The following is a 72,089-nucleotide window of genomic DNA, read 5'->3' as shown; positions in this document are numbered from 1 at the left end:
GGGAAGTGTGTCAAGGTAACAGGTTGACGATTTAAGATACTGTACTATTTCTTTCAAAATGTTACTATCAATTGCTTCAAAAACAGACATAGTGACTTCTTTTTGAAGTTGCGGTCGGATCTGTTTGACCTCTGCATAACTTGAGGGTGTGCCAATCGTCTTTCTGATATTATTTATCTTCTCAGAAAAGAAGGAAGCAAACTCATTGCATTTGCTGTCGGAGAGCATTTCACTGGGAATCTGACTAGGGGGGTTTGTTAGTCTCTCAACGGTAGCAAAAAGAGTGCGAGTGTTGTTTAAGTTGCTGTTTATAAGGTTTGAGAAGAACATTTATCTAGCTTTACCTAGTTCAACATTGAAAGCATGAAGGCTGTCTTTACAGATGCTATAGTGAATTTCAAGTTTCGTCTTCCGCCACATCCGCTCAGCTTTTCTGTGTCGTCTCTTCATACTCTGTACTGCTGTTGATTTTCTCCACTGTGATTTCTGTCTGCCAGTCGTCTTTTTGACTTTCACAGGTGCAGTGTCATCAATGACATTCCTAACTTTTGAGTTAAAGGACTCCAGGAGAAGATCAGAAGTCTGCAGAAATGCTTGGCATTGAAGATATAGCCTTCATAAATAGCACACTAGTGTTATTGTTAATGCATCTCTTTCTGACAGAGACAGATCTAGATTCAGTGGTAGCAGAGATCAATATATCAAAGAACATACAGAAGTGATCAGATAGTGCTACATCCGTAATAACAATGGATGAAATCTTTAGACCCTTACTGATGAGTAAATCTAGAGTGTGTCCACGATTGTGTGTAGGCCCATGCACATGCTGAATCAGGTCAAAAGTGTTCAAAACCATTATAATTTCTTTTGTAGTTTTGATTTCTGCATTTTCTATGTGAACATTAAAATCGCCTGCAATAGCAAAACAGTCAAACTCTGAACAAATCATTGATAACAGTTCTGTGAACTCTTCAACAAAGGCTGAAGAGTATTTTGGGGGCCTGTAAATAATGATAAATAGAATGCGTGGAGAACCTTTCAGCACAATCCCTAGATATTCATAAGACAAGGACTGACAAAATGACACTTGCTTGCATTTATAGACATCTTTAAATAGAGCAGCTACACCTCCACCTCTCCTAACAGCTCTGCAGACACTCATGAAAGTTAGGAGGGGCTGTTTCATTGAGGACTGTTGAACTGCAGCTGTCTTCTAGCCATGTTTCATTTAGAAACATAAAATCCAGGTTGTTTGTGGTTATAAAGTCATTGATCAGAAATGATTTATTTTCTACTGAGCAAATATTTAAAAATGCTTGCTTGATGTCATTACTTTTTGTCTCTAGAGCAATCTTAGTTTGATGCCCAATAGGCCGCAGATTAGATGGGTTCACCATACCACTTGAGAAGGCCTTAGACTTTCTATAACTTGATAAAACCAAAATAGGGAAAGCTACAGGCACACTGGGTTCCTGCTTGTTCTGTAAACATTCCTGAATGTTGCTGCTATCGTAGCGGGGACCCGACACATATCACTGAGAGCTGTTATCAGTTGTTTTTGGTTCACTCACAGCAGACGGAGGAGGGTTTGGGCCCTGGCGTTGTGGCAGCAGCCGGAGAGCTCTCACTGGAGGAGGAGGACGAGCTGGGCCCACAGGCTCTGGTGGTTGTGGTGCCCGCCATTTTTTAGTTGATAACTGGGGGCTTGCAGCAAAAGAGTGGGAGAGTCTGGTTCCAGCATTTTTTATACCATTTTCTGTGAGAAGTTTAGAAGTGAAGATGCTGGAGAGTGTCTACCGCAGCAATACGAGATACTCGTGACAGACTGATGTCTCGAGTGCCTTTGGGTCTCGCTCCCTGTTTGTGCCATTTGATTAGTGTGTCGATCAGTTTTGGCTTGTTCCTCTACACTTACAAACTGTCGATATTGACTAGATTCACAGGACTCACCGGCTGTATGCTGAGGGGCTCCATGATGATGATGATCTTTGTGCTCCACCTATTTTGGAAGACCAGTAAGTAACTTTGTTTCGAGAACCACAATGCTTTGTAGAAGTCTGTGGCAGTTCGTGCAGCAAGTAGATTCCAGAAGAGGCATTTTCTTTCTTGTCAGTTGTGTTTTCCTGTCTCAGAAATGTAAGCTGCTGGCAGTGGGAGGCAAAGAGTCTCCTTTTTTGTAGTATTATTCCAGTTCCAATTTTTTTTAGTTTAGTGTTTGTATCAAAAATGTGTTGTCTGAGCATTGTGCTGATCTGCTGAAGTTAAAATCTTAGAAAAATCTGAGAAAAGTACATAAACAGGGAGCAAAGTGCGGAGCAGTAAGCAAGAGCGTCCGAACAGTAGCAAAGCCAGAAGCACTAAGTGTTTAATAATTAAACATGCTTTGTTTCTTATTCATACAACAAAAGTCCTTTTTACATTTTATTAACATTAACCCTCATCATGTGGTGTTCAAAATCCTATTACACCTATGGTGTTCCCGGTCAAAAATGACAGGCCAATAAAAAATAGCTTATAAATCACTCATTTAACCACATTTTCACCCAATCTTGGATTCAATCTTTTTGTCAACTTGTTTTCTGTCAATTAGGACTGGTTTTATATTTCTATTTGCATCTAATTAATTGTGGGCCTCATTTATCTGAGAGTATGCATCTCATTTTTTAAGTAAAAAAATCATTATTTTTGAATAATTTTGGAAATATTAAAAAAATATGAAAAAAATATTGGTTCTGTTGATCACACTAGTCTACTTTAATGGTTCACCAGGAAGTTTGTTTTGAAAAACTTTTATTTTGTAAAAAATGGCACATAGTCACACTTGTGGTGTTCCCGGTCAAAAATGACAGGCCTATAAAAAATAGCTTATAAATCACCATATGTAACGATCAGCCTTATCGGTAGATGTTACCGTGATTTAAAAGGGGTCAGATTAGGCTGTGTGAGATAAAATAAGTGTTTTAAAAAGATGAGACAACGACAAAAGTAAAGTGCATAAATAAATGTATTTACAATATTCACAAGGAACTAAAACAACACAGTAAAACCAGAATAACTTAGGCTGTTAAAAGCAGACTGTCCATTCAAATCATACCCTAAAACAGTCCTTAAGAATCCTAGTTGGTTGAAAGCTCCAAGTAAAAAGTGTCCAGTGTATATACAATCCAAAGAAGTGTTGTCCAATAAAAGTGATGCTGGAAGGGTAAGTCCTTAAAAGAAACTCCACAATCCAGTGTTTGGTCAATGACCCTGATTGTTTGACATGCTGCCTCCTTTATACTGTTTTGTTCCTGATTCCTGTCATGTGACTGATCACATGACAGGCAGACCCAGACTCATTTAAAGACATACACACATTAAAATGGTTAAGAGGAATAAAATGGCTAAGACAACATGAAAACCTATTAAAACTCAAATATACATAAAATCATAATATATCGAGCAGGTTAAAACATGTGTCCTGTGTGACAGTGTCACATAGTCCCCCCCCTTAGCCATATCACCCTGCAGCCCAAGATCGGTTGTTCACTGAAGCTAAGCAGGGCTGAGCCTGGTCAGTACCTGGATGGGAGACCTCCTGGGAAAACTAGGTTGCTGTTGGAAGAGGTGTTAGTGAGGCCAGCAGGGGGTGCTCACCCTGTGGTCTATGTGGGCCCTAATGCCCCAGTATAGTGATGGGGACACTATACTGTAAAAAGCACCGTCCTTCGGATGAGACGTTAAACTGAGGTCCTGACTCTCCGTGGTCACAAAAAAATCCCATGGCACTTCTCGTAAAAGAGTAGGGGTGTAACCCCGGTGTCCTGGCCAAATTCTCTCCTCTGGCCCTAGTCAATCATGGCCTCCTAATAATCCCCTTCCATTCAATTGGCTATATCACTCTCTCCTCTCCACCTGTAGCTGGTGTGTGGTGAGCGCACCGGCGCCGTTGTACTGTGGCTGCCGACGCATCATCCAAGTGGGTGCTGCACACTGGTGGTGGTTGAGGAGAGATCCCCCATATGATTGTAAAGCGCTTTGGGTGTACGGAAATGCACAATAAAAGCGCTATACAAATGCTTCATTCATTCATTCATTCATTCACTAATTTAACCACATTTTCACCCAATCTTGGATTCAATCTTTGTATCAACTTGTTTTCTTTCATTTAGGACTGGTTTTATATTTAATTTTCAAACAGTTCAATTGTAGGAGTCATTTATCCGAGCTTATGCACCTCAATTTTTGAGTGAAAAAAGCATTATTTGTTAATAATTTTGGCAATATTGAGAAAAATATTTTTAAAAAACTGCACTGTTGATCACACTAGTCTACTTTAATGTTTAACTGAAATGATTTTATTTTGTATAAAATGCCACAGTGTCACACTTGTGGTGTTCCTGCTCAAAAATGACCGGCCATTAAAAAGTTAATGTAGAAGATCACAAAACACAGCACTTATATTTTGCAATGCTGTTATTTTGAGAAAAGGGGTGCACAGTAACACTTGTGCTGTTCCTTGACAAATCTAACCATTGTGACATACAAGAAAGAACACATTAACGCTGTCATATAGAGAACACAAATCAAACACTTCTTTCAGTTTTCCAAATTATGAACTAACCAAAACGACAAACACCAGGTCTCTGTGTAAACTCATGCAAATGACTAACAAAAGCATTTTTAAAAAATTTTATCACTGTGTAAAAGAATGTTTCTTTCAGAAAATAGTTTGTGTGTGTGTGTGTGTGTGTGTGTGTGTGTGTGTGTGTGTGTGTGTGTGTGTGTGTGTGTGTGTGTGTGGCATACATGTATGCATGCACATGTCCAATGGCTCTATGTCTGCAAGCACACATATACATATGTGAACATGATAAACATGCTCCTGACAACTAAATTTTTCTCTAATTTTCAGTCTCCCCATTCACTTTCAATGACCAGGAGCTCGGATAAATGACTCCTACAATTAAACCATTTGAAAATGAAATACAAAACCAGTACTAATTGAAAGAAAACAAGTTGATAAAAAGATTGAATCCAATTTTTGGTGATAATATAGCATAACAAGTGATTTATAAGCTATTTTGTGTAGGCTGGTCATTTTTGACCGGGAACACCACAAGTGTGACTCTGTGTCATTTTGTACAAAATAAAAGCATTTCAAAAGAAATTTCCTGGTTAAACATTAAAGTAGACTAGTGTGATCAACAGTGCAATTTATTTTCATATTTTTCTCAATATTGCCAAAATTATTAACAAATAATGCTTTTTTCACTCAAAAACTGAGGTGCATAAGCTCGGATAAATGACTCCTACAATTAAACTGTTTGAAAATTGAATACAAAACCAGTCCTAATTGAAAGAAAACAAGTTGATAAAAAGATTGAATCCAATTTTTGGGGATAATATAGCATAACGAGGGATTTATAAGCTATTTTGTGTAGGCCTGTCATTTTTGACCGGGAACACCATAGGTGTAACAAGGTGAAAAAAACAACACAAAAAAGTAAAAAAAAATAAAAAATGTGGACAAGTTGTTATAGTCTCTGTGAACAAAGTCACTAAGTTTCAGTTCAATGCGATAACATTAACTAGTATTTTCAGGAAAAAGAAAATCTTCTCCAGTCAAAAATGACATGAACACCACATGAGGGTTAAGCACAGAGACGGCAGAAGGAATATTATTTGTTGCCGCTTTAAGAGCCACACGGATGCAATATACTGTTACACATGTATTTTCATTCTCAACTGTTTATGATAATTTAAGACATAACTGACAAGGGTTTACATGAATAATCACCGAGCACCTCATTTTGAAATATTTTTGTATGTATTTGACCATTTAGGCACTCACCTTGAGTCAAAAGATAACTGTACATATCCATGTTCTGCTCCATCTCTGAGCACTTACACAGAACAGCAAGAGTTCTCATTCTCGCTTTTAAAAACACAACATCAAAGAAACATTAATAAATCGAGCATGTCCTGTTTTATGAAAGTCACGTTACATGATTTTGCTGATTTGCATGTGAAATTAGGATTTTTTTGGAGGAGCGAAAGCGCACCACTGGAGAGGGGGTGGAGCTGAATGCCGCTGTCTGCTCGACCTTGAGCGCCTGTTTGTAGCAATGTTAGCAGCTGGCTGATACGATCCATGTTCAGTCACATTTGAGGGATTCCTCACCCAGGCATTTTCTGTTTTATTTAACATTAATAAATCGAGCATGTCCCGTTTTATGAAAGTCACGTTACATGATTTTGCTGATTTGCATGTGAAATTAGGATTTTTTGGAGGAGCGAAAGCGCACCACTGGAGAGAGGGTGGAATAGGGCGCAATAATCATTTCATCTCGATTACTGTATTTTCATGAACGTTTGAAGCCAAAGTCAAAACTGAATTTCGATTAATTGCACAGCCCTACTCTCAAGGCTGCGGTTCTCTCGGTTGGTTGTGCATCTTTTTCTTCCACAATTCCTTTCACTCAACTTTCTTAACATGCTTGGATACAGCACTCTGTGAACAGCCAGCTTCTTTGGCAGTGAATGTTTGTGGTATACCCCCCTTGTGAAGGGTGTCAATGATTGTCTTTTGGACAACTGTCAGATCAGCAGTCTTCCCCATTATTGTGTTATATGTGTATGCCAATCTTATTGATATTTATGGAGGTAATATACCATTTTATAAGTCCAACTGATAAAATTATTTGGGGTATACTATTAAACAAGATATTTTTGTGAAAATACGTTAGGTTTTGCAACTAATAGCAGACATAGATTAATTCCGTTTAACATTACGCATAGGCTATTACACACCTAAGAGATTGCACAAGGTAAGTGGTTTCTACTCAGAATGTTGCCCTAGTTGTGATGTAGAGATTTGGACATTATTATATCTGTTCTGGGCATGTGCCAAACTTAAGTTCTTCTAGGAAAATATAGTACACACTACAGGTATTATTAAAATTACTGAAATTTAACTTTAATCTGTTCCAATATTTATTACATTATTGGATAAATTGGTTTTGTAATCTGAACAAAAGTTATATATGATTTATAAGGATGGCTCTAATAGTGGCAGAACTGTATAATTGTAAAATAGAAATCTATAGAACTTCCCAACCATGCTGCCAGGCTTAGAGCTGTTATCTTATGTTCCAATAGAAAAAAAATAATATTCAGTCTTTACATTGGAAGAAGATGTGTGATTGTATAAAGTGAAGAAAAAGTATGCTCTTTTACAGGCATTGCTGTGAAGTGTGTGTGTGTGTGTGTGTGTGTGTGTGTGTGTGTGTGTGTGTGTGTGTGTGTGCGTGTGTGTGTGTGTGTGTGTGTGTGTGTGTGTGTGTGTGTGTGCGTGCAATGGTTAATTCAAGAGGATTTATGTTTGCCACCCCCAGTAACTCACTTGTTATATATTAAAAAAACAGTCTTCATCTTTCACAAACACACACACACACACACACACACACCTGGAGCAGTGTTTTGGAAATATGATGAAGATAGTAGGCTGTGGCATTGAATGAACACTGACTGTTTTTTTTATATATAACAAGTGAGTTACTGGGGGTGGCAAACATAAATCCTCTTGAATTAACCATTGCAGTAAGATTTTTTTCACCAATCCCCCCATCACCTACCTAGATAGCTTACTAATTCAGGTTAACATTTAGCTAAATGATTTGCATGGTTTTAAATGTTGCCAAATCACTTATATGTATCATATATATTTGTAGACCTGAATAAATTTGCTTTGATGTAACAGCCATTACATTGAGTACGTTTACATGGACAACAATATTCTGATTTTAACGCGATTAAGACAATACTCTGATTAAGAAGCAACCATGTAAACTGGTATTTTTGGTTAATTTAATCCGACTAAAGTCATAATCGGAGTAAACACAAATCGAATTAAGACAGGTGGAGTATTCCTATTTTAGTCGCATTATGGAAGACATGTACACACCTTAATCACACTATTCCCCTTGTGTAGGACTTTTCGCCACATTTTGCGACAGGATGCACACTAAAATGCTGCGTTCCAGGCAGGTTTTTGAGCTCGTAAATCACGTCTTCAAACCACGACTCAGGGCTTTGTAGCATTCCAGGCAAGTCACGCCAAGCATTTATTATTTTTATATTATTAATAATTTGATTGCAACGTTATATTGTCCTAAACTCTATTTTTCCACCGTGTGCCACTTGCATAAACACTGCACCCATAGAGGCTTTATTGTTTCGCGGGCTATGTCAAGTCAGAACTCGGAACTGGGAGTACGTCAATCTAGTACGAGTTCACGGGTGGGAATTCACGGGTTTGAGTGCCTTTCCAGTGCACTTTCACGGGTAGAAGTTTGGAAAAACACGGGTAACGGGTTGCCTGGAACGCGGCATAACGCTCTCAGTTGGTCGCACGTGCATGCTTTGGTTTCATTTTTATTTTTTTGCTACAACATGGTATTAATCAATGCTCATTGCTGATAAATAATTTGTCTGTTATCATAATTTATAGTTTTATGGAAACGTAGTTAACATTCAACCCGTTCTTTTTCATTAGTATTATTTGTGATTTTAATTTTGTGAACGGGATTTCCGCTATTGGAATGTCTTAGGATGCTTTTCACTTTTACTTTCGAATTCATGATCTTGGTTTTGCTTACATATATAGGCTACACCTATAAAACTAGCTTACATTGCATCTATTAACAAAAACTAATAAGACGAGGTATGGACTCCATCACATGCTGTGTTATATGCCGACTATACAATTTATTACAGGGCACTCAAACACTGAGCAATCAAATTAATTAATAAAAAATAAATAAAAGAAAGCCTTCAAAGCGTAATGTGAGGTAAACGGCAAAGATATCAGGGTTTTCAAAATGAAAACAAACAAAAAAAGTAAAACTAAACTGGCTTTCGGTGACTGTCCTTGCGTGTGTTTTTTTCCTAAAAACTGACTGGCTCTGAAATGCTCGCTGTATGGAGCAGACGCTTTGGACCAGCACAGCATGCACTCACACAAATGCGACCACGGCAAATTGTAACTCACACATTCTAAAATATTTGTTGCAAATGTCCAGAACCACTTCAAGCTTTTGTAAAATTAAAACCGAAACATCCAAAAAGTCTGTAAGGAAGATGAACTGATAGCGTGGCGTGTGGACCTAATGATGTGCCATTAATCGATCTATGTACTATAACATGTAAAACGGGAACATGAAAAGAATATTCTTAAAGCAACTCATGTAAACAGCTTAATCATATTATTGTCTTATTCAGAATAAGGTCATTAATTAGATTACTGGTGTCCATGTAAACGTAATCACTGATCTGTTATGATTGTTTTTGGCTTGTCAAAGTGAAACTGTTTTAGAGTAAATGGGTGCCTTTTAGTCTGGCAGAAATTATGAGTGGTTCCAAAATACATGCTCACATGACAGTAAAAGTGTACAGTTGCCATGATACAGGGGGTGGGTCAATTTACCCCACTCTCCCCTACTTTAGTTGAAGATAAGGCAGAAGCAGACTCAGAGAGTGCTCCACTCTTATCAAAACATATACAATACATTTTATACAATACACATATACAAAACATTATTACAGACTATGCTGTCTTTTAATTGTGTATTTGTAATAACTGGATAATTTGGACTAACAGGCACCCACCCCCCTTAGTGCCCCTTTTTTTGGGCCACTGCCCCTCAAAATGTCTGTGCACGGCCCTGGATTGCTAATTATCCACATGGGTCACTGTTCCTTGGACCCTGATGATTACTGTTTAGGGTTATGTTGTCTTTTCACTTATTTAGTGCTTTGATTCAAATTATGTTGACCCTGTATTGTAGCTTATACAATGTGTTATCCTGTTGCAGTTTTCTTTATTGGCGGAAACCTTAGCCCATGAAAGGCAGGACATACAAATTCGTAAGAAAGCACAGGAAAAGGTGAGTGTGTGCTGACTCCATGTACCATGAATACCTCTTTGTGTAATAATTATGTATATATTTATGTGTGTCTATATGTGATATATATAATATAGCAAATGTATAATTGATATTATGTACAGCGGGGAAAATAAGTATTTGACACATAAGCATTTTTATCAGTAAGGGGATTTCTAAGTGGGCTATTGACACAAAATTTTGACCAGATGTAGCCATCAAGCCAAATATTGAATTCATAAAAAGAAATCAGAACATTTAAGTATACAAGTTGAGTCATAATAAATAAAGTGAAATGACACAGGGAATAAGTATTGAACACACTTTATTTAATACTTTGTAGAAAAGCCTTTGTTGGTGATTACAGCTTCTAGACGCCTCTTGTATGGAGAGACCAGTTGTCTGCATTGCTCAGGAGTGATTATGGCCCATTATTCCACAGTCTTTAAATCTTGAAGGTTCCTTGGGCCTCTTTTATGAACTTTGATCTTCAGTTCTCTCCATAGATTTTCTATGGGATTTAGGTCAGATGATTGACTGGGCCATTCAAGCAACTTGATTTTCTCTCTTTGAAACCACTTCATTGTTTCTGCAAACATGGTGTGTAGAATGACTGCCAAAAAGTTCAATTTTCCTTTCATCTGACCATAGTATAGTCTCCCAATAATCCACAGGCTTCTCCAAATGCTGTTTCACAAACTTTAACCGAGCCTCAACATGCTTTTTGTTCAGCAATGGAGTCTTGCGTGGTGAGCGTGCATGGATGCCATGGAGGTTCAGTGCATTGCTTATAGTTTTCTTTGAAACAACAGTACCTGCTGATGCTAGGTCTTCCATGAAGTTCTGCCCGAGTGGTTCTTGACTCTTGAAAACTCTCCTGATTATTCTTTCGACTCCTCGGACAGGGATCTTACATGGAGCACCTGATTGTGGCCGGTTTATAGTAAACTGATGCTCTTTCCATTTACGGATAATGGCCCCCACAGTGCTCACAGGAACATTCAGCATTCTGGAAATGCGCCTATAACCATTCCCATCAAAATGCTTTTCAACGATAAGATTACGAAGATCTTGAGAGAGTTCTTTGCTTTTACCCATCATGAAGTCTTTCCTGTGTGCCTCCTGGGTAATGAGAAGTCTTTATAGGCCGTCAATTGGGACTAAAGCAGCTGATATCAATTAGTACTGATAGGGGGCAGGGTTTCTCTCTCAATACTGACAGATTTCAGTTGATCTCCTGGCTTTCTATGCCATTTTGCACCTTGTTATCTTCATGTGTTCAATACTTATTCCCTGTCTCATTTCTATTTATTTATTATGACTCAACTTGTATACTTAAATGTTCTGATTTCTTTGTATGAATTCAATATTTGGCTTGACGGCTACATCTGGTGGAAATTTTGCATCAATAGCCCACTTAGAAATCCCCTTACTGATAAAAATGGTGATGTGTCAAATACTTATTTTCCCCGCTGTGTATATATAAATCACTATTTTTTAAAGTATGCATTTTTAACAGGCTGTGCAGAAAATGAAAAGAGATTTAAGAAATAAGATGGAGAAGGAGATTGGCGAGCTGCAGAAGGTCATCATTCAGAATGACGAAAATAATTATTTCCGAGACTTGGATGTGGAACACTTACAGAAGCGTGTACAGATGGCATCTTTCCAGTACACTACCAGCTGCCTGCAGTAATCACTAGCCAATTATCTGTGATTAATACTGATCTTCAGTGCATCTTCTACGTACAGTCTATAGGTAGATAGCCAAATAAGTGGATTAAATTTCATGTGTGAAACAGCTTGAGATGTTCTTGCAATGTTCTTGTGAAATATTAATATTACTGTGATTTAACACTTAATGTTGAAATGTCATCAAATCAGTAGTAGACTTTTAAAAAGATTGTTCCCAGAAGTTGATCTTGTTTCACTCGTTTACTGTGGAATGTTTTTGGACTTTAAGCTTGTTCTATAGGATAACATGTGCAATCACTTTTCCCTTTGATTTTTTTTAATGACACTTCTACTGTCCTTGACCTTATTTCTGAGAGGCCTGTAATGATTTCCCACCTTGAATGTTCTTCAAAAGTTAACTAATGTCTGGTAACAACACTAATTATGATTGTATTTTGGTTTTCACATCAAACCAAACACTGGATTGTTCTGTGTTCAATGTCATAACACTTGTATTCATGCCAGGACTATTTATTAAATCTCACATTTTATAAATTAGTTTTTTTTTATTTTTTTTTTTTTTTATGAAATGTAGATATAAACAATCGGTCTCTGATGTTTTAGCCCAAAAGGGAAATATTTCTAATTACTTAAGTTAAATAAAAAGTATTTGGATTAAGTAACTGATTTGGGGTTTATATTAGACATCACACCAACATTTTTCCAGCAAATTTTTAGTGTGAATGCCTGTAGACCAGGGGTCTCCAACCCTGCTCCTGGAAAGCTACCGTCCGGCAGATTTCAGCTCGAAGTCCAGTCAGAGAGAAAATCAGATCAAAAGACCTATCTGACCTGAGTATGCGTCAGTCTCTTATTTTATCTTTTTCTGTGTAAGTCAGTACTGCCAAATATTAATATTTCCACAATAAGATCAACAGCGCTTTAGACACACAATCTCTTGACAAAAATGTAATTCTCTTCTCTGTCCACCATTAAAAAACATGTAAATTACTGTCATCTTTTTTAATGTTCCTTTAATAAATGAATTGCTTGATCCTACTGGATGGAGTGTGCCAAATTCCTTGGCCTGATTTTTTTTTTTTTTTTTTTTTCAAAATTCCACATTCAAACCAAAATAGCCAACTTCCTGTTTATTAAAGCTAATGAGTGTAAATTAGAAAGTTGTCCTGCTTGATGAGACCAATATATGTACCGAGTTTGGTGACTATAGACAAGTAGGAGTATCCCAAATTCTCTGTGAGATCTATATGGCCATGTACACACTGCAAGTTTTAAGGAGTGACAACCACATTTAAAAGAGAGGGAGTCCCACTAATTATCGTTCCAATTGTGTATACGGAACAGCAGTTTTGCATTTGTAATAGAAAAATGCAAAACATTCGAAACTTTGGTAACATTTTATAATAACTACACACTATGAACCATTAGTTAAGCATTAGTAAATAGTCAATTCATCATTTATAAAGCATTATCCTAACATTAATAGGCAGTAGTAAGCAGTTTATAGATGCAGCTATAAATGATTTGTTCGTAATTTAAAAGCATATCTATAATGTTTTTAATAATTGTATTTTCATAATCTATTCATGATCAATTAAGCATTTCTAAATTAGGTATTATATTATTAACAGACCAGTTGTTGACCAGGAGTTGTCAGAGGTTCATTATATCATTTAGAAAGTGTAACTAAATAATTAATAAACTTTAAATGCACATTTATAGATATTATTTAGACATATAATAATAGTTACTGTGTGTTAATAAATACTTTATTAACACATATTTTTACTGTAATTCATGATTAATTCAGGTGAGTATAAAACATTTAGTAGTTGTCAGTTATCCATTTTTGTGAGCTCATCTAAAGTGAAGACTATTGATGCCTCATACAACTATTACAAAGGGGTTTTAAAGTGATACAGAACATAGAAATATTTATTTCAAGATGCAAAAAAAACTGTACAATTGTGTGTATATGTGTGTTCTGTGTTACTCTGTGTTGTTTGTTTCCTTTTTCTTTTTAAATCTCCTTTGTAAAAGCTTTACGAGGTATAAATAGTCTTCACTTTAGATGAGCTCACAAAAAACGTTAACTGACAACTACTAAAAGTTTTATAACTACTTGAATTAATAATTCATTACAGTAGTAATAAAGCATTTATTAACACACTATTACTATATTTCTAAATAAATGTACATCTAAATAATTCATTAATCATTTACTTACACTTACTAAATGATCTTATGAACCATTGGTGACAACTAAATAACTGATTTGTAAATAAGGTAACACTTAATTTAGAAATGATAAATTGATCATTAATAAAGTATGAAAATACTGTTATTGAACACATTATAGATGTGTTCAAAATTCAAGAACAAAGCATTTATAGCTGCATTTATAAAGTGCTTACTACTGTCTATTAATGAAGAGATAATGGTTTATAAATGATGAATTGACTATTTACTAGGGGTGGGCATAGATTAATTTTTTTAATCTAGATTAATCTAGATTAAATCTCGGAATTAATCTAGATTAATCTAGATTAAAATGGCTAATTTGAATTCTGCTGAAGGCATTCAGAATATGTGTGCTACCCAAATAATGATTTTAAAGTCTTTGAGAATGGATCATAAAGCTCATAAAGCTGTTCTATGATAATTTGTTGATGAAAATAAATTATGTTCAATTAGATGTACTTGTGTTTACTAACTAACTAACAATGAAATTATTTTTTCTACCTATTAGATTGTGTTTTTTTTAACGTCAACACCTACCCAGCCCATTACATGTTACACCGTACTTTTATTTTGACAGGTTGCCGTGAAGTTTCTGTGTCATACAGTATGATATGATGCTAGTTTTCTCAAATGAAACGTTAAAAGTGACACTCACAGCAGTTTTGGAGATTGAGTTTATCTGTTCATGTGAGATGAAAATGCCAAAAATTACCGGGAGCGTCACGTGTGTTTCAGTATGCGTGTAGTAAAAGCTCGCCTCTGCAATGCATACATACAGCTAGGCAAACGGAACATATCGGATTCATATTAAAACGGTCTTTTTGCATTTCAGGTTTCACATACACTAGTCCATATCGCGATTTGAATTAAGTGACTGACCAACATTTGATTTATGAATCCAAAAAACGACGAATTTACGTGGCATTTCGCGCTATAGTAGATTCGGTTTTTATGAATGGAGGACGACGTGATCCCGTCTGTGTTTTGGCGGAGGAGACTTAAATGCGCGACCATAGTCTTCGGTATACATCCGCGTTAAACTATCAAGGTGAAAGTCATCATAGCTTGCGTAGTTTAGACCCAGCTCCCAACCCAAATCTGAGAATAGATTAACGGCGATATTTTTTTTATCGCGCGATAAGAGTTTCACGTTAACGCAGTACGTTAACGCCGATAACGGCCCACCACTACTATTTACTAATGCTTAACTAATGGTTCATAGTGTGTAGTTATTATAAAGTGTTACCAAAACTTTTTGCTGTCTTGGGGGAGTAAATAAGAATTTAGCCATTTGGTATCTGCCATTTTTTGGCTAAAGACTACTTTTGTCAGGTGATTTTAACTAAACTACCGCTGATAGATGTGCTGTGTTTTGTTTATGTTTGGGAGGCTGCTTTAGAGAGTGCTGTCTTGCAGTGTTGACATGTCTTCGTATTTACAAACACTTTTAGGCATGTTGTTTGGTCTTAGCTCATAAAGCTAGCTATGTTAGGGAGTCAATAAAGTGGTCTGTGGCAGATTTGAGATATATGTTTTTGGTGTTGTAAAACAAAGCATTTGGTGTTTCTTTGCGCTTATCCTTGTTTGCTGTTGTTTTTTTTTCTATTAAGATCTGGCAGCACTGACATTTCACTGCAGGGCTAAGGCTAAGATTTTTTTCACGGTTATTTTCTTGCATCTCACATACAGACAAAGACACATTTCAGATGTGCATTTAAATATGTCATTAACAACTAGTTGTTCAGTTCAGTTCCGCACACACTGCATAGAACCTGTATTATTCAAGAGTTAATGCGGTTGTCACTCCTGTATTTTAGTGAAGTATGTGTGTATAGAATGCGATTAAGGAGTGAACTGACAACGAATTTAGTGGCAGTGTGTACGTGGCCTCTGTGTACCGAGTTTTATATGTATACGTGCAAGTATGTGTGGGATATTCATCAAGTTTTCTGAAGGTGTTCCAGAAGGCGCCAAAGAGCCCCTGTGCCACGCCTGGGTCCCAGCCTCAGCGGCGTCCTAATGACCATAGAGTCGAAAGAAATCAAAAATAATAAAAACAATCCTTAGGGGATCAATAGGGCCCTGCGCCTTACTGGCTTTGGCCCTAATAATAATCCTTAGAAGAACAATAGGGCCCTGCGCTTTACTGGCTTGGGCCCTAATAATAATAAGAATCCTTAGGGGACCAATAGGACCTCTGCCACTTTGGGCACGGGCCCTAATAAGAATAATCCTAAAGAAAACAATAGGGCTCTTTGCCCCCTTGGGCTTGGGCCTTAAATAATAATATTTAGAAGAACAATAGGGCCCTTTGCCCCTTTGGGCTTGGGCCATAACTACATTCTCTAAAACATGAACGTGTTTTAAAATAATTGTTTTTCATCAGGCAGACAGCAAATTTCATTTTTGTTTGTGTTCTCCTGTTTGGGAAGGTGCAGTGACAGAAACGGTGACATTCCAGATAAAGTTTGAAGGGAATAAAGCCTATGTTTATGCTATTAAGAAAGTGTAGGCTAATCTGGCCAAAGAAGAACTTGTGTTATGTTATACTGAAATGTTCATTTTAAAGCAGCCTATATTATCAGTGTATTATGTAGTGGTGGGCATAGATTAATTTTTTAATCTAGATTAATCTAGATTAAAATGGCTAATTTGAATTCTGCTGAAGGCATTCAGAATATGTGTACTACCCAAATAATGACTAAAAGTAAGTCTTTGAGAACGGGTTTCTCAAGCCAGGTGGCGCATTAGACCAGGCGCTCATCTCCTGTTTCCAAAATGCATTACAAACTGCTTGACAATTGCATTTACAACACAATTAACTATACAAACTTGTGTAACCAAGTACTTCTGCGCAAAAGGCTGTACGACGTGCGCGTTCCCGTAAAATACACAGGCGCGCGGGTATGGATAGCCTATCTGCGTGCATAGTCTTCCAATAAACTGCGTTGCTTTTAGAAGCGTCAATTCAGTTGTTGCATATAGTTTAATGTCTTTATTTCGGGATTATCAAAGTAAATTATAACTCAAACTTGAGATTTTACTGGGGCACAGCAGATTTTCACTGGGGCACGTGCCCCAGTAAAAAGGGTCTAGCAACGCACGCACCTGCCCTGAAGCGGCTTCATAACTGCACCCATGTCTGCACGTCTCATTTGATGTGGTAATTTCACAGAAGTTGAAGACTTGTTCTCGCCCCCTACAGTGCAATTCAACTAGATATACGTCATCCGCGCTAAAATATCAAGGTGAAAGTCATCATATCTTGCATAGTTTAGACCCAGCTCCCAACCCAACTTTGAGAATAGATTAACGGCGATTTTTTTTTTATCGCGCGATATGAGTCTCACGTTAACGCAGCACGTTAACGCCGATAACGGCCCACCACTAGTATTATGTTACCGAGGCATGATTGTAATGCAATTTATGATCGCGTTCAGTTGCTGAAGCTTAGGAAAGCGTGGAATGGCATTCATATGTGAGCTATCATGAATTGGCTGTCATCATCAAAGCTCCTGCAGCCAGCTGCGCTGGAGAAATTGGGATGACTGTTACCATAACCCATGTCTGCTCGAGAATTGTCTGGATGTGTTTGCGTAAGCTCTGCAATGGACTACTTGCACAACTACTTTATCCAGTAATACATTGTGCGACTACTTTGAATATTCATGTTTTGGCATTACATATGGTGAAATTATTATTAATGAAAAAATTACACAGAATAGTGACTAACAATATTTAATACAAATAGGTTTATTTTGGAGTCATTCCATGAGAATGGTTAAAATTGGACTTGGATATTTTCAATTTTTTTACCAAAATGTATTATTTGTATGTATATCCCACATCATTAAGGATATATTTAACTATCAGAAAAATGCATTTTCCCATCTCAGGCATTAGTTTTCTTTTATTATTGATCATATTTTCAAGATGTGGTGACTGTAATTCTTCAACCCCGTTATGGACACTTTGGAGGCTCTCTGAATATTATCATAAAATGTATTTCTAAAGAAATCAATATTTTTACATTAATCAGATGTCCCCCATACTAATCCAATAATTTTAAATAGAAAAATGACATAAAATCACACATTTTTACTCTTTTACTCTTAAATCCTGAAATGTAACTGTTGAATTGAGTCGTCCTGTCATCATAAACTCTTGCACTACACATCATGGACTTCATTCCCCACAAGCCACTGCACTAATCACTGCATTCACCTGCTCCTTGTTTCTCACTGCACTGATTACCGCTCACACCTGCACCTCAATTCTAGGACTGCATATAAACCACTCTCACACCTAACTCTTGGCGAAGTCTTGTATTGCCCCGGCTGCATTTCTTGAGCGTTTCTTCCCGTATTTGTTTTCCCGTGTTTGATTCCTGGACTCCCTCCCGTGTTTGATTCTCGCTGCCAGCCCCGACCTTTCTGCCTGTGTTTTGACTACGATTTCTGCCTGCCCCTGTGTGTTTGTTTTGTTTTGTCTTATCTAATAAATGCTGCGAATGGATCCGCTCGTCTCCGACCGTTCTTGTGACAGAAGACTTCGCCACTACAAGGATCCAGCAACTAGTATGGTGTCATCCGGTTCCAGCACGAATTCAACAGTATAGATCATGCGTCTCAAACAAGGTGAGTGGTCTGTTGAGGAGTATGCAATGGACTTTATTGAATTGGCAAATCAGTCTACTATGGATGAGGCTTGCCTGATGATTTTCTTCCGTGGAGGACTCTTAGAGCCATTGGCTTCACTCATGCCCATGTTTGCACCTAACTGGACTTTACAAATTTACATTGACATTGCTCTGCAAATGAGTGGCTCTCCTCCTTTTACTGTGGGAATCAAAGAAGAGGACAATAATGTTCCCACAGTAAACTCCAGCTCAGAGCCACTACGCAAGATGGCTGCCACGCCAGAGTCTGCACACACGATGGCCGCCGATGTTCCTGAGTTCCCGGCCAAGATGGCCGCCGTTCCTGAGTCCCCGGCCAAGATGGCCGCCGTTCCTGAGTTCCCGGCCAAGATGGCCGCCAAGCCTGATTCCCCGGCCAAGATGGCTCCGTCCAGCCTCCCAGAGTCTCCGCTGGTGCCGCCCGGCCTCCCAGAGTCTCCGCTGGTGCCGCCCGGCCTCCCAGAGTCTCCGCTGGTTCCGCCCAGCCCCCCAGAGTCTCCGCTGGTTCCGCCCGGCCTCCCAGAGTCTCCGCTGGTTCCGCCCGGCCTCCCAGAGTCTCCGCTGGTTCCGCCCGACCTCCCAGAGCCTCCGCTGGTTCCGTCCGGCCTCCCAGAGCCTCCGCTGGTTCCGCCCGTCCTCCCAGAGTCTCCGCTGGTTCCGCCCGGCCTCCCAGAGCCTCCGCTGGTTCCGTCCAGCCGTCCAGAACCTCCGCTGGTTCCATCCAGTCGTCCAGAACCTCCGCTGGTTCCATCCAGTTGTCCAGAGCCTATGCTGGTTCCGCCCAGCCTTCCTGAGATTCCTGTCTGCCCTGTTCTGGCCACGGAGGCCATGTATGGGCTGTCTAATTTCCCTCCCACCACCTCTGTCTCCTGACAGTCCCTCGGCTCACCTTCAACCCACCTTCGGTGCAGAGGAGTTGCCGTGGGTCTGCCAGTCTCCATCGGTGTCCTGGCTGGAGGATCCCTCACCATCGCCTCCAGCCTCAGAGTCCTGGACTCGGCCTCGGCCCTCCGACCCTGCGGCTCCACCCCGGCTCTCTGCTCCCTCGTCTCCGCTGTCGGCCGTCGGTCCACCAGCTCCACCGGGCTCCATCGTCCCTCCGGCTCCGCCCTGGTCGGTCGTTGCCCCACCTTCGCCTCTGGACTCTACTCCTCCGGCTGCGCCTCGTTTCTCCGTCCTACCGGCTCTGTGGACCTCCTCCCTCCCGCGGGCACAGCCTCGGTCCTCTGTCGCTCCGGCTCCGCCGTGGACCTCCATCTCCGCCTTGGTCGCCAGAGCCTTGGGTTCCGCCTTGGCCCTCCAGATCCTCTGTGTCGCCCAGGACCATCGACTCTCCGGTTCCGCCTCGGGCTCCACCGGCCCCACCTCCGTCGATCGGCCCCATGGAGGAGCCAACCCTTCCTCCACCATGGCTTCTCCCTCCGCCGGTCTCGCCTCAGTCCATAGCTCCATTACCCCCACATGGACCTGGCCCTCCATCCCTCCCCCTGTTCCGCCTCCGCTCCACCACCCTCCGGTTTCATTATGTGGTTAGAGCGTCTGGAAGCTGCTCCTTGGGGGGGGGTCTCGTCTCCGACCGTTCTTGTGACAGTAACTAATAAGTGAAAGCAATCTTGTCATTTTTCATCAAAAATTTTGTTTAACTAAGAATTGTAATCAAAATCAATGATCATATGATAGTGCTCAATATTTTAGACACAAATCAGCAAACATTAAATTATTTTTCAACATTTTAAGAAAATAATATATGAAAATGTAGGTGTGACGGGGTTGAGACTAGCATAACAGGGTTGAAGATGGTAACGGGGTTGAAGAGACAAATACAGCTTTGCATATAAACAGTTGCTTACTCTCAAATTCAATCTATAGGACTTTCCATTAGCATTATATCTCATTTTGTAACCATTGGAAGGACACCAGATTCTTGTTCTTGAGCACTTTCCTCTCCTTGCTCCTATGGTAAGCTGCTCTCCACATTTTTCTTTTCTTACGCTGTTCTCTTTTACTCAGTTCATTAATTGCTTTCTTCTTCCCTGCCTCTACATTCTTTCTCCATCTCTCATGCTCACTCTGCAGGTATCTCTCCCTTCTTTCAGCATCAGCTTTAAGGCATTCCCGATACTTCCTTTGCCTTTCTGCTGTTGTTGGTGCCATCTTACTCGCATTCTTAACATGGAAAATACAGTGAGGTCAATAAGTATTTGATCACCCTGTGATTTTGCAAGTTCTCTTACTTAGAAATCATGGAGGGGTCTACAATTTTCAGCATAGGTGCATTTCCACTGTGAGAGACATTGTATCACATTGTATGATTTTTTAACTATTTATTTGTGAATTACTGTGTCAGATAAGTATTTGATCACTTGAGTCAAAAAATTGTAATATTTGGTACAGAAGCTTTTGTTAACAATTACAGAGGTCAAACGGTTCCTGTAGTTCTTCACCAGGTTTGCACACACTGCAGGAGGGATTTTGGCCCACTCCTCCATACAGATCCTCTCTAGATCTGTCAGGTTTCGGGGCTGTCACTGAGCAACACGGAGTTTCAGCTTGGATTTTCTATTGGATTTAGGTCTGGAGACTGGCTAGGCCACTCCAGAACCTTGATAGGCTTTTTACAGTTTTCCTGGCTGTGTGCTTTGGGTCATTGTCATATTGGAAGACCCAGCCATGACCCTTCTTTAACGCTCTGACTGAGGGAAGGAGGTTTTTGCCCAATATGTCACAATACATGGCCCCGTTCATCCTCTCCTTAATACAGTGCAGTCGTCCTGTCCCCTGTGCAGAAAAACACCCCCAGAGCATGATGCTTCCAGCCCCATGCTTCACTGTAGGTATGGTATTATTGGGATGATACTCATCATTCTTCTTCCTCCAAACACGAGGAATGGAGTTAAGACCAAAAAGTTCTACTTTGGTCTCATCTGACCACAGGACTTTCTCCCATGACTCCTCTGGATCATCCAGATGGTCCCAGGCAAACTTCAGACGAGCCTGGTCTGGGGCTGACTTAAGCAGGGGAACCTTCCGTGCGATGCAAGATTTTGGTCTGGGGCTGACTTAAGCAGGGGAACCTTCCGTGCGATGCAAGATTTTAAACCATGACGTCTTAGTGTACTACTGATAGTAGCCTTGGAAACGATGGTCCCAGCTCTCTTCACGGCATTGACCAGCTGATCCCGTGTAGTTCTGGGCTGATTCTTCACCATTCTTAGTATCACTGATACCCCACGAGGAGAGATCTTCCGTGGGGCCCCAGTCCGAGGGACATTAGCCGCTTTTCCACTATCGGGCCGAACCGTTCTTAGAACGGTCGGGTACAGTTCCAGTTGTGTTTCCACCTGAGCCTGGTACGGCACGGAACGATTACAAACCGTTCTCGGCCCGGAATTCTCGGCACGGTTAGACAACCGTGCTGAACCGGGCTGGTAAAATGCGTGTGCATGACGTCGCCACGCTGTTGCCTGGCTACCAGTTTCTCTATGGCTAAGCGGATGCGCAGTAAGCAGATACGATAAATATAATTATAAATGGCTGAGACACTTTGGTCTGTGGATGAAACATTTGCTCTAATATTAATATTTGGACAGAAAGAAAAATTCAACAACAGCTGGAGGGTGCAAAGAGAAACGAAAAGTTTTTTAAAATTATAGCGCAGTGTCTTGCAGAGAAGGGCATTAAGAAAAGTTCAAAACAGTGCCGGGAAAAAATAAAAAACTCAAACATACATATCGCGTCCAAAAGGACAATAACAGTAGAAGCGGGGCTGTCTACTCTTGCGTTCCCAAGGCAACGATTTGACGCATTTGTATTTACATTCCAAAGAGTTCCGTTATCTGCACCACAGTGGAAAATCAAACCGTATCTGTGCTGACTGGCCCAGATCGGCACGGAACAGAACGGTTAAGCATTGAGAACGGTTCGGCCCGATAGTGGAAAAGCGGCTATTGACAGTCATCATTAGCCTCTTCCATTTTCTGACAATTGCTTATTGACCTCACTGTAAATCACATTCAGCATGCATGCAGTATAAGAATGTTGATTGAATATAATAATAATTCATTTAAATAATTGGATAACTTAACAACCAAAGTATTAAAATCTCAACCCCATCACAATCTCACAACCCCGTTACAATCAAAAACATAACAGGGTTGAGTGTGACAGGGTTGAGATTTTTGCACAAAATGGCTGCTGCTCAATGTAGTGAATACCAGACAGAGAGCACATGGCATGCACGAAATTCAAAATCACCATATATTCATGAAATAACAAAAAACTTTTTCGTAAGTAATAGTTTTCTATCTTTTTTTCATGGTACGGTGTTGAGTCATTGAGTTTGACGACCACAATATCACAAGATAAATGACTAAAAAAAGATGGGAGCAACTTGCCTGTCTCTGTGGTCCTGTTGTCCAAAAGACTTCAGTGATGTTACTTCCTGATGTATATGGAATTCTGGATCACACCATTGTATTTATGGGGGTGGGATCATTCGTGTAACGGGGTTGAGGGGTTACTCTGGTACAGAAATAATTGTGATTTTAATGAATAATTAACAATTAAATTTGAAAAAAATAAACATTACCAGCAAAAGAGCACAAATAGATGTTTAGGTTGATATCAAAATTTATTGACTTTTTAAATAGTTTTATTTAGTATTTTCAAAGTAAACTTTCATCAAGGCCATGAGGGACATGATAAAATAGGTGGTGTCAAATGAAAAAAGGGTATTATTTCTCATAAAAAGATAAAAATTAGTTCAGTTTTTTTACACTGTATTAAAGGGTGCATTTCAATATATATGTAAAGCTGTTTAGAGTACTGACACTGGTGAAACTAGTGAAAATATAAATATAATACACATAATTTAAGAAAAACCCATGCTCTGATGTCATGCTGACGTGTGCCAAAAATCTCGACAGCGGGGCGGCTGTGTCAGATTGAGCAGTCAGGCACAGTACCTCTCCACCGACTGCACTGATCAAAAGCATGATGGGAAATGACTGGCTGAAGACACATCTTAATGCTTATTGGTTCAGACAACCGTGATGTTGAATTCTCTTCTAAAATGTTCGATTTTTATTTTAGAATAGTATGCGATTATGTGTTTAAGTATGCGTGAATATTCCCAGTCACTATGGCAGTGCGATCTCTGTGAAATATGTGATTGTTGTCATATTTCTATAAAAATCTAAAATACATGTTTGTATTAAAGTAAAAAATGGATGATAAATAGGCCTTACGCGTATGGAATTAAATAGCAAGCACTTTGAGTGTCTTGTTCATCGTATTTTTTTTTTTTTTTTTTTCATATAAAAGCAATAGAACTGAAATTATATTATGTTTATCAGCAACACAGCACGTGAGTGTGAATAACGCGATATCCGCATTTGATCTCGTAAGTATCTGTTCCGCTTCCAGAGCTCAGAACTGTCCATTTTGATTGCACTTTTATCACTCCTCCCCTCTCCTTTTCAGGCGAGACTAGACGCATCTCAAACGAGCCTATTATCTCTGATTAGGCGCTGGTTCTTGACAAGCTCGATCTTTTAAGCTCGATCTTTTTTTTTTTAGGTTACCCGTGTACGTCAAATTTTAAAAGAGCATGTTTTTACTGTATTAAGTGTGTTGACCCAGTGGCCTAATGGATAAGGCATCAGCCTCCGGAGCTGGGGATTGTGGGTTCGAGTCCCATCTGGGTCGGCCTTGTTTGGGTGCACTTTTTGCATCGTACTTTTAAATAACATGCACACGATATAAAACTGCCAGCGGAATCTGCTGTAGAACCAACCTTTTCGCTCACATTTATGCGCTTACTATATTTTCTGTTTACTTAAGCTTCTCACTTTTGAAAGACTTTGACTGCTTTTGTTGGATTTTCATGCTCAAAGACAATACAAGCAAATAACTGTATGATAACCTACTAAATGACATAGCCTATCATTCAGGATCTGTCAGAAGTTTGTACTTAAAGTTGATTTTATGAGCATAATTTCACCCCGCATAACACATATTTTTGGAAAATTATCTATGCTGTATTTTATAGTTTTATAGAATATGTAATTTCTTATAGATTGGTGGGAGAGATGTGGGTCTGTTGTTCAATTTTTATATATAGAAGGTAATTTTATGAAACACTATGTACGATAAGGTTTTTGATTGCAGAATGTGCCCGACACCTAAAACATTTCTTATCTTGCGTTTCCCTCTAGTGGACAATATTAATATCACAGCCTTCATTTTGCTGTTAGCCCCCGAGTATCATAATGCAACGCATAAATCACGTGCGAGTCACAAATGACGCAGATGTAGCCTATCGTTAAAAAAGAACAACAACACCTGTTTAAATGTTATTATTTGCGGTGCTTTTATTGTTATATTATGTAACATTCATAAGGGTAAATGAATAATCATGTTGCTTATATACTAATATATACTAATAATTATTGAAGGCATTAACTAATCATGAGCTAATAAAGAGATATCTTTAACTATGACTGAGGTCTCATGGATTCACGCATGAATAACAGCAGCCTTAACTACATGTTAGTACATGTTTGATAGTTACTGCATTAATTAGCATTTATGGGTATATTAAATCAAACAGCCCCTTTAAGAAGGAAGTAATGGCCCTTTGAAATCAATTTAAATAATTTAATTCTATCATAATCTGAGCTTTTGACATCTGCAGCTTTTTTAAAAACATGACAGAGCGGCAAATGATTAGTTGATCCTTCTCATCAAGTGTTGAAAATACTAAATACACTAACATCCCTGCTGATAAAACCAGCTTATGCTGGTTAGGTATGTTTTGGTGCTGGGATGCTGGTTTTAGCTGGTTTATGCTGGTCCTTTGCTGGTTTATGCTGGTCCTTCTTGGAAAGTTTTTAGGATGTTATTAGTAATTGATGAATGTTCTTATAATGTTGATAGAAAACGTTCTTACAACAACGTTTTTGGAACGTCTTTGGGACGTTACTTGTACTTAGTGAACATTCTCGTAATGTTGAGAGGAAACGTTTTTACAACAACTTTCTTGGAATGTCTTTGGGACGTTACTTGTACTTAATGAACATTCTCTTAAGATTGAGAGAAAACGTTCTTGGAACGTCTTTGGGACGTTACTTGTACTTAATGAACGTTCTCATAATGTTGAGAGAAAACGTTCTTACAACAACGTTCTTGAAACGTCTATGGGCCGTTACTTGTACTTAATGAATGTTCTAGTAATGTTGAGAGAAAACGTTCTTACAACAATGTTCTTGGAACGTCTTTGGGACGTTACTTGTACTTAATGAATGTTCTCATAATGTTGAGAGAAAACGTTCTTACAACAACGTTCTTAAAACGTCTTCGGGACGTTACTTGTACTTAATGAATGTTCTCTTAAGGTTGAGAGAAAACGTTCTTACAACAACGTTCTTAAAACGTGTATAGGATGTTACTTGTACTTAAAGGAGAACTCCGGTGTGATATTGACCTAAAGTGTATTGAAGAAGATTTATACAGACAGTAACTGCAAGAAGTTAAGCGATCGCCGCCATCTTGAATGTAGTCATGATAAGTCGAGTGACGAGCAGGAAGGAACTTATCAGGTTTTCAACTTATCAGGTTGTAGTTTCCTTCCTGCTCGTCACTCAACTTATCGTGACTACATTCAAGATGGCGGCGATCGCTTAACTTCTTGCAGTTACTGTCTGTACAAATCTTCTCGTAAATAAACTACCGGTGCTTTTTATGAGTTCTCAATGTCTCGTTTTAAATGTCAGGGCCCTTGGAAGTCTACCAATGAAGTGTGGAGCTACTTTGTGCCTTGTAAATGGCATAAAACAGTGATTTATTTTTACATGACTACTTCGATGCCCCATTGACTCTCATTGACAACCTGTTGTGAGCATCGGCTAACTGACCCCAGATTTCGGACAGCAGTGGACAAGACGAGATGAGATATGCAAGGTACGTTCACACTCGGTATCATGATTCAATACACTTTAGGTCAATATCACACCGGAGTTGTCCTTTAATGAATGTTCTAGTAATGTTGAGAGAAAACGTTCTTACAACAACGTTCTTGGAACGTCTTTGGGACGTTACTTGTACTTAATGTTGAGAGAAATCGTTCTTACAACAACGTTCTTGGAACATCTTTGGGACGTTACTTGTACTTAATGAATGTTCTCATAATGTTGAGAGAAAACATTTTTAGCAGAACATTCTTAGAATGTTCCTGTAATATTACTAATATAGGCTTTTACTAATATTACTAATATTGTAAAATATATTTAATAATTATATATAGTAAATGTCATAGCCTGTGACATTCACTATACATAATTATTAATTGTGCTCATTATAAACAACAGTCTTGCTTGTGATTTTGATCAGTTATTCTATGATACAAAAAAATAAGATCTTTTTCATTTATTTAAAATTCAGGTGACATTTTATCACAATCTCCATTTATTTTTTTAACAGTAACTGAAACCACACTGAAATAAGTTATTAATTAACTTATTATTAACTGCATAAAAAAATTTAACTGCAGTTTAAACGTGTACATGCACATAACATAACATAACATAACATAAATGAAAGTCTTGATTTTATATTAATTTAAAGAATATAATATTAAAATGACCACTAATTACAATAATACAAATTTTACAGAAATCATAATCATCACTGTCCTGTTATATTACTGTGCAATGCCGCGAGAAAGTTTCCGCATTTGATCAAAAGTCCCTTTAAGACAAGGCATTTCACTCGACACCCTTTGGGCATGCAAGCGCAGCTCCTATCTCTTTGAATGAGGAAACATCAAATTCTGCAAAACTGTTCATTAAGCTTTCGATTAAATTTCATATTCAAAAACACATGAAATCTGACAACAACAGTCTTATAAGATGTATTGCTTATGTTCAAATACATTTAAAAAAGCTTTTTAATACACATGCGCAGTCATGAGGACGAGTTCTTACGCTAGGGAAAATCCTTTTCTGCGAGATATTGAAGCCAAAAATTATCCTTAATTTTGAAATAATGTAAAGCGCGTTGCAGCAGCATACAGACATAGGCGAAACAGCTTGCGTGCCTATTGGCTGCTCTGCGGCAGCTGCAGCAGCCTATAGAGCGAGGCCTGGCGCGACGCCAGATCCAATGGGGGCATTTCGCAACCCTTTGCATCGCTTCCCGCCTAAAAGGGCGTGGTCTAGGCCTGCTGCGCTTTCCGGCGCCTATATCCTTTAAATCTGAAGTGTATGTCGCCGCTGCGATACTCACTTGTCATTAAAAGAGCAAAGCGTCTTTCTAAAGATGCCTTCTTGCGGCTCGTGCAGAGCCACACTCAGCGACGGGGACCGCCATGTTGTCTGCGTTTCCTGCCTGGGTGAGGAGCACGCGGTGATTGCGCTCGCTGAGGGCGGCTGCCCTCATTGTGAACCGTTGCCAATAGCGACTCTGAGGACTCGCTTGGCATTCTTCACCGAATCTGCTCCCCCACCCGCCGCGGTGTCGCGCCGTAAGAAGCGCCGTGCCCAGCGGGCTCCGGAACCCCCTCCCAGCCCACAAAGCTCGCCGGCTTCCCCAATCTCGTCAGCTCCCGTTTCGGACGTTAAATGGCCGCTGTCTGAGCAAAGGAGTCATAGAGCCCCTTTCTCAAGCTCAAAGCGAAGGAGGGCTGTACAGCAGATATTTCCTGGTACCGAAAAAAGACGGTGGTCTCAGACCCATATTAGATCTAAGGCAACTGAACAAAGCGCTGGTGAAGCGTCGGTTCAGGATGCTCACGACCAGAAAAATCCTCGCGCAAGTTCGCCAAGGAGACTGGTTCGTGTAAGTTGATCTGAAAGACGCGTATTTTCAAATACAGATAGCGTCACGTCACAGGCGGTTTTTGAGATTCGCCTTCCAGGGCCAGGCATATCAGTACACAGTCCTGCCGTTCGGTTTGTCCCAGGCACCCCGTACATTTACGAAGTGCATGGACGCAGCGCTCGTTCCTCTCAGACTGAAAGGCGTGCGCATACTGAACTATTTGGACGATTGGCTGATTCTAGCGCAATCTCGCTCAGTGCTTGTGGAACACACGGCCATGTTACTCGATCACCTCGAGAATTTGGGTCTCAGAGTCAATTGGGCGAAGAGCTCTGTGTCTCCCAGTCAAAAGACTTCCTTCCTGGGCACAGAATTAGACTCGTTGTCAATGATAGCGCGGCTATCACCACAGCGCGCAGCAGACATTCTGCGCACAGCGGGCTCGTTCCGCTGCGGCGCATCTGTCCCGCTCAAAAAATTTCAGAAAATGCTGGGTCTCAAGGCCTGAGCATCATCAGTTCTCCAGCTGGGTCTGCTCTGCATGCACCCACTGCAGTTCTGGCTGAAAGTGTGCGTCCCGCGTCAAGCATGGGCGTCTGGTCGGCTTCGTCTCACGGTCAATCAGAAATGTGTCACAGCCCTGAAACCGTGGAAAATAGTCGACTGGTTCCAGTCAGATGTAAGCCTGGGGACTTCCTCGAGAATAAAAGTGGTGTCTACGGACGCGTCCACCTCGGGATGGGGGGCTCTGCTCGAGGGCAGACCGTCTTTTGGCCAGTGGTCAGAACGGGAAAAGCTCCTGCATATCAACTGCCTCGAAATGCTGGCAGTACAGAACACGCTGACGCGCTTCTGTCCCCAAATAAAAGGAAACCATGTACTAGTCCGCTCGGACAACATGTCAGTGGTTTCCTACATAAATCGCCAGGGCGGTCTCAGGTCCAAAAACCTATACAGACTTGCAGAATGCCTCCTGGTATGGGCTCAGCGCAACCTGCGCTCGCTGAAAGCAGCGCATGTGCCGGGGCTTCTAAACATAGGGCCAGACAGACTGTCCAGGAACAACATTCCAGCAGGCGAATGGTCTCTACACCCACAGACAGTACAACTGCTGTGGAAGAAATTCGGCAGAGCGGAAGTAGACCTGTTCGCGTCTCTGAACAACGCTCACTGTCTGGAATTTTTCTCAAAAAGCAGAGACGCGCTGGCCCACGAATGGCCCCGCCGTCATCTCTATGCGCTTCCCCCCGTCTCTCTCCTTTCTCAGGTGATAGAGAGGGTCAGGGAAAAAGGATGTTCAATACTGCTGGTAGCGCCGTTTTGGGAAAACCAGCCCTGGTTCCCAGCGCTAATGCACCTGACGAGCACTGCCCCGTGGCCGATACCAGTGAGGAGAGACCTTCTCTCTCAGGCCAGCGGCTCGATTTGGCATCCTCACCCAGAGCTGTGGTCCCTTCATGTCTGGGCCACCAGCGAATATATGATGAACTCCCTAAAGGAGTATTAAACACGATCACGCAGGCTAGAGCCCCTTCTACGAGACTGCTCTATTCCTCAAAATGGTCATTGTTTTCGGGTTGGTGCGCAGCCCGCGGCTCAGTGTGTACGTTAACTTAGCGCCTGAAGTGATGCTGCACTATGTGGAAGAGTGCGGCGTTGCCCCTCCCTCTTCCCCGGGAATCCCTGTGAGTTCTATAGGTGATTATGAACTATATGAACCCCGGGCTTTCGCTCTTGGGTCTTTGGTGTCAGATCTCAGCATGCACGGCGTTTTACACTGGGTCCCCTAGCGTAAGATACTTACGCAGTACGAGAGACCTCTCGTAAGAGAACGTACTCTGTTACTAACGTAACCTCGGTTCTCTCTAGAGAGGGAACGAGTACTGCGTATCTTGCCGTGCATGCGCACGCTCTGGTTGCTTCGATGATGAAAAACCAGATAATAGCTGCCCGCGAGCGTAGGCCTAGACCACGCCCTTTTAGGCGGGAAGCGACGCAAAGGGCGCGAAATGCCCCCATTGGATCTGGCGTCGCGCCAGGCCTCGCTCTATAGGCTGCTGCAGTTGCCGCAGAGCAGCCAATAGGCGCGCAAGCTGTTTTGCCTATGTCTGTATGCTGCTGCAACGCGCTTTACATTATTTCAAAATTAAGGATAATTTTTGGCTTCAATATCTCGCAGAAAAGGATTTTCCCTAGCGTAAGATACTTACGCAGTACTCGTTCCCTCTCTAGAGAGAACCGAGGTTACGTTAGTAACCGAGTACATTTTCCAACACTGTTTCTATAGGAACCGGAGCTTCTAACGGCCGCTGCAGTGACTTGATGAGTTTACTAATCAACGACTCGCTCTTTCATTTGGAAGCGGGACTTATTCGCCTTTACAGACACACGTGATGTGCACAAAACAAGTCTTTAACTGGTCGCCATTTTGTGAGGGTCATTTATTCGCGGTTCAATCAGTTATGGGGTGATTCTTGAATGATGTCTGTGTCTGTGCAACATAGTCGATTTATTGTGCGTATTTAAATTGTGATGAAAGTCAGCATTTGATCGTCGTCATTCGCGGACGCACAAAACAACTTTGAACACACACATCACAAGAAACGGTAAGTGACAGTGATTTATTTTCGTATTTAATGTTAAGTGTTAGCTTTGTTTAATTACCATTATATAAAATAGCATATTTAGTCACCATATAATGTATATCTCACCGATTATTTTAGCTATAGTATTTACAGTAAATTGGTGTAATACTGAGTGATTGTTTTGAGTGATTCTTGAAGGACCAGCACCACATCCTCTTGTAGCACTCTTTCAAGTTTATCCTCCAGAATCTGGCAGGAAGTTTTGGGACAGTTTTAGTCCATCTCCTATCCTGAAATGTCTGTCTTGCAGAGAGGGACCAAAATAAACTCTTAAAACTTACTGCCAGATTCTGGAAAATATATTTTTGAAAGAGTGCTACAAGAGGATGTGGTGCTGGTCCTTCAAGAGTCACTCTCAACTCATCTGTCTATAAAGCCTAGAAAAAAACCATCTCTATGTATTTGACAATACTTCAGAATGTTATTCTTATTAATTGAGGGTCATTTTTTAGGATTTTTTGCCCAAGCAAAGTCTCTGAGAACCTGACACATTGCACTTCTGGAGACTCAAGGTAGGTTGCAGTTCTGGAAAACGGTGGCGCTGGAGACTAAATGGTTCCTGATGGTTTCATATCTGATTCTTAACATTAATTCTTACTTTTTTTGCAATTAACATGCATCTTTTCTCCTCCACCTGTTTTTTCTGACAATGCAGATGCAACAAGCGTTTTTCTGTCCGGTGGTCATGCCTTAACTTTGCAAATTCCAGTATTGCATTAGTATTGAATCCTTCTCATGGGCATTTAATATTTTTTGACTTTTCAGTCTGAGGTAAATCTCTTTTTTGGCTCATTTTATCTGTAAAAGAAAATGTGCCTAATAATTCTGCACACCTGAAAATAAGGAGTTTTTCACTTCCAGCCTTCATGGACAATTATATATCAATTATAAATAATTAAATACAAAATGAATAGTAGTTATTAAGATTGATGTGGTTTGGAATTATTCAAATGTGCTTGGGAAAAAAATATGACAAGAATATCAACTTGCCTAATAATTCTGCACTCCCTGTAATGTTACAAAAACTTTTTATTTCAAGTAAATGCAAATCTTTAGATCCGGTGGTCATGCCTTAACTTTCTAAAGATTAAGGGATCTTAATCTCCTTTAAAGATTAAGATCCCTTAATCTTTAGATCTTACTATTCATCAAAGAATCCTGAAAAATACTCTACTGCTTAAATATTGATAATAAATGTTTCTTGTACAGCATATTAGAACGATTTCTAAAAGATCATGTGTGTAACCGCAGGACTCGACGACAGCGTTGATAAATCCAAATGCGAGCTTTATTTCAGATCGTTGTCAAAACAGGCAGGGTCAAATACCAGCAAATAGTAACATCCAGGGCAAGACAAAAGCGTAATCAAGAAATACAGGCGTGGGTCAAAATCCAAGAGGGCAGTCCAAAGTAACAAAATAACAAAACAGTGAAACAAGGTAAAACTATGGCTAAGAAACAAAACTGTGGCAATGAAACAAAACAGAACAATGGCAATGGAAATGGCATGAAAACAAGGATAAACGCTTGGTAGAGTCCGCTACAGCAAAACAATACTTTGCGGGGCCTGTTTGGTGTAGGCCTCCTTAAATGGCCACCTAACAGGAAGTTACCCATGAAGCAGCAGAGGGAGCAAGAACAGTCAGTGCATGGGTGAGGGCTCCCTCTGCCGGTGTGGCGTTACAGAATCCCCCCCTAGGAGCGACTCCTGGTGCTCAAAACAACAACAGTCCAGGAGGGCGGGGGAACAGAGGCAAAACAGGTGGTGGGACGGTGGGCCAGGTCCATGCAGGGGAACAGGTTCAGAGTTAGGGCCTGGACCTTGGAGCAGAGGCAGACAGTGGAGCACTGGAGGACCTGGGCCGTGGAGCAGTGGCAGACAGTGGAGCACTGGAGGACCTGGGCCGTGGAGCAGTGGCAGACAGTGGAGCAATGGAGGTCCTGGGCCGTGGAGCAATAGCAGACAGTGAGGCAATGGAGGACCTGGGCTGTGGAACAGTGGCAGACAGTGGAAACTTGGAGGACCTGGGCCGTGAAGCAGTGGCAGACAGTGGAAACTTGGAGGACCTGGGCCATGGAGCTATAGCAGACCTGGATCATGAAGCGGAGGTGGGCCTGGACCGTGAAGCAATGGCAGACTGTGGAGCAGTGGAAGCCTAGGCGGTGCAGGCAAAGCAGGAAGCCATGGCGGAGCAGGCAGAGCAGGAAGTCTTGGCTTTGCAGGCAGAGCAGGAAGCCATGGCGGAGCAGGCAGAGCACGGAGCCTTGGCGGAGCAGGTAGAGCAGGGAGCCATGGACAGACGAGGCCTCTGGAATGCAGTGTGCAGCCCACACACTTAAAATGGCGATGGCCATCACAGGCAGTGCAGTGGTTAATGGGATGCCCATCGGGCTGGAAGGTGTGAGGCTTGGGAGCGTCAGTTTTGCGTGGCTTGCTTGGCTTGGGAGTGTCGGCTCTGCGTGGCTTGCTTGGCTTGGGAGCGTCGACTCTGCGTGGCTTGCTTGGCTTGGGAGCGGCGGCTCTATTGGTGTGCCTGCAGCCCACACTGACATTAGAGGAGGGTCCATTACACTTGCAATCAAGACATGGCATGGCTCTGGCAAGTCAAATGAGACATGGCGGGGCTCTGGCAGGTCAGACGAGACATGGCGTGGCTCTGGCAGGTCAGACGAGACATAACTTGGCTCTGGCCGCTCGGGCGAGACGTGACTTGGCTCTGGCGAGATATGACTTGGCTCTGGCAGCTCGGGCGAGACGTGACTTGGCTCTGGATGCTCGGGCGAGACGTGACTTGGCTCTGGATGCTCGGGCGAGATGTGACTTGGCTCTGGAATAACAACAGGAACTTGGCTTGGCTCATGAAGATCTGCTGTAACTTGGCTTGGCTCATGAAGATCAACTGTGACTTGGCTTGGCTCAGGGACAACAGCAGCAACTTGACTTGGCTCATGAAGATCTGCTGCAACTTGGCTTGGCTCATGGAGGACAACTGTATCTTGGCTTGACATATGGAGAACAACAGCTGTATCTTGGCTTGACACATGGAGAACAACAGCTGTATCTTGGCTTGATTCATGAAGAACAGCTGTATCTTGGCTTGATTCATGAAGAAAGTGTAGCCCTGACTTGACTTGACACCGGAGGATCAGGCATCACTTGACTTGATGTCGGAGGAACGGTTGTGACTTGACTTGGCTTTGAAGGGATGGCTGTGACTTGACTTGGCTTTGGGGGAACAGCTGTGACTTGACTTGGCTTTGAGGGAACAGCTGTGACTTGACTTGGCTTTGAGGGAACAGCTGTGACTTGACTTGGCTTTAAAGGAACAGCTGTGACTTGACTTGGCTTTGGGGAAACAGCTGTGACTTGACTTGGCTTTGGGGAAACAGCTGTGACTTGACTTGGCTTTGAAGGAACCACTGTGGTTTGGCTTGACTTAGCTGGAACAGCTGCGACGTGGCTTGACTTTGCTGGAGCAGCTGCGGCTTTACCTGTCACATGAACCTCAGCTGCGGCCATCTTGTGATCGGACTCTGGGATGGCGGCCCTCTTGCAAACAGGCTCTGGGACAGCAGGTATGGCTTGAGCAGGCCCTGGAGCGGCAGGCATGGCGTGAGCAGGCCCTAGAGCGGCAGGCATGGCGTGAGCAGGCCCTGGCGTGGCAGGCATGGTGTGAGCAGGCCTTGGAACAGAAGACATGACGTGAGAAGGCTTTGGCTTGGTAGACATGACTTGAGCAGACTGTGGCTTGGCAGACGTGATCAGGCTTTGAAGCAGCAGGCATGACATGAACAATACCAGACATGACAGTGGGGACATGAAAATGTTCGGTAACACTTTCTATGAAGCCCGTATTTATAATACATTATAAGGGTATTCTTAAGGCATTATAATGAATGCATAATGCATTATAAAAAACCTTATAATATGTTATATCATCTCATGAGTATTCATAAGAACAGTTTTAATGTATTATAATTTGTACTTTTTTGTGGTTATAGCTTTTAAGAGAATGATTAAATCCTCATAGTTATAACATATTATAAGTCTCATATCTTGCCATGTTTCTCATGTCACTTTACTTAAAGCATACAAAGACCACTTATAAGTAATTATAATAATATTTCCGAAAGAACCCTAAGATCAGGTATCAGTTTAGATAAATGTGTAATATGAACAGTTTGATGATTTTGATGGTACCCTTCAGACAGCTTTTGATAAGTAACTCTGCAACTGCATGTCAGCTAGCAGTAATTATTATTATGCTGAATATATGCTAACACTAAATTTCGATGTTTCCCCAAAAGACAAACTATTATGTTATATTATAAGTAACTTTGCAAGTACATGAACATTCTACCTAGACCAACCATAACCTAAGCCTACTAATACTCTAAGGAGTGTTAGTTGGCATGTAGTTAGAAAGTTTAAGCTTATAGTCAATAGACTTAGGGGACCATCAAAATAAAACATAATATAATGTAAAAAATAAATGTAATATGATATAGTCCATTATAAATTAAGAAGATTTAATATGCCGTTCATTGTGTGTTATAAATGATCATAATCTTAAAAGTTATAACCTCAAATACTCAAGTATTATAATGTATTATAATTGTTGTTATGATTATTCATGAGATGGTATAACATATTATAAGGTTTCTTATAATGCATTATGCATTTATTATAATGCCTTAGAAATACCGTTATAATGTGTTATAAATAGGGGCTTCATAGAAAGTGTTACCAAATGTTCTTGTGGTGTGGGTACTGTTGGATTGTGGGGCTCCTCATCCGCAATCCCAACAGTAAAAGGTGACCCAGCCAGCAACAATGCAAAGTCAATATATTGCTCTAACGTCCAGGTAGAATCGGGAAACGGCATGAGTGAATAAATGGGTTCAGAAAGTCCTCCTCTGAAAAATATCATGAGACATACCTCATCAATAGTAGTATGATGTGCCAGTTCCAGAAAGTTCCCCACATAGTGCTCAATAGAATAATTTCCTTGGCGAAGACGGATTAGCTTGGTTTCTGTGCTCATGTTGGCTTGGTGTTTAGAAGCTGCTGTGTCTATGGTGATCTGTGTGGGAAAGCCGCTGGATCTGTGGTAGGCGAAGTATTCTGTAACCGCAGGACTCGACGACAGTGTTAATAGATCCAAATGCGAGCTTTATTACAGATCATTGTCAAAACAGGCAGGGTCAAATACCAGCAAACAGTAACATCCAGGGCAAGACAAAAGCGTTATCAAGAAATACAGGCGTGGGTCAAAATCCAAGAGGGCAGTCCAAAGTAACAAGATAACAAAACAGTGAAACAAGGTAAAACTATGGCTATGAAACAAAACTGTGGCAATGAAACAAAATTGCATGAAAACAAGGATAAATGCTTGGTAGAGTCTGCTACAGCAAAACAATACTTTGCGGGGCCTGTTTGGTCTAGGCCTCCTCACCCATGAAGCAGCAGAGGGAGCAAGAACAGTCAGTGCATGGGTGAGGGATCCCTCTGCTGGTGTGGCGTTACAATGTGACACTGATGACTGGAGTAATGATGCTGAGAATTTAGTTTTGATCACAGGAATAAATTACATTTTAAAATATTTTCATATTTTAAAAATATTTACATTTTAAAGTATTTTGGATCAAATAAATGTAGGCTTAATGAGCAGAAGGAAATTATTTAATAAAAATCTTTGAAAAAAACTTACTGTTCAAAAACTTTTGACTGGTAGTCTATTTTTTTCAGATACTGAAAAAAACATACACAAATGTCAGGGTATGTTAAAACTTCTCAAAATCCCTGGACACCAGGTTAAAGACTCAAAGTTGTTTGTACAATAGCATGCATATTTTGCGCTGCACTTGCAAGAGAAACTTTTTTGACTAAAACCACTTAATCTCTTACTTTGGTTGTTAACTATAGTTCTGTGAAAACAGGTTTATAAATGTGTCTCATTACAAGAGATGTGAACATTTGTGCAACCTGCAACAGAAACCATGTCGGTGGTGAAGGGGTATAAAAGCAGTCTCCTTAAATCCTTTATGCAGGAAATACCTTATATGAAATGCATTTATCATTTTAAGCCAAAATGTTTCTTCAAATTCTGATAAAAACAACAGCCTTGTGCATATAGCATGGTTGTGCTTCGGGTGATCCTTGAAAGAGTCCCAGCTCTGGGTCCTTTCTGATGCTGTCCCCTCCTCTCTCTCCCACTTGTGTGCTTTCTGTACTGTCCGGCATAAACAAAAACACCAAAAATAAAATTTCATAAAATACAAACCTTGATACTGTTGAATATTTTTAACTGAAAACACTCAATACAAAACAAGTCTTGTACAATACAGTGTTGTGCAAGTTACTTCCAAAACGTAATACATTATATATTACTAGTTACTGTCTTTTAATAGTAATTAGTTACATTACAATATTACTGTCTCTAAATTGTAATGCGTTACACTACTTTTAAGTTACTGTTGAGTTACTTTCATCAAAATATCCACAGATTATAAAATGCCAAAAAAAAGTTTATAGCTGCTCTTTATACATTAAATTTAGGATAGCTAGCATAAAATTATAAAAACATATTTAGGTAGGCCTACCGGTATGTCTATTAATGTTACGTTGTAGTTTAGGTTAAACACAGATCAGCACAAAACTCATTAATACTTTCATAAATTACACCGGTAAATAAAGTGAAGTGTTATAATGTACAATCGTTAAACACAATGAATAGCCTATAGGCTATTTTAAATGGTTTTCAGAACAACCAAGAATGAAGAATACAAGGTGCTAAACAAGCCAAAACGAATGAGGGTAAAAGCGAAACTAAAAACAAACGCTGTTGTTCTCGTGCAGCCTACCTCTCTCATTCTGCATCAATCCAATTAAATGTGTCCATATTCGTGATGTATTTGAATGCTAAACTATTATGTAAACCAGGATTTGTACTTAACGCGCTTATAAAACATGTTTGGCTCGAGCTCAGGCTGACGGCACGGATACTATGCAGTACGCACTATTTCATTTGACCAGTGACTGTATTTTATTCTTATAATTAACAGACTGCAACTTTTGCAACGCTGTGTGTGCGTGAGGCGCCGGGGCAATCGAATAGCGGAATAACTCCGTCATTTTTGGTCATACAGATCATTTATAACTGCAGTGTGTTTACTTTTATTTCTGTCATCTTGGTTTCCTTTCCGTGAACTTTCGTAGAGCGCCACTCCACACAAAAGTGAACCAAACTCAGCAGCATATGTCACTCAGTCTTTTCGTTTTGAAAATCAGATATATTTCGCGTAGGCCTATTCATCCATTTTATATGCGGACTATGATTTAATAAAAACAGATTTAGTCATTTTTAGCTTATTTTTTGTTGCTTATGCGCTCGTCCGTCGTTTTTCTCTTCTCCGACTCCGCAGCTCTCATCATTAGTTTAGTGTTACTGGCACCAGTCTAGATGTTTCTAGGAGTTACTCGTGCTGTTTCTCCATAACGGGAGTGCGTCCATCTCATAAATGTAGAATCCGTCTCTGCAGTCATCTCAGCCATCGAATTCCAGCAACAGGAAGACAAAATATTTTACTTGTGGACTTTTTTAATTCACAAATTAATGTTGAGTTAAAATATGTTGATGTAACTTGCGTTACTGAGATTGTAACGAGTAATTATTACCCAAATTGTATTAGTAATGCGTTATATTACCGCGTTACAGCAAAAAGTAATAAACTACTGTAACATATTACTTTTGTAATGCGTTACTCCCAACACTGGTACAATATTTTTACTTCACAGTCCAATAACAGTGGAGTTGGAAACAAAGTGCACAACACTTCATTAAACACATTTTTACTTATTCAGATTAAAGTTATAATATTAACCAATTATTCCCAGTCTTTCAGAGCCCAGAATCCTAAATATACACTGTATATAGTGAAACAAGTAAAATCATATTAAGTACATTTGTATTAAATTAAATAAACCTATAACAAAAGATCAATGAATCTCTACCAGAACTGACAGTGCAAAGTAGCAGATGAACAATTCCTTACCAAACTGCCAATAAACTGGATCCATAATGGCTCTACAAGGGGAAAGAATAAATGGTTTTGTAGCGTCTGCCTAATATCAGTGATAACAGTTAGGCCGTATGCCTTAGAGACCCTGTTAGCCTTTTGACATTTGCATATAAATTAAAGAGATAGCTTGTCCCTCTACATTTATATGGGTGTTAAATGGCCCATGGTTCCCTCCTCACTACCACATAGATGCTAAACAGATCAACTTTTCTCTCCCCATTGGACTTCAAAGGGATTCCAACGAGGAGACCATCACCCACTCGGTGCCAGGCACGAGACGCCTGGCCACAGACTACCTTACAATACACAAACACACATACACAAAGACTTTTTCCTTATTTAGCCTATAATTAATCGGTCACAAATGTATCTGGTATATGCATGTGTTGTTTGTATGTTTCCCTATCATATTTGCCTAGTTACCTAGTTATCTGTATTAGTTAACCCTTTGAATGCTTATATTATAGTATGAAAGTATCTTTGGTTTATCTAGATGCTTCGTTCTTGGTATCAAAATGATCTGCTCTTCATTTTCTAAACAATTATGTATGCTATGTGATTAGAAGATGCATCATATTGTTTACACTGTATTTTGGGTAAAACTGAAACAATTTCACAGACCAGCCATAAACATGCAAATGGGCCATAAAGTGGAGACTAAGAAATTTGTCCCGCTCAAAAATCCAAGCTTTGGATTGGCCGGTCCATTCAAACGTGGGTGTGACAGGGAAACTTTGAAAAGATTGGGGCTCAAGCAGATCCTCTCTCTTCTGAAGGGCTCTCTTGCCTTTTAAGCTTTTTTCTTCCTGAACCTTCTGGACCTTCTGGATCACTGAGTCTAACTTTCGGTAGTTTTATCTTCAAATAACTTTGTAGACTTGTTGTGGATTTTCCTATCTTCAGAAGAACTACAGAAACTTCCAGCTCACTCTCCTAAAGGAATCCATCCAGAAACTCCATTGTTTACCGCATCAGGACTCTTGTTCAGCAACAAAGCCAATGCAAGTATCTATTTACAGCTATTTTAGATGCGTTGAAGTTGAGCCCCTTTTTAAGGTGAATTGATTCTTTGATGATTCTCATTAGGTTGTGGTTATTTGATACTAAATACTACCATTCTTCTTCTTATTCTTCTCTCTCTCTTTCCTTACTTACTTTCTTTATGCATATATGTGTTTAATTAGTTTAGTCGTTTGGGTAACACTTTATTTCGATGGTCCATCTGTTGACACTCTACTAGTTATCAGAATTCATTTAGTTGCATGTCAACAGTGCATCAGTTGACATTCAACAACATTGTTTCAACAGACAAGCAACATACATTCAACTAACTGCCTGTAGATTATAAGGTGCTTTTTAATTTCTAATCTATAGATTTTACAAAAAGTGCATGTTGACTGTCAGTATGTCTTTTTCAACATGTTATTAACTAATAGTCAGCTAACTTTTTGTAGATTGTGTTACCATCCTCTAAATTGTTTACCAATTTATTAAAATTAATCTGTCAGTTGATAGTCTACAGTCATGTCAACATATGATCAACAGCATATTATATCATCCTTACTTAAGAGCCTCAAATGCATCAAATGAATAATTACTTAACCATCTCATTTTTATCAAAATCACTAGTTCGTTATCTGTTGATAGTTAACTAAATATTAGTTGTGCATCTGTTGTGTGTCAACTAATCTAAAGTTTACATTCAGCAGACTATTAGTAGGCATTCTCAACTAAGCATTTATAGATATATTTTAGGACTATCCAATTAAAGTGAAAAACAGTTGATAACAGTAGAAAGTCTATAAGCTATCAACAGAACACATACAAGCATGCATTAATTGTATGCAATATATTTGCAGTTTAAAATGAAAGTCAATACCAGACAATGAAAATACAATAGAACAAACACTACAGGCAGGATATTGGAGAAAGTTGTTTTATTAACAATATATTTACACAAACCCACTGTTTGCTAGTGTATCCGATCTGAGCAGTCTGATTATGTGTTTGACATCAATTAACAAATATTTATATGTAAAACCAACGTGATCTCATGATAATTCGTATTTAATTTACGTAAAATGTGGTTCTACAAAATGTACATTTACTTACGTTTTTCCAGACACTAAAACGTACAACACTGACGTATTTACAGCATCTAAATGCACAAATACATACGTATTTTTTAGCATTTTAACGTACAATACTAACATATTGACGACACCTAAAAACAAATCCTTGTGGATACTGAAATCGCAGCACTGATTTAATTATTATTGCCGTTTTTAGTTGTCATACAAATTGCCTTTTGTATTCAACTGCATTATTAAATAATTTAATATTTTACTTAATGTAGTTTGTTATAGAAATGGAGACGTTTGTATGCCGGAGAACAACATGTTTATTAGCTCGCATCAGGAGCTCATATCCCATAAAACAACATTTATAACTGAATCGAGAAAACGTATAACCACAATGGGGGCATACCAGGACCGGAAAGACCATATATGTACATAGCCTTCTTAAACACAGTCTGAATGCATTTTAACTATATTGGACATCATTTATCTACATCCCCTTTCCTTAGTTTGTATTTCCTTAGTTAACTCTGCAACTTCAAAACATCTTTAAAACATCTAGAAATTGCAAAACTTAAATTGTAACTGAAAATGACAACTAAATATCAGAATTACTCTTTGCAATAACGTTCTTTACGTTAGATTCTCGACAACATATGTAGTTATTAAACAGAGTACTTAGGATTGGGCTTGGAAACCCGACCATATCTAGTACGGTATGGCAACTTTTGATCTGTTGGCTCAGCTGGAATGTTCTCTTCAGCATGCACAGCCTCTTTAGACACATTGTTGCTGTCTGGCATAGATTTGAGTTGTGACAACAAGTCTTCCAGATCGGCTTGTGTACAGTGTGGGACAGGTTCTTTTACAGGGAGTAGATGGCGACGATTTCTCCTGTACTCTTTACCGTCGGACTCCACAATATACGATCTGGGCTTGGTGAGAGTTGTCCTAACAACTCCAATCTTGTCGTGTCCTTTTGTTGTTTGCATCCTCACTACTTGGGATTCATGTAGTGGAGATAGTGGCTTGCTCCTTTTATCATAGAACATCTTCTGCATTTGCCTCTTTTTGGAAAGCTGTTCTTTGACTTTCACAGTGTCCTTTGACCTTGGCTTCAGCATCTGCTTGCTGATTGGCATGTTGGTACGTGTTACCCTGGACATCAATCTCTGTGCCGGTGAACCCAGTATCTTATCCCGAGGAATGTTGCGGATGTTCAACAAATTCAAATACAAATCTGTCCCATCCCTCTTAGTGGTTTCGAGCAGGCGCTTTACACTACGAACAGCTCTTTCAGCGAGACCGTTCGCCTGTGGAAATTCAGGACTACTAGTGATGTGACAAAAGTCCCATGAACTTGTAAAGTCTCTGAAAATCTGGCTCGTGAACTGGGTGCCGTTATCGGTGATAAGCTTTAGAGGAATGCCGTGCACAGAGAAGTGCCTCTTCAGTTTGTTGATGACGTTTTGTGAAGTCAAGTTTCTAAGTGGATTTATTTCAAACCACCCAGAGTATGAATCTACCAGCACTAGGTACTGTTGGCTGTTCCAGTCAAATATGTCAGTGGCAACGACAGACCAAGGCAGTTCTGGGATCTCATGTAGGTGCAATGGCTCCTTTTGTTGATGTGGTTTCAAAGCATTGCATATGCTGCAGGACTGCACAAAGTTGTCAATGTCCTGTGTCATAGTCAACCAGAAGACGGCATCGCGTGCTCTGCGTTTGGTCGCTTCGGCTCCTGCATGACCTTTGTGCAGGATCTGTAGATATTCACTCTGTAGGCTGTGAGGAATTACAACTCTTGTTCCCTTTGTGATGATTCCATCCTCAATACTGAGCTCATCCCTGAAAGGAAAGAAGGGTTTTAGTTGCACAGGAACACTCTGAATCTTCTTTGGCCAGCCGTGCTTGATGGTGTTGCACAGAACTTGCAGAGAGCTGTCTTTTTCAGTGTGTTCTCTGAGCTCTTGCAGCCGGTTGACTGAAATCATTTGGACAGCCATCACCTCGAAATCCTCCTCGTCTTTGAGATCTGTCACCTTTCTGGGAGCACGTGACAGTGTGTCAGCCAGATAGAGCTGCTTTCCTTTTTTGTATGTAAGAGTCAGATTGAACTTGTGCAGCTTCAGTATCATTCGCTGGAGTCGTGTTGGAGCTGTATGTAGGGGTTTGTTCAGAATCGTGACAAGGGGCTGATGGTCTGTTTCCACCAAGACCGGTTTCCCATAGATGTAGTCATAGAACTTCTGACAGGCGAAGACCACTGCCAATAGCTCTTTCTCGATTTGAGCATACCTCATTTCCGTTTCAGTGAGAGTGCGTGAGGCATAGCTAATAGGCTGATCATTCTGTAGACATGCTGCGCCTAATCCATATTGAGAAGCATCACATGTGATGGTCACAGGTTTGCCTACATACTTTACTTTACTTTATTGTTCAGCCTTGGCTGAAAATTGGTCTTTGGTCTCGCTTACACAGACAAAACAATTCACATTTCAATACAATACACAAACACATCAAAATAAATAACTAATACATTCATCCCTCCTAAAAACACTGTAGTCTTACCCTTTGTTCAAAAGACTTATTGCATATGGGGCAAAGGTGTGTCTGTATATTACTTTAATTGCTTTCAATGTCCTATAACGGCGCCCAGATGGTAACAATTCAAAGGCATAGTTCAGAGGGTGTGTTGTATCTCTGCTTATAGCCAAAGCTTTCCTCCTAACTGCCATATCATACAGCTGATCAATCGATTTTTGCTTAACTTCTATAATTTTGCTTGCCATCCTTATAATCCTATTTAATTTTACTTTATTTACTGATGTTATTCGCCCAAACCAAGCCGTTATATTATACCCTAAAACACTTTCAATTAAACTAATATAAATTCTTTGTAAGGAAAATTCTCTCAGTTTCCGTAGCAAATATAGCCTCTGATTTGCTTTCTTGCAGATAAAATCCACATTACCAGAAAAATTTAATTTACAATCAATCATAGTTCCCAAATACTTAAAAACCTTCACAATTTCCACTGGTTGATCACATAACGTCATTTCTGTTAAGGGTTCTGGATGATTCAAAATCAATTCTTTTGTCTTCCCAACATTTATCATTAGAGAACTTGCTTTACACCATTTTTCTAATTTCAAAACATGCTCTTCATACTCATAATTAATACAATCCTTCCATAAGAGTGCAACTAGTGCCATATCGTCTGCATATTTATACAGTTTATAATTTGTACTCTGAATTTGCATCTCATTTGTATAGACAGAAAATAATAGGGGCGACAAAACACATCCTTGAGGTGCTCCTGTATTTGAAAACATAATATCTGATTTAACCCCCCTGATGCAAACTTGTTGTGATCTATCTGTTAAAAAATTTTTAATCCAGTGAATTATTACTCCATTCACTCCTAAAGCTAAGAGACGTTCTAAAAGTACATGTATCTGCATCGTATTAAATGCAGACGTGTAATCAATAAAAAGAACACGTGCATATGCCTTTGCTTGTTGTAAGTGACTAGCAGTTGTATCAACCATAGTGAGTGTAGCATCCTCTGTCCCTCTTTGAGACTTATACGCAAATTGCAATACATCTAGGTGCTCAGATACATATGATTTAAGGTGATAACTAATAACCCTTTCCATGCATTTAGCAAGTATTGATGTTAAGGCTACAGGGCGGAAATCCTCAAGTTTTTTCGCCCCAACTTTTTTCGGAATGGGCCGTATAAATGACAGTTTCCACATATTAGGCACAGTCTGAGAATCTAATAAAAACTGAAATAATTTTGTTAAAGGGTCCGTTAATTCATTTGCACATGTCTTTAAGACATGGCCCCTAAGGCCATCTGGACCTGGTGCTTTACAGGACTTAATTTGTTTAAGATACATTCTAGTTTGTTCACTTCTCAAACAGATAGGTGAACCCACAGGAATCCTGGCACTAATTTCATCAACCTTATCTCTTTTGCCAACTACATCATATCTTCCATAAAACCTGTTTAATTCATTTACCCATTTTAAAATATCTGTGTCTATAATATCATTATCAAGACCTTTTAAATCACGCCCCATCATCTTATTTAAACCTTGCCAAGCACTCCTTGGATCATGATTTGCTAACTGATCCTCTACCTTACATTTAAAATCAATTTTCGCTTTTTGTATCATAGCTCTTAGTTCCTTTCTTTTTACCTTAAATCCCTCAAAATCATTTTCACGAAAAGCTATATTTTTCTCATTAAGGTATTTCTTCAGATCTTTAGTAAACCATGGCTTGTTATTTGAAAAGATTTTAACCACTTTAGTATCAATAACAGTTTCTTCACAAAATTGGATATAAGAAGTGATACAGTCTGTTAATTCATGAGGGTCTCTGCATGAGTCAAAGAAAACATCCCAGTTCGTGGTGCAAAAACAGTCCTTTAACATGTCCGCTGTATCCTTATTCCAGACCTGGATTTTCTTTTCCACCGGTTTCTCACTTCTGACACGTTGTCTGTATTTTGGCAGTAAATGAATTACATTATGATCTGATCTGCCAATAGGTGCTCTACATATTGCCCTATATGCATCCGCGATGTTACCATAACACAGATCCAATGTACGAGAGAAACGGGTTGGGCAATCAATATATTGCTGCAGGTTCGGAATAGTCTCACTTAATGAAAGAGTATTAAAGTCCCCCAGTATGAGCACTGGTTGATCTGCCGACTTTGTCAGGATCCTATTAAAGCACTCTGAAATGTGCTCAGCTGCCTCGCTGTTATTAGGTCCCGGTACATACACAAGGAGTATGGTTATTCGACCAAACTCCCGCAGCAGATAATAAGGTCTAAACGATACACCCAAAATTTCATAATCTGGGGTACATGCCTGTTCAATTACAGTATACTGCGATGCCCAATTCTTATCAACATATATACAGAGTCCCCCACCAACAGATTTTCGTGATTTTACCTTATCCCTGTCGGCTCGGATTGTGGTAAATCCCTCGATGTCCACATTATGATTTTCATTTAACCAAGTTTCCGTAAAACAGATGAGATTGCTGCTCCTAAATTCCTCCTCTCGTTTCACTCGGAGTGCAACTTCGTCCATCTTATTATTGAGAGATCTCACATTAGACAGCGTGATCACCGGGAGTGGATGATAACGTCCGCGTCTCCGCAGTCTGTTGCGTATTCCTCCCCTCGAACCTCTTTTCTTTATTCTTGTTTTCCTTCTTTTATGCAGACACAAACTTGATGGAATCTCCTTCTCCACCGCATAGTTCTTATGTTGCAGGGATAGCAAAAAGTCTCTCGAATAAGTCCTTGGCGCCAATAACGCCAATCGATCTTCAAAGGCTTCGCCCGCTAGCACCACTCCAGCCAACGCCACGACCACACAGATCACGAACACATTCATACTTTCAAATTTAAAATAACAACAGCAATAAATAAATTTAAAAAAACGGCAAATGAAAAACTGATCACACAAACAAACAAAAAAAAAAAAACACCACGAGACAACAGCGAGACACAGGGTCAGCAGCAGGCCGCGCCCCCGGAAGAAGTATTTCAGCACTGGTGGGAATGTAATGCACTTTTTTAGTGTGTCAAATGCCTCTTGTTGTTGCTGTGACCAGCACCAAGCTATGTCCCTGTGGAGCAGCTGTCGTAGTGGTGCTGCCAGCTCACTGAAATTTGGGATGAATTTGCCGAGGTAGTTAGCCATGCCCAAGAAACGTTGCAAAGCAGCTTTGTCATTTGGCGGTGGCATTTCTGTTATGGCCTGTATTTTAGCTGGGTCTGGTTTTAATCCATGTTCTGTGAACAGGTGGCCCACATAACTGACTTCTCTAAGCCTGAACTTACACTTTTGTGGGTTGAGTTTCAGATTCACTTGCCGTGCTCTGTTTAGAACTTTCCTCAAATTCTCGTCATGCTCCTTCTCCCCTTTTCCTCCAACGATGTCGTCTACGATTATGGCACATGGAAAGCCTGTGAAGATCTGTTCCATTGCCCGCTGGAACACCTCTGATGCCGAATTAATGCCAAAGGGCATGCGCAAAAAACGATATCTGCCAAAGGGTGTTGCAAAAGCGGTGCACAGGGAAGATTCATGGTCTAGCTTAATTTGCCAGAATGAGCTTTTAGCGTCAAGCACTGAGAAGACACTGGCATTGGACATTTGTGAAGCTACCTCTTCTACTGTGCGCATAGGATGGTGAGGGCGCATAAGAGCTTCATTTAGATCCCGTGGATCGATGCATAGACGGATCTTGTCAGTGTCTTTCTTATGTGTGGCGACCATTGAGGACACCCACTGTGTGGGCTCTGAAATGGGTGTTATAACGCCCAATTTCGTCATGTTTTTCAGTTCTGCTTCTACTTTGTCCCGCATTGCCACAGGTATTCTGCGAGGGGGCCGCACCACTGGAGTAATGTCTGGGTTGATCTTCATTGAATATGTCACAGGTAAGGTTCCTAACTGATCGTCAAACAGGTCAGCATACTCTGTGAATATTTCTTGTGAAAGGTTTTGATTTTTGTTGAGATCAATTCCATGCACTTCTTCTTTGAGAGATATCAAGTTCATTTTTAAACAGTCTGGCAGGCCCAGCAATGATTTGACATTTTTATCAACAACATGAAACTGCAACAAGTGTGATTTTTGTTTGCTGGTCAAGCATTGCAGCATCACAGTTCCCTGTGTTTGAATCACGGTGCCTCCATATGCCACTAATGTTGCTTTTGACTTTTCTTGGATTTTCTCTTCTTTTCTCACTGCTTGGTACGTTTCAGTTGAAATGACATTGCACTTTGCTCCTGTGTCAATTTTAAGCTCAAGGGGCTTACCATTTACTGTTAGGCTGCAGTGTATTTCTTGCTTGTTAGTTGTACGATGATTTAGTGCATCTATTTCACTGGCACCAAGACATAGCCCGTCGATATGAAATGACTCCTCGCTGCTGTCTGTGTTTACATCAGTGATTTGATGAATGAATTTGGAATTGTCTTTTGATGCAGATCGGCACTGGGACTTGAAATGATTCAACTTTTTACAACGGTGACATTGTTGTCCAAAAGCTTTGCATTGATCACGCTTTGCTGGATGATTTCCACGACAATTTTTACAGTTAACAATGTTCTTTGTCCCGCTCGCTTGTTTTTGTTGCGGTTGCTGCCGGCGCATAATGGCGTTTCTCCCTTTTGCGTTAAAGTGAACGGCATCAACGCTCGTATGCCCGCTACGCGGTGCAGCCAGCACCTTTGTGTGATGCTCGGTTAATTCGCTGATTTGGCATATTTTAACAGCTTTCGCAAGAGTTAGATCACTCTCTCTGAGCAACACTCTTCTCACGCTATCATTCTCTATGCCGCACACCAGTCTGTCTCTGATTAATTCGTCTGTGAGCGCACCAAAGTTACATGTTTTTGCTTTATTTCTTAGTGTACTCACGTAAGCCTCGATGGTTTCCCCTGGTTTTTGATTCCTGGTATTAAACGAATGTCTCTCCATCGTCACGTTTGTCTCCGGACTGCATACTTCTCTGAATTTTCGCTTTAAACATTCTGGATCTTCTCTTGACTCCGCTGGTGTAACTACATCTTGCCCATTAGCAGCCAGTATCGCTGGAGCATACGTGAATGAACGCTCTCTCTCAATTGCCTCTGGTCCCGCAAGATTGAGGAGTATGTAGGCTTTAGTTTTATCTGGCTTTTCACTGTGGGCTGCTGCGATGAATATGTCGAATTCCAGTTCGAATTTTCGCCAGTTTTCTGCTATGTTGCCGTCGAAGATCAGCGGGTCAGGTCGGCGAAATCCTTCGGCCATTATGTCCTCTTTATTTTCTTTCTTTCTTGAGTATTTTAACTTCTGACACCATGTAGTTTGTTATAGAAATGGAGACGTTTGTATGCCGGAGAACAACATGTTTATTAGCTCGCATCAGGAGCTCATATCCCATAAAACAACATGTATAACTGAATCGAGAAAACGTATAACCACAAGGGGGCATACCAGGACCGGAAAGACCATATATGTACATAGCATTCTTAAACACAGTCTGAATGCATTTTAACTATATTGGACATCATTTATCTACAATTAATATGAAATTATAACATTAACTTACATTCTGTTCTGTGATTTCGGTTACCAGCTCGTTTCCAAGAACAGGTCTACAAAATGTTCCACAAGACTACACTTTAAACAATTAAAATAAATGACATTTCTGCAATCGTTTAACCATTCATGTAATATTAATTAACTTTGTTTGCAGTGGTGGGAGTCGTGGGACCATGGGCGTCGGAACCATTGTACTTGGGTGGGACAGGACCCACCCACTTTTGAAGACCAATGATATTGGACCCACCCGCTTTTACCGAGTATGTCTTTGCACTTTTCAGAGCGCCGTTAGACTCAGTCAAATCCATTGTATGAGGTATGCCTTAATAAATTAAACTCCATTTAGCTACAGCCTTAAATTACATGCTGTGGTTTCCTCAAATTCATTCCACTTGGCTTATTCAGAGTCCATATCAATTAAACTCATTCCGGCTTTTCACTAGTCGGTCGTGCCTGCTGCACTCCCGAGACACAGCAAAGTAAAGCAGCGTAACTTCTGCTCAGAAACACCTAACCCTAGCTGATACTTTATTTCAACTTTTCGATTATTTCATTAATTCACAAATAAACAAATGCCTTTCCGATATGATATAAGTGAAAAGGGAGACGATTTCGAAAATGATTTCACCAAAAGGCGAACGCGAACTCGGGTCTTCCGCGTCAAAAACGATACGATTGTGGTATTATCACTTACGCCACTGAAATTGTTCTTTTATGGTTGTCTTTTGTAATATTTGTACTGTGTAAAAACCAGGTAAAAACACATTAAATAAAAGGCACACGACTACAGAATATGCCATATACTCAAAGATTATAGAATAAAGGGACTTATTTTTTTCTGGAGGACCCACCCACATTTATTTTGCTTCCGACGCCCATGGAGTAATCAATATTAAAATTACTGATATTTTACTGAACTGTGCTGCTCTCAGGGCAGGAGTAATCAATATTAAAATTACTGATATTTTACTGAACTGTGCTGCTCTCAGGGCAGGAGTAATCAATATTAAAATTACTGATATTTTACTGAACTATACGCTGCTCTCAGGGCAGGAGTAATCAATATTAAAATTACTGATATTTTACTGAACTATACGCTGCTCTCAGGGCAGGAGTAATCAATATTAAAATTACTGATATTTTTACTGATCTGTAGCTGCTCTCAGGGCAGGAGTAATAAATATTAAAATTACTGATATTTTAACTGAACTGTAGCTGCTCTCAGGGCAGGAGTAATCAATATTAAAATTACTGATATTTTACTGAACTGTGCTGCTCTCAGGGCAGGAGTAATCAATATTAAAATTACTGATATTTTACTGAACTGTGCTGCTCTCAGGGCAGGAGTAATCAATATTAAAATTACTGATATTTTACTGAACTGTGCTGCTCTCAGGGCAGGAGTAATCAATATTAAAATTACTGATATTTTAACTGAACTGTAGCTGCTCTCCGGGCAGGAGTAATCAATATTAAAATTACTGATATTTTACTGAACTGTGCTGCTCTCAGGGCAGGAGTAATCAATATTAAAATTACTGATATTTTAACTGAACTGTAGCTGCTCTCAGGGCAGGAGTAATCAATATTAAAATTACTGATATTTTACTGAACTGTGCTGCTCTCAGGGCAGGAGTAATCAATATTAAAATTACTGATATTTTAACTGAACTGTAGCTGCTCTCAGGGCAGGAGTAATCAATATTAAAATTACTGATATTTTAACTGAACTGTAGCTGCTCTCAGGGCAGGAGTAATCAATATTAAAATTACTGATATTTTACTGAACTGCGGCTGCTCTCAGGGCAGGAGTAATCAATATTAAAATTACTGATATTTTACTGAACTGCAGCTGCTCTCAGGGCAGGAGTAATCAATATTAAAATTACTGATATTTTTACTGAACTGTAGCTGCTCTCAGGGCAGGAGTAATCAATATTAAAATTACTGATATTTTTACTGAACTGCTGCTGCTCTCAGGGCAGGAGTGATCGATATTAAAATTACTGATATTTTTACTGAACTATACGCTGCTCTCAGGGCAGGAGTAATCAATATTAAAATTACTGATATTTTTACTGAACTGCGGCTGCTCTCAGGGCAGGAGTAATCAATATTAAAATTACTGATATTTTACTGAACTATAGGCTGCTCTCAGGGCAGGAGTAATCAATATTAAAATTACTGATATTTTTACTGAACTGCGGCTGCTCTCAGGGCAGGAGTAATCAATATTAAAATTACTGATATTTTACTGAACTGTAGCTGCTCTCAGGGCAGGAGTAATCAATATTAAAATTACTGATATTTTTACTGAACTATACGCTGCTCTCAGGGCAGGAGTAATCAATATTAAAATTACTGATATTTTACTGAACTGTGCTGCTCTCAGGGCAGGAGTAATTAATATTAAAATTACTGATATTTTTACTGAACTATACGCTGCTCTCAGGGCAGGAGTAATCAATATTAAAATTACTGATATTTTACTGAACTGCGTTCTGCTCTCAGGGCAGGAGTAATCAATATTAAAATTACTGATATTTTACTGAACTATACGCTGCTCTCAGGGCAGGAGTAATCGATATTAAAATTACTGATGTTTTACTGAACTGTGCTGCTCTCAGGGCAGGAGTAATCAATATTAAAATTACTGATATTTTTACTGAACTATACGCTGCTCTCAGGGCAGGAGTAATCAATATTAAAATTACTGATATTTTACTGAACTATACGCTGCTCTCAGGGCAGGAGTAATCGATATTAAAATTACTGATATTTTACTGAACTATACTCTGCTCTCAGGGCAGGAGTAATCAATATTAAAATTACTGATATTTTTACTGAACTATACGCTGCTCTCAGGGCAGGAGTAATCAATATTAAAATGACTGATATTTTACTGAACTGCAGCTGCTCTCAGGGCAGGAGTAATCAATATTAAAATTACTGATATTTTTACTGAACTGCAGCTGCTCTCAGGGCAGGAGTAATCAATATTAAAATTACTGATATTTTACTGAACTATACGCTGCTCTCAGGGCAGGAGTAATCAATATTAAAATTACTGATATTTTTACTGAACTATACGCTGCTCTCAGGGCAGGAGTAATCAATATTAAAATTACTGATATTTTACTGAACTGTAGCTGCTCTCAGGGCAGGAGTAATCAATATTAAAATTACTGATATTTTACTGAACTGTAGCTGCTCTCAGGGCAGGAGTAATCAATATTAAAATTACTGATATTTTACTGAACTATACGCTGCTCTCAGGGCAGGAGTAATCAATATTAAAATTAATGATATTTTTACTGAACTGTAGCTGCTCTCAGGGCAGGAGTAATCAATATTAAAATTACTGATATTTTACTGAACTATACGCTGCTCTCAGGGCAGGAGTAATCAATATTAAAATGACTGATATTTTTACTGAACTGTAGCTGCTCTCAGGGCAGGAGTAATCAATATTAAAATTACTGATATTTTACTGAACTGTGCTGCTCTCAGGGCAGAAGTAATCAATATTAAAATTACTGATATTTTACTGAACTATACGCTGCTCTCAGGGCAGGAGTAATCAATATTAAAATTACTGATATTTTTACTGAACTGTAGCTGCTCTCAGGGCAGGAGTAATCAATATTAAAATTACTGATATTTTACTGAACTGTGCTGCTCTCAGGGCAGGAGTAATCAATATTAAAATTACTGATATTTTACTGAACTATACGCTGCTCTCAGGGCAGGAGTAATCAATATTAAAATTACTGATATTTTTACTGAACTGTAGCTGCTCTCAGGGCAGGAGTAATCAATATTAAAATTACTGATATTTTACTGAACTGTGCTGCTCTCAGGGCAGGAGTAATCAATATTAAAATTACTGATATTTTACTGAACTGTAGCTGCTCTCAGGGCAGGAGTAATCAATATTAAAATTACTGATATTTTACTGAACTGTAGCTGCTCTCAGGGCAGGAGTAATCAATATTAAAATTACTGATATTTTTACTGAATTGTGTAGCAGCCTCTGAATAGGTTTTTTCTATATTGATATATTTTGGTATATTTTTTTCCGTTCATTTTTACTAGTTTTATTGTAGTAAATATGCATTCAAGTTTTTTTTCATCATTACTTTTATAAATCAGACAATTTCTGTATTATTGATTTGTCTTTTATTTTATTTTTCAGTTACCTGGAGGAGATGGCAGTAATTGGACAAATCACAGGAGCTAACACTGAAGAGGCATCTAATGCTGCAGAGTCCAAAATGGAGATCTATGAAAAAATTGTGTACATTTTGTTTTAACTCCTACTGTTTTTCATGTGGTCATTATGTTGCTGTCTGAGGAAATCAATTCAAAATTAACTGTTTTCCTTTTTGTCCACTGTTTAACACCATATGCTAACTGTTGTACTTTGCTGTAATTTGCATGCATATTTATTACTGAAAAAAAAGTGCTGAAATGCTAGAAAGTATTTACAAAAACAATATTTCATAACTGCTGCAGCACAGCGAGTGAAATGGGTTGAAATTGGTCATAATTATGGCAGTAACATGGATACAGTACAATTTTAAAATATGTATATAGGCCTACAATTACATTTGCAATCAAAATTATTTATCCCCCCCAGAGACTGCAGTACTTACCAAATACAAGCTTTTCTGAAAATCCAGGGCCCTCATTTATCAACAATGCGTAGAAAAGGTTTTATATTTTGTCCTACGAATGAAATTTACAATGTAAGTACAAAAAAAATCCATATTTGTCAAACATGCGTATGTGGTTCTTATAAGTAATCATCAATCATTAAAAGTATTGATCAATACAGAAGTTAAGTGCATTTTGCTTAAAATAAATATAATTATCTGCCAGTGGGGTAAGAAACAACCTTGTTTTAAGAAAATTTTCCTTACCCCTCTGGCAAATAATTTAACTAGTTTTAAGCAAAATTCACTTTTTTTTCAGATTTTTTTAAATAGTATTTTATTAAATTTGAATTTATTCTTATTATTCCAAGCATACAACATTTAATTTATAGCAGACAACCATTCTACTGGTCATATGATCACACATCTTGCTTCCCCACTGCAGATAAATTGAATATCACTGAGGTGCCATACATTTTTACATGCTGTATGTTGCTATCATCCGAATAGAGCTTCTCTGACAGAGTTGACTTGGTGATACGTAAATATAATTGTAAAAGGTCCCAGTGTCAATTTTTGTGCAATCACTTAATGTTCTCATAGGCTATTGCAGAGAATTTAAGACTTGTAATTCAAAAAAAATAGCAAATGTTTTTTTTTTTTTGTGCTGTTAATGTTGTATCATTCAATGTCTGTTGTACAGATTTGTGTAAGAATAAAATGAAAAATGTTGATTGAAAATGATGTTTACGGGTCCAATATTAAAATAAAATAATCAAGTTTAATATGTCATTTATTTCTTTTTTATTAAATTACACATAAATCCAGTGAATTAAATCCAGAAACATTTCACAACAAAATGGTATAGCAAAGATCATTAAACTGCTGTAGTTTTAACTGGTTGATATCATCATTCCTAGAGGTTTTTAAGTTCTTTATTTCTTTAAGACACTAGTCAACAAATTTGAATGTGCTCCCTTTAAACCAAGGCCATAGGTTGCCTTGCCAAATATCTTCTCAAAGCCAGTTTCTTGGAGTCTTCAGAATTGTTCCTGCAATTGAAATGCATAAAGAATTGTTTCAATTTACACTGGTAGTCATGAAAAAAAGAAAAAAAAGAAAGAAAGTGATAAAAAAAAGAACTTGGAAAAGGTAAATACTTTGGCAATAAAACCAAATGCAATAATGCTGTACAAATACAAATATTCACTATGTGGCAAACATATGAATTGTAACAGAAACTTTTTTTTTTTTTTTTTTTTACCTCATCAGGAAGCTGCTGATACAAAGTGAATATGACCAGAGTTTTTGTTTCTTTCCTATTCTGGTCTCGCTGTCCTGAGAAAAAAAAACAATGTATTGTTACAGAGCATTATTATTATTATTAATTGCAGGCAAGATATATGTGACCCTGGACCACAAAACCAGTCTTAAGTCGCTGGGGTATATTTGTAGCAATAGCCAAAAATACATTGTATGGGTCAAAATTATTGATTTTTCTTTTATGCCAAAAATCATTAGCATTTTAAGTAAAGATCATGTTCCATGAAGATTTTTTTGTAAAATTCCTACTGTAAACCTATCGAAATGTAATTTTTGATTAGCAATATGCATTGTTAAGAACTTAATTTGGACAACTTTAAAGGTGATTTTCTCAGTATTTTGATTTTTTTGCATCCTCAGATTCCTGATTTTCAAATAGATGTATCTCGGCCAAATATTGTCCTATCCTAACAAACCATACATCAATAGAAAGCTTATTTATTGAGTATTCATATGATGTATACATCTCAGTTTTGTAAAATTTAACCTTATGACTGGTTTTGTGGTCCAGGGTCACATATATGCAACCAATCAGTTATAATATTTTTTTCTTAGAACACTGTATTCTTAGAGTCCAGCTCAAATCCTGTTTAAACAAACCTGTCTGTAATTATCAAGTGTTCTTGAAGATCTTAATTAGCTGGTTAATGTTTGTTTGATTAAGTCTGAACCTGATTTTGTAGGAAGGTAGATCTCCAGGAACAGGATTGATTTAAACCAGGTTTATTGTTTCTTAAGATAATCCAAGGAAACCATGGAATAAGGAAAACATTTAAATGTACAAAGCTGGGACTTGGGATGCTCTAGGAAAAAATTGGAATTTCTTGAGGTGGTATTTGGCTTGTGTGATAAAGGGTTAAAACAAACAATGCACGATGGAAATGCATTTGAAATGGGGATGGCATAACCCGACGAACCAGCGAACCAATCCTGTTGCACAGCATCTGAAATGTTTTTAAGGTCAGTCTTAAATTCCCATGAAAAGTATAGTCATACAGAAATACTTTGATGTGAGTACACTACAAATAACTGTAATATGAACCTATTGATTACTCCTGTCCTGAGAGCAGCGTGTATTTCATTAAAAATGTCAGTTATACGAACCTATTCAGTACTCCTGCCCTGAGAGCAGCTGCAGTTCAGTAAAAATATCAGTAATTTTAATATTGATTACTCCTGCCCTGAGAGCAGCAGCAGTTCAGTAAAAATATCAGTAATTTTAATATTGATTACTCCTGCCCTGAGAGCAGCTACAGTTCAGTAAAATATCAGTAATTTTAATATTGATTACTCCTGCCCTGAGAGCAGCTACAGTTCAATAAAATATCAATAATTTTAATATTGATTACTCCTGCCCTGAGAGCAGCACAGTTCAGTAAAATATCAGTAATTTTAATATTGATTACTCCTGCCCTGAGAGCAGCGTATAGTTCAGTAAAATATCAGTAATTTTAATATTGATTACTCCTGCCCTGAGAGCAGCACAGTTCAGTAAAATATCAGTAATTTTAATATTGATTACTCCTGCCCTGAGAGCAGCTACAGTTCAGTTAAAATATCAGTAATTTTAATATTGATTACTCCTGCCCTAAGAGCAGCTACAGTTCAGTAAAAATATCAGTAATTTTAATATTGATTACTCCTGCCCTGAGAGCAGCGTATAGTTCAGTAAAATTTCAGTAATTTTAATATTGATTACTCCTGCCCTGAGAGCAGCACAGTTCAGTAAAATATCAGTAATTTTAATATTGATTACTCCTGCCCTGAGAGCAGCACAGTTCAGTAAAATATCAGTAATTTTAATATTGATTACTCCATGGGCGTCGGAAGCAAAATAAATGTGGGTGGGTCCTCCAGAAAAAAATACTGTAGGATATCAAAGTCCCTTTAAAGTATTCTATAATCTTTGAGTATATGGCATTTTCTGTAGTCGTGTGCCTTTTATTTAATGTGTTTTTACCCGGTTTTTACACAATACAAATATTTCAAAAGACAACCATAAAAGCACAATTTCAGTGGCGTTAGTGATAATACCACTATCGTATCGTTTTTGACGCGGGAGACCCGAGTTCGCGTCTGCCTTTTGGTGAAATCATTTTCGAAATCGTCTCCCTTTTCACTTATATCATATCGGAAAGGCATTTGTTTATTTGTGAATTAATGAAATAATCGAAAAGTTGAAATAAAGTATCAGCTAGGGTTAGGTGTTTCTGAGCAGAAGTTACGCTGCTTTACTTTGCTGTGTCTCGGGAGTGCAGCAGGCACGACCGACTAGTGAAAACCCGGAATGAGTTTAATTGATATGGACTCTGAATAAGCCAAGTGGAATGAATTTGAGGAAACCACAGCATGTAATTTAAGGCTGTAGCTAAATGGAGTTTAATTTATTAAGGCATACCTCATACAATGGATTTGACTGAGTCTAACGGCGCCCTGAAAAGTGCAAAGACATACTCGGTAAAAGCGGGTGGGTCCAATATCATTGGTCTTCAAAAGTGGGTGGGTCCTGTCCCACCCAAGTACAATGGTTCCGACGCCCATGGTCCCACGACTCCCACCACTGCAAACAAAGTTAATTAATATTACATGAATGGTTAAACGATTGCAGAAATGTCATTTATTTTAATTGTTTAAAGTGTAGTCTTGTGGAACATTTTGTAGACCTGTTCTTGGAAACGAGCTGGTAACCGAAATCACAGAACAGAATGTAAGTTAATGTTATAATTTCATATTAAGTAAAATATTAAATTATTTAATAATGCAGTTGAATACAAAAGGCAATTTCTATGACAACTAAAAACGGCAATAATAATTAAATTAGTGCTGCGATTTCAGTATTCCACAAGGATTTGTTTTTAGGTGTCGTCAATATGTTAGTATTGTATGTTAAAATGCTAAAAAATACGTATGTATTTGTACATTTAGATGCTGTAAATACGTCAGTGTTGTACGTTTTAGTGTCTGGAAAAACGTAAGTAATGTACATTTTGTAGAACCACATTTTACGTAAATTAAATACGAATTATCATGAGATCACGTTGGTTTTACATATAAATATTTGTTAATTGATGTCAAACACATAATCAGACTGTTCAGATCGGATACACTAGCAAACAGTGGGTTTGTGTAAATATATTGTTAATAAAACAACTGGTAACACTTTACAATACGTGTGCACACATGTGCATTAATTTATGTTTAATTAATGCACTGATAATCACAAGTTAATGAAGAACTAAACAATTTATTAATGATTACTACATCAGCTACTAATGAACATTCTATATGATTCATAGATTAAGTAATAAATAAATTGTTATTAATTAAGTGTGTCATAATGTATTAATTCCCTAATAACCAATTTTATTAACTAATAGTGTAAATTCATGTGTTAATTAGCAAAATGGGTTCAAGTCATGCATTTAAACTTCCAGTTGTCTGCTTTAATTAATCATTAGCTATAACTATATTACTTAACAATTAGTTAATATTTTTGTGCCCCAGTAAGTAAAGTCATAACATAATGATATCTTTGCAAATCATTAGCTAATGATTAATTAAAGCAGACAACTGGAAGTTTAAATGCATGGCTTCAACACATTAAGGCGCATAACTGACTAATTCTATATCATAACCACAATGACATATTACTTAACAATTAGCTAATAGTTTTGTGCCTCAATAAGTAAAGTCATAACATAATGATATCTCTGCAAATCATTAGCTAATGAGTAATTAAAGCAGACAACTGGAAGTTGAAGTACATAGCTTTGACCACTGTAGTAACTAACACATGAATTTGCACTATTAGTTGATAAAATAAGTTATTAGGGAATTAATACATTATGGCACAATTAACTAATAACAATGTATTGATTACTTAATCTATGAATCATATAGAATGTTCATTAGTTGCTGATGTAGTAATCATTAATAAATTGCTTAGTTCTTCATTAACTTGTGATTATCTGTGCATTAATTAAACATGAATTAATGCTTATTTGTGCACACGTATTGTAAAGTGTTACCAAACAACTTTCTCCAATATCCTGCCTGTAGTGTTTGTTCTATTGTATTTTCATTGTCTGGTATTGACTTTCATTTTAAACTGCAAATATATTGCATACAATTAATGCATGCTTGTATGTGTTCTGTTGATAGCTTATAGACTTTCTACTGTTATCAACTGTTTTTCACTTTAATTGGATAGTCCTAAAATATATCTACAAATGCTTAGTTGAGAATGCCTACTAATAGTCTACTGAATGTAAACTTTAGATTAGTTGACACACAACAGATGCACAACTAATGTTTAGTTAACTATCAACAGATAACGAACTAGTGATTTTGATAAAAATGAGATGGTTAAGTAATTATTCATTTGATGCATTTGAGGCTCTTAAGTAAGGATGATATAATATGCTGTTGATCATATGTTGACATGACTGTAGACTATCAACTGACAGATTAATTTTAATAAATTGGTAAACAATTTAGAGGATGGTAACACAATCTACAAAAAGTTAGCTGACTATTAGTTAATAACATGTTGAAAAAGACAGTCAACATGCACTTTTTGTAAAATCTATAGATTAGAAATTAAAAAGCACCTTATAATCTACAGGCAGTTAGTTGAATGTATGTTGCTTGTCTGTTGAAACAATGTTGTTGAATGTCAACTGATGCACTGTTGACATGCAACTAAATGAATTCTGATAACTAGTAGAGTGTCAACACATGGACCATCGAAATAAAGTGTTACCTAAAATTGCAGTCTGTGCATGAATAAAACCTATTTTGCAACACAGAGAAACATATCTGAAGGTGTTAGAAGTGTTTTGCATGATTTTTGAAGTTAGACCCTGAAATGCCAGAAAACAGCGTTTCAGTGCAGAACAAACTTGGTTCAAGCAATGCAAGCTGAATCTCTGTCCCACTTTAAAATTGCAATCTGTGCATGAATAAAACCTATTTTGCAACACAGAGAAACATATCTGAAGGTGTTAGAAGTGTTTTGCATGATTTTTTAAGTTTGATCCTGAAATGTCAGAAAACAGCGTTTCAGCGCAGAACAAAGTTGGTTCAGGCAATGCAAGCTGAATCTCGGTCCAACTTTAAATTTGCAGTCTGTGCATGAATAAAACCTATTTTGCAACACAGAGAAACATATCTGAATGTGTTAGAAGTGTTTTGCATGATTTTTGAAGTTAGACCCTGAAATGTCAGAAAACAGCGTTTCAGCGCAGAACAAAGTTGGTTCAGGCAATGCAAGCTGAATCTCGGCCCCACTTTAAATTTGCAGTCTGTGCGTGAATAAAACCTATTTTGCAACACAAAGAAACATATCTGAAGGTGTTAGAAGTGTTTTGCATGATTTTTGAAGTTAGACCCTGAAATGTCAGAAAACAGCGTTTCAGCGCAGAACAAAGTTGGTTCAGGCAATGCAAGCTGAATCTCGGTCCCACTTTAAAATTGCAGTCTGTGCATGAATAAAACCTATTTTGCAACAGAGAGAAACATATCTGAAGGTGTTTGAAGTGTTTTGCATGATTTTTGAAGTTAGACCCTGAAATGTCAGAAAACAGCGTTTCAGTGCAGAACAAACTTGGTTCAAGCAATGCAAGCTGAATCTCTGTCCCACTTTAAAATTGCAATCTGTGCATGAATAAAACCTATTTTGCAACACAGAGAAACATATCTGAAGGTGTTAGAAGTGTTTTGCATGATTTTTGAAGTTAGAGCCTGAAATGGCAGAAAACAGCGTTTCAGTGCAGAACAAAGTTGGTTCAGGCAATGCAAGCTGAATCTCGGTCCAACTTTAAATTTGCAGTCTGTGCATGAATAAAACCTATTTTGCAACACAGAGAAACATATCTGAATGTGTTAGAAGTGTTTTGCATGATTTTTGAAGTTAGACCCTGAAATGTCAGAAAACAGCGTTTCAGCGCAGAACAAAGTTGGTTCAGGCAATGCAAGCTGAATCTCTGTCCCACTTTAAATTTACACTCTGTGCATGAATAAAACCTGTTTTGCAACACAGAGAAACATATCTGAAGGTGTTAGAAGTGTTTTGCATGATTTTTGAAGTTAGACCCTGAAATGTCAGAAAACAGCTTTTCAGCACAGAACAAAATTGGTTCAGGCAATGCAAGCTGAATCTCGGTCCCACTTTAACTCTGCAGTCTGTGCATGAATAAAAGCTATTTTGCAACACAGAGAAACATATCTGAAGGTGTTAGAAGTGTTTTGCATGATTTTTGAAGTTAGACCCTGAAATGTCAGAAAACAGCGTTTCAGCGCAGAACAAAGTTGGTTCAGGCAATGCAAGCTGAATCTCTGTCCCACTTTAAATTTACACTCTGTGCATGAATAAAAGCTATTTTGCAACACAGAGAAACATATCTGAAGGTGTTAGAAGTGTTTTGCATGATTTTTGAAGTTAGACCCTGAAATGTCAGAAAACAGCGTTTCAGCGCAGAACAAAGTTGGTTCAGGCAATGCAAGCTGAATCTCGGTCCAACTTTAAATTTGCAGTCTGTGCATGAATAAAACCTATTTTGCAACACAGAGAAACATATCTGAATGTGTTAGAAGTGTTTTGCATGATTTTTGAAGTTAGACCCTGAAATGTCAGAAAACAGCGTTTCAGCGCAGAACAAAGTTGGTTCAGGCAATGCAAGCTGAATCTCGGCCCCACTTTAAATTTGCAGTCTGTGCGTGAATAAAACCTATTTTGCAACACAAAGAAACATATCTGAAGGTGTTAGAAGTGTTTTGCATGATTTTTGAAGTTAGACCCTGAAATGTCAGAAAACAGCGTTTCAGCGCAGAACAAAGTTGGTTCAGGCAATGCAAGCTGAATCTCGGTCCCACTTTAAAATTGCAGTCTGTGCATGAATAAAACCTATTTTGCAACAGAGAGAAACATATCTGAAGGTGTTTGAAGTGTTTTGCATGATTTTTGAAGTTAGACCCTGAAATGTCAGAAAACAGCGTTTCAGCGCAGAACAAAGTTGGTTCAGGCAATGCAAGCTGAATCTCGGTCCCACTTTAAATTTGCAGTCTGTGCATGAATAAAACCTATTTTGCAACACAGAGAAACATATCTGAAGGTGTTAGAAGTGTTTTGCATGATTTTTTAAGTTAGAGCCTGAAATGTCAGAAAACAGCGTTTCAGTGCAGAACAAACTTGGTTCAAGCAATGCAAGCTGAATCTCTGTCCCACTTTAAAATTGCAGTCTGTGCATGAATAAAACCTATTTTGCAACACAGAGAAACATATCTGAAGGTGTTAGAAGTGTTTTGCATGATTTTTGAAGTTAGACCCTGAAATGTCAGAAAACAGCGTTTCAGCGCAGAACAAAGTTGGTTCAGGCAATGCAAGCTGAATCTCTGTCCCACTTTAAATTTACACTCTGTGCATGAATAAAACCTGTTTTGCAACACAGAGAAACATATCTGAAGGTGTTAGAAGTGTTTTGCATGATTTTTGAAGTTAGACCCTGAAATGTCAGAAAACAGCTTTTCAGCACAGAACAAAATTGGTTCAGGCAATGCAAGCTGAATCTCGGTCCCACTTTAACTCTGCAGTCTGTGCATGAATAAAAGCTATTTTGCAACACAGAGAAACATATCTGAAGGTGTTAGAAGTGTTTTGCATGATTTTTGAAGTTAGACCCTGAAATGTCAGAAAACAGCGTTTCAGCGCAGAACAAAGTTGGTTCAGGCAATGCAAGCTGAATCTCTGTCCCACTTTAAATTTACACTCTGTGCATGAATAAAAGCTATTTTGCAACACAGAGAAACATATCTGAAGGTGTTAGAAGTGTTTTGCATGATTTTTGAAGTTAGACCCTGAAATGTCAGAAAACAGCGTTTCAGCGCAGAACAAAGTTGGTTCAGGCAATGCAAGCTGAATCTCTGTCCCACTTTAAATTTGCAGTCTGTGCATGAATAAAACCTATTTTGCAACACAGAGAAACATATCTGAAGGTGTTAGAAGTGTTTTGCATGATTTTTGAAGTTAGACCCTGAAATGTCAGAAAACAGCGTTTCAGCGCAGAACAAAGTTGGTTCAGGCAATGCAAGCTGAATCTCTGTCCCACTTTAAATTTGCAGTCTGTGCATGAATAAAACCTATTTTGCAACACAGAGAAACATATCTGAAGGTGTTAGAAGTGTTTTGCATGATTTTTGAAGTTAGACCCTGAAATGTCAGAAAACAGCGTTTCAGAGCAGAACAAAGTTGGTTCAGGCAATTCAAGCTGAATCTCTGTCCCACTTTAAATTTACACTCTGTGCATGAATAAAAGCTATTTTGCAACACAGAGAAACATATCTGAAGGTGTTAGAAGTGTTTTGCATGATTTTTGAAGTTAGACCCTGAAATGTCAGAAAACAGCGTTTCAGCGCAGAACAAAGTTGGTTCAGGCAATGCAAGCTGAATCTCTGTCCCACTTTAAATTTGCAGTCTGTGCATGAATAAAACCTATTTTGCAACACAGAGAAACATATCTGAAGGTGTTAGAAGTGTTTTGCATGATTTTTGAAGTTAGACCCTGAAATGTCAGAAAACAGCTTTTCAGCGCAGAACAAAGTTGGTTCAGGCAATGCAAGCTGAATCTCTGTCCCACTTTAAATTTGCAGTCTGTGCATGAATAAAAGCTATTTTGCAACACAGAGAAACATATCTGAAGGTGTTAGAAGTGTTTTGCATGATTTTTGAAGTTAGACCCTGAAATGTCAGAAAACAGCGTTTCAGCGCAGAACAAAGTTGGTTCAGGCAATGCAAGCTGAATCTCTGTCCCACTTTAAATTTACACTCTGTGCATGAATAAAAGCTATTTTGCAACACAGAGAAACATATCTGAAGGTGTTAGAAGTGTTTTGCATGATTTTTGAAGTTAGACCCTGAAATGTCAGAAAACAGCGTTTCAGCGCAGAACAAAGTTGGTTCAGGCAATGCAAGCTGAATCTCTGTCCCACTTTAAATTTGCAGTCTGTGCATGAATAAAACCTATTTTGCAACACAGAGAAACATATCTGAAGGTGTTAGAAGTGTTTTGCATGATTTTTGAAGTTAGACCCTGAAATGTCAGAAAACAGCGTTTCAGCGCAGAACAAAGTTGGTTCAGGCAATGCAAGCTGAATCTCTGTCCCACTTTAAATTTGCAGTCTGTGCATGAATAAAACCTATTTTGCAACACAGAGAAACATATCTGAAGGTGTTAGAAGTGTTTTGCATGATTTTTGAAGTTAGACCCTGAAATGTCAGAAAACAGCGTTTCAGAGCAGAACAAAGTTGGTTCAGGCAATGCAAGCTGAATCTCTGTCCCACTTTAAATTTACACTCTGTGCATGAATAAAAGCTATTTTACAACACAGAGAAACATATCTGAAGGTGTTAGAAGTGTTTTGCATGATTTTTGAAGTTAGACCCTGAAATGTCAGAAAACAGCGTTTCAGCGCAGAACAAAGTTGGTTCAGGCAATGCAAGCTGAATCTCTGTCCCACTTTAAATTTACACTCTGTGCATGAATAAAACCTATTTTGCAACACAGAGAAACATATCTGAAGGTGTTAGAAGTGTTTTGCATGATTTTTGAAGTTAGACCCTGAAATGTCAGAAAAGAGCTTTTCAGCGCAGAACAAAATTGGTTCAGGCAATGCAAGCTGAATCTCGGTCCCACTTTAACTCTGCAGTCTGTGCATGAATAAAAGCTATTTTGCAACACAGAGAAACATATCTGAAGGTGTTAGAAGTGTTTTGCATGATTTTTGAAGTTAGACCCTGAAATGTCAGAAAACAGCGTTTCAGCGCAGAACAAAGTTGGTTCAGGCAATGCAAGCTGAATCTCTGTCCCACTTTAAATTTACACTCTGTGCATGAATAAAAGCTATTTTGCAACACAGAGAAACATATCTGAAGGTGTTAGAAGTGTTTTGCATGATTTTTGAAGTTAGACCCTGAAATGTCAGAAAACAGCGTTTCAGCGCAGAACAAAGTTGGTTCAGGCAATGCAAGCTGAATCTCTGTCCCACTTTAAATTTGCACTCTGTGCATGAATAAAACCTATTTTGCAACACAGAGAAACATATCTGAAGGTGTTAGAAGTGTTTTGCATGATTTTTGAAGTTAGACCCTTAAATGTCAGAAAACAGCGTTTCAGCGAAGAACAAAGTTGGTTCAGGCAATGCAAGCTGAATCTCTGTCCCACTTTAAATTTGCAGTCTGTGCATGAATAAAACCTATTTTGCAACACAGAGAAACATATCTGAAGGTGTTAGAAGTGTTTTGCATGATTTTTGAAGTTAGACCCTGAAATGTCAGAAAACAGCGTTTCAGCGCAGAACAAAGTTGGTTCAGGCAATGCAAGCTGAATCTCGGCCCCACTTTAAATTTGCAGTCTGTGCGTGAATAAAACCTATTTTGCAACACAAAGAAACATATCTGAAGGTGTTAGAAGTGTTTTGCATGATTTTTGAAGTTAGACCCTGAAATGTCAGAAAACAGCGTTTCAGCGCAGAACAAAGTTGGTTCAGGCAATGCAAGCTGAATCTCGGTCCCACTTTAAAATTGCAGTCTGTGCATGAATAAAACCTATTTTGCAACAGAGAGAAACATATCTGAAGGTGTTTGAAGTGTTTTGCATGATTTTGAAGTTAGACCCTGAAATGTCAGAAAACAGCGTTTCAGTGCAGAACAAAGTTGGTTCAGGCAATGCAAGCTGAATCTCTGTCCCACTTTAAATTTGCAGTCTGTGCATGAATAAAACCTATTTTGCAACACAGAGAAACATATCTGAAGGTGTTAGAAGTGTTTTGCATGATTTTTGAAGTTAGACCCTGAAATGTCAGAAAACAGCGTTTCAGCGCAGAACAAAGTTGGTTCAGGCAATGCAAGCTGAATCTCTGTCCCACTTTAAATTTGCAGTCTGTGCATGAATAAAACCTCTTTTGCAACACAGAGAAACATATCTGAAGGTGTTAGAAGTGTTTTGCATGATTTTTGAAGTTAGACCCTGAAATGTCAGAAAACAGCGTTTCAGCGCAGAACAAAGTTGGTTCAGGCAATGCAAGCTGAATCTCTGTCCCACTTTAAATTTACACTCTGTGCATGAATAAAACCTGTTTTGCAACACAGAGAAACATATCTGAAGGTGTTAGAAGTGTTTTGCATGATTTTTGAAGTTAGACCCTGAAATGTCAGAAAACAGCTTTTCAGCGCAGAATAAAATTGGTTCAGGCAATGCAAGCTGAATCTCGGTCCCACTTTAACTCTGCAGTCTGTGCATGAATAAAAGCTATTTTGCAACACAGAGAAACATATCTGAAGGTGTTAGAAGTGTTTTGCATGATTTTTGAAGTTAGACCCTGAAATGTCAGAAAACAGCGTTTCAGCGCAGAACAAAGTTGGTTCAGGCAATGCAAGCTGAATCTCTGTCCCACTTTAAATTTGCAGTCTGTGCATGAATAAAACCTATTTTGCAACACAGAGAAACATATCTGAAGGTGTTAGAAGTGTTTTGCATGATTTTTGAAGTTAGACCCTGAAATGTCAGAAAACAGCGTTTCAGCGCAGAACAAAGTTGGTTCAGGCAATGCAAGCTGAATCTCTGTCCCACTTTAAATTTGCAGTCTGTGCATGAATAAAACCTATTTTGCAACACAGAGAAACATATCTGAAGGTGTTAGAAGTGTTTTGCATGATTTTTGAAGTTAGACCCTGAAATGTCAGAAAACAGCGTTTCAGAGCAGAACAAAGTTGGTTCAGGCAATGCAAGCTGAATCTCTGTCCCACTTTAAATTTACACTCTGTGCATGAATAAAAGCTATTTTACAACACAGAGAAACATATCTGAAGGTGTTAGAAGTGTTTTGCATGATTTTTGAAGTTAGACCCTGAAATGTCAGAAAACAGCGTTTCAGCGCAGAACAAAGTTGGTTCAGGCAATGCAAGCTGAATCTCTGTCCCACTTTAAATTTACACTCTGTGCATGAATAAAAGCTATTTTGCAACACAGAGAAACATATCTGAAGGTGTTAGAAGTGTTTTGCATGATTTTTGAAGTTAGACCCTGAAATGTCAGAAAAGAGCTTTTCAGCGCAGAACAAAATTGGTTCAGGCAATGCAAGCTGAATCTCGGTCCCACTTTAACTCTGCAGTCTGTGCATGAATAAAAGCTATTTTGCAACACAGAGAAACATATCTGAAGGTGTTAGAAGTGTTTTGCATGATTTTTGAAGTTAGACCCTGAAATGTCAGAAAACAGCGTTTCAGCGCAGAACAAAGTTGGTTCAGGCAATGCAAGCTGAATCTCTGTCCCACTTTAAATTTACACTCTGTGCATGAATAAAAGCTATTTTGCAACACAGAGAAACATATCTGAAGGTGTTAGAAGTGTTTTGCATGATTTTTGAAGTTAGACCCTGAAATGTCAGAAAACAGCGTTTCAGCGCAGAACAAAGTTGGTTCAGGCAATGCAAGCTGAATCTCTGTCCCACTTTAAATTTGCACTCTGTGCATGAATAAAACCTATTTTGCAACACAGAGAAACATATCTGAAGGTGTTAGAAGTGTTTTGCATGATTTTTGAAGTTAGACCCTTAAATGTCAGAAAACAGCGTTTCAGCGAAGAACAAAGTTGGTTCAGGCAATGCAAGCTGAATCTCTGTCCCACTTTAAATTTGCAGTCTGTGCATGAATAAAACCTATTTTGCAACACAGAGAAACATATCTGAAGGTGTTAGAAGTGTTTTGCATGATTTTTGAAGTTAGACCCTGAAATGTCAGAAAACAGCGTTTCAGCGCAGAACAAAGTTGGTTCAGGCAATGCAAGCTGAATCTCGGCCCCACTTTAAATTTGCAGTCTGTGCGTGAATAAAACCTATTTTGCAACACAAAGAAACATATCTGAAGGTGTTAGAAGTGTTTTGCATGATTTTTGAAGTTAGACCCTGAAATGTCAGAAAACAGCGTTTCAGCGCAGAACAAAGTTGGTTCAGGCAATGCAAGCTGAATCTCGGTCCCACTTTAAAATTGCAGTCTGTGCATGAATAAAACCTATTTTGCAACAGAGAGAAACATATCTGAAGGTGTTTGAAGTGTTTTGCATGATTTTGAAGTTAGACCCTGAAATGTCAGAAAACAGCGTTTCAGTGCAGAACAAAGTTGGTTCAGGCAATGCAAGCTGAATCTCTGTCCCACTTTAAATTTGCAGTCTGTGCATGAATAAAACCTATTTTGCAACACAGAGAAACATATCTGAAGGTGTTAGAAGTGTTTTGCATGATTTTTGAAGTTAGACCCTGAAATGTCAGAAAACAGCGTTTCAGCGCAGAACAAAGTTGGTTCAGGCAATGCAAGCTGAATCTCTGTCCCACTTTAAATTTGCAGTCTGTGCATGAATAAAACCTCTTTTGCAACACAGAGAAACATATCTGAAGGTGTTAGAAGTGTTTTGCATGATTTTTGAAGTTAGACCCTGAAATGTCAGAAAACAGCGTTTCAGCGCAGAACAAAGTTGGTTCAGGCAATGCAAGCTGAATCTCTGTCCCACTTTAAATTTACACTCTGTGCATGAATAAAACCTGTTTTGCAACACAGAGAAACATATCTGAAGGTGTTAGAAGTGTTTTGCATGATTTTTGAAGTTAGACCCTGAAATGTCAGAAAACAGCTTTTCAGCGCAGAATAAAATTGGTTCAGGCAATGCAAGCTGAATCTCGGTCCCACTTTAACTCTGCAGTCTGTGCATGAATAAAAGCTATTTTGCAACACAGAGAAACATATCTGAAGGTGTTAGAAGTGTTTTGCATGATTTTTGAAGTTAGACCCTGAAATGTCAGAAAACAGCGTTTCAGCGCAGAACAAAGTTGGTTCAGGCAATGCAAGCTGAATCTCTGTCCCACTTTAAATTTACACTCTGTGCATGAATAAAAGCTATTTTGCAACACAGAGAAACATATCTGAAGGTGTTAGAAGTGTTTTGCATGATTTTTGAAGTTAGACCCTGAAATGTCAGAAAACAGCGTTTCAGCGCAGAACAAAGTTGGTTCAGGCAATGCAAGCTGAATCTCTGTCCCACTTTAAATTTGCAGTCTGTGCATGAATAAAACCTATTTTGCAACACAGAGAAACATATCTGAAGGTGTTAGAAGTGTTTTGCATGATTTTTGAAGTTAGACCCTGAAATGTCAGAAAACAGCGTTTCAGCGCAGAACAAAGTTGGTTCAGGCAATGCAAGCTGAATCTCTGTCCCACTTTAAATTTGCAGTCTGTGCATGAATAAAACCTATTTTGCAACACAGAGAAACATATCTGAAGGTGTTAGAAGTGTTTTGCATGATTTTTTAAGTTAGAGCCTGAAATGTCAGAAAACAGCGTTTCAGTGCAGAACAAACTTGGTTCAAGCAATGCAAGCTGAATCTCTGTCCCACTTTAAAATTGCAGTCTGTGCATGAATAAAACCTATTTTGCAACACAGAGAAACATATCTGAAGGTGTTAGAAGTGTTTTGCATGATTTTTGAAGTTAGACCCTGAAATGTCAGAAAACAGCGTTTCAGCGCAGAACAAAGTTGGTTCAGGCAATGCAAGCTGAATCTCTGTCCCACTTTAAATTTACACTCTGTGCATGAATAAAACCTGTTTTGCAACACAGAGAAACATATCTGAAGGTGTTAGAAGTGTTTTGCATGATTTTTGAAGTTAGACCCTAAAATGTCAGAAAACAGCTTTTCAGCACAGAACAAAATTGGTTCAGGCAATGCAAGCTGAATCTCGGTCCCACTTTAACTCTGCAGTCTGTGCATGAATAAAAGCTATTTTGCAACACAGAGAAACATATCTGAAGGTGTTAGAAGTGTTTTGCATGATTTTTGAAGTTAGACCCTGAAATGTCAGAAAACAGCGTTTCAGTGCAGAACAAAGTTGGTTCAGGCAATGCAAGCTGAATCTCGGTCCAACTTTAAATTTGCAGTCTGTGCATGAATAAAACCTATTTTGCAACACAGAGAAACATATCTGAATGTGTTAGAAGTGTTTTGCATGATTTTTGAAGTTAGACCCTGAAATGTCAGAAAACAGCGTTTCAGCGCAGAACAAAGTTGGTTCAGGCAATGCAAGCTGAATCTCGGTCCCACTTTAAATTTGCAGTCTGTGCATGAATAAAACCTATTTTGCAACACAGAGAAACATATCTGAAGGTGTTAGAAGTGTTTTGCATGATTTTTTAAGTTAGAGCCTGAAATGTCAGAAAACAGCTTTTCAGTGCAGAACAAACTTGGTTCAAGCAATGCAAGCTGAATCTCTGTCCCACTTTAAAATTGCAGTCTGTGCATGAATAAAACCTATTTTGCAACACAGAGAAACATATCTGAAGGTGTTAGAAGTGTTTTGCATGATTTTTGAAGTTAGACCCTGAAATGTCAGAAAACAGCGTTTCAGCGCAGAACAAAGTTGGTTCAGGCAATGCAAGCTGAATCTCTGTCCCACTTTAAATTTACACTCTGTGCATGAATAAAACCTGTTTTGCAACACAGAGAAACATATCTGAAGGTGTTAGAAGTGTTTTGCATGATTTTTGAAGTTAGACCCTGTAGTGCCTGGAGGGCAATCAGACATGAAATAACTAGTTATATTCCTTAAATGACTTCTCCCCCATGATTAACACCTATGTGCTATGAGCCAGACCTTTGTTCACTATCCAACTCATCCCCCACCATCAAGATAAGACTCTTACAGAAATGCAGATACACTTTCCTTATTCAGACATACAGTCCCACATACAGTTATATAGAAATGTACACATATCAATGTGTTACCTTTTCTTATATCGTTGTTTCTGTTATGTATGTCGGCCTCAAACATTAATCCGTAATAGGTGAATCATTGTGCATGCTAAGACTCACGTTTAGAATCACTCAGTCAACCGAGAAGATTCATAGATCATGTTTGGTGTCTATGAGCAGCATTTATTATTCCCTAAATGTTAATGTTTGTGGCATCTTAATAACTCCTTGCTTTATATGTATTATTGAACTTTTGAAAGTTTTGTGGCCAAACAACCAATCAGCTTCCACATGCGAAACCCCATTGTGAGAGACAAAGACTTTCAATCTTCCCTCCAAAACTCAGATCAACCGGATTGGACAAGGTCCAACTGTGGGCGTGAACGACCTACAGGTTTATAAACCTCCCCTCATCTCTCTCTCGCTCGCTCTTGCCTTCGGGACACAAAGACACGTCACCCGCACCTCCCCCCAGATCCATGGGGGGGGGGGGGGTCTCACCTAGCGGAGGAGATGATGAGGCCTGCAATACTGGAAAGGACTTTCTGAACTGAACACAAACGGAACAATGCACAACAACAACAAGCTTGCAAGTATCCGTCCTTTCTACAAACGTAGATAGCTGCGTTTAAGGCGTTTTATAAAAGAAACGATTTCAGGATGTTCAGAACCGTTTCATTCCTGTCCCTTTGCAAACTCACTTTCTCTCTCTCTCTCTCTCTTACTCTCTCTCTCTCTCTCTCTCTCTCTCTCTCTCTCTCTCTTACTCTCTCTCTCTCGCGCGTTCTCTGTCTATTTGTGTTTTATGTACGTTTGTCTATGTGCGATCGTTTGTAAGTAGAATAGTTTAATAAACAACCATATATTCACATATAATGATTCTCTGTGCTGAATGCTTACATTACAAAGTCACTTAAACTGTTTCGATCTCATATTGCTACCTTAAGCCCTATTCTGTTCAATTGTTTTGACTCCGTTCTGGTTAGTAAAATGCGTTGCCGTGACGACGGGCCAACGTCAGAGTAATGAGTAT

The 72,089-nt window shown here is 38.9% G+C and overlaps 2 protein-coding genes and 1 non-coding gene across 3 annotated transcripts in view; 2 read left to right on the top strand and 1 right to left on the bottom strand.

The window, feature by feature from the left end:
* The window catches only part of LOC141346629 (centrosomal protein of 95 kDa-like), a 79,834-nt gene extending 67,558 nt beyond the window's left edge, over positions 1-12,276 (top strand). The window contains exons 10-11 of the mRNA XM_073851560.1: positions 9,855-9,926; positions 11,443-12,276. Of these exons, the coding sequence (XP_073707661.1) occupies positions 9,855-9,926; positions 11,443-11,619 (249 nt within the window). The 3' untranslated portion in view covers positions 11,620-12,276. The remainder of the gene's footprint in view (positions 1-9,854; positions 9,927-11,442) is intronic.
* An 11,894-nt stretch (positions 12,277-24,170) lies between these two features.
* Positions 24,171-24,243, top strand: trnar-ccg (transfer RNA arginine (anticodon CCG)). The gene has a single exon. It is a non-coding gene; the product is annotated as a tRNA-Arg (tRNA).
* An 8,042-nt stretch (positions 24,244-32,285) lies between these two features.
* On the bottom strand, positions 32,286-36,388 carry LOC141347379 (uncharacterized). The gene is made up of 2 exons (XM_073852384.1): positions 35,939-36,388; positions 32,286-34,681 (listed from the first exon to the last, which is right to left on the bottom strand). Exon 2 carries the CDS (start codon positions 34,005-34,007, stop codon positions 32,694-32,696), a length of 1,314 nt encoding a protein of 437 aa, XP_073708485.1. The 5' UTR covers positions 34,008-34,681; positions 35,939-36,388; the 3' UTR covers positions 32,286-32,693.
* Positions 36,389-72,089: the final 35,701 nt, after the last annotated feature.

This window comes from Garra rufa, chromosome 12 (assembly GCF_049309525.1).
Source record: "Garra rufa chromosome 12, GarRuf1.0, whole genome shotgun sequence".
Taxonomy (NCBI): domain Eukaryota; kingdom Metazoa; phylum Chordata; class Actinopteri; order Cypriniformes; family Cyprinidae; genus Garra; species Garra rufa.
Note: the sequence above shows the minus strand (reverse complement) of the source record. Positions and strands in the feature narration are given on the sequence as shown.

What these genes read in the sequence shown, in the direction of transcription:
- LOC141347379 (XM_073852384.1), bottom strand. Translation starts at nt 34,007, where the DNA reads ATGTCAAGCCAAGATACAGTTGTCCTCCATGAGCCAAGCCAAGTTGCA.